General features: G+C 41.0%; 1 protein-coding gene and 1 long non-coding RNA gene across 6 annotated transcripts in view; both read left to right on the top strand.

Moving 5' to 3' along the window:
• Positions 1-4666, top strand: part of LOC139629777 (uncharacterized) — a 6039-nt gene extending 1373 nt beyond the window's left edge. For all 5 annotated transcript variants that reach the window (XR_011693042.1, XR_011693040.1, XR_011693041.1 and 2 more), the window contains 3 exons: positions 1-110; positions 322-403; positions 4214-4666. The exon at positions 1-110 is cut by the window's left edge. This is a non-coding gene — a long non-coding RNA (uncharacterized lncRNA). The remainder of the gene's footprint in view (positions 111-321; positions 404-4213) is intronic.
• A 44771-nt stretch (positions 4667-49437) lies between these two features.
• LOC139629621 (proenkephalin-A-like) lies at positions 49438-54129 on the top strand. Its single transcript, XM_071492361.1, has 3 exons — positions 49438-49772; positions 50262-50408; positions 53257-54129. The coding sequence occupies exons 2-3, from the start codon at positions 50265-50267 to the stop codon at positions 53851-53853; spliced, it is 741 nt and encodes a 246-aa protein (XP_071348462.1). The 5' UTR covers positions 49438-49772; positions 50262-50264; the 3' UTR covers positions 53854-54129.
• Positions 54130-72089: the final 17960 nt, after the last annotated feature.

The following is a 72089-nucleotide window of genomic DNA, read 5'->3' as shown; positions in this document are numbered from 1 at the left end:
ACCCTGCCCTGTGGCTGAAAGATGTACGGGGGCAGCACATGTGTCCATCAGAATGTGGAGGCTGCTTTCACAGAGATGGAAATGTACGTCATCAAACATATTTATTTCAGGTATGGCTGCAGTCCGTCTTGTCTCTTTGGTGAGCGATGTAGTGCAGTCTGAAAAAAGGCTATCAACTGCAAATTACAGAACATTATCCTCTCTGTTTGCTTTGAAACAAATGTTACTTACCTATAAACTTACTGCCTGGTTTCCAACTTATTACATTGTATGGAAAAATAAGCTATTTCATAAAGTAACTGCAGCACTGTCTCATTTCAGATGGGTCCTGACCTCAGACTGCTGAAGGAGTCAGTAAATGGGATGTGTAGTGGACATTCAGACTGAATGGAATTCAGCAGTGGTAGGAAATGAAACTTATAACTTCAGCTCACATGGTAATGTCAAACAATGTTCCACCACACAGGTCCAAACATTACAGAGTGAAGAAATGACAGAAATGACCAAGAAGTTAAAATGCAATTTAGAAAGCATCAGTTAATAGAATTCCCACAGCTTCATCTTCCTCACCCTGTCATTCCCTTTAACAGCTGCAGAAGCTCCAACCTACATAACCATATATTTCATTTGTCCCTGCCGTCTGATATGACGCTGTTGTCATGGTTACAATAATAATCATGCAGCTAAGCTGAACAGTCATGTTTTTCTTGGGCCCAAAACCTACTTGTGGTTTGGGTTATAATGAACTCTTCTTTAAGACGAGTTTAGACCAAAGATTCACGACAAGAGGAGAACTTGGAACACGTTGGTCTGCAACACTCTGAAAACCTGCAGGTTTACACTACTGCAATTAGACAACACTGTTTCATTATCATTTCCATAGCAACAACTGTGGTTTCTCAGGCTTTTTTAGTAGTAGAAGTAGTTATATACTTTACATACTTTATACATACTTATATAGTATATTAATAGGAACAGTGATGGTGAGTTACTTATTACAGTTACAGTTATAGCATTGATGAAACGGCAAAAATATAAAAAATCGAGAGGGTTAAGAATTTGGAACAGACAGAGATTGTGCACAGTGACAAAGGGCATTTTGTGTGTTTCTGAGTGAATTTTAAGGCGTGTGTCAGACACAGCTGTTCCTCAAACAAACTGAAACTAGTGACATGACTTGACAAGCTGCGTGGACAGGCAACGGCAGCAGCCATATTCTGCAACTTTTCCCTGTGACAGTTTAAAAAAGAGAGTTTTTTTCTTCCTTTGTGGTTACAGACCTGTGTCATCAGGTTACAATAATAAACATGTTGTAAGGTTGTGGAATGGCTACAACAGAAGAAACAACAACACACAATAACACTATCAGTTTCATGCAGGAAGCAAACAGTGATCTCCTGTGTGACAGTCCTCTGTTTGGTCAACCCATCCATCCTCCCCCAAAATTCACGTGTGTGTGTGTGTGTGTGTGTGTGTGTGTGTGTGTGTGATTTATATGACATATACCTACAGTAAAACTGGATGAAGACACTGTGCTTCTCCAACCAACAACTCAGAATGGTGTATCCCAAAAGACTTTTGCAAAGGTAACATACAAAGCTACAACAGCTCAACAGGTGTGTAAATGAACAACAGTGCTGAGTTTGCATGAGCTAGGTTGGTGATCGAGGTAAAGCTAGCAGCCAAAGCTGCAACACAAACAATCAACAGAAGACAGCAGCAAGAAGCACTTTAGTCTGTGTCATTGCTAACTCCCTCTCTTGGTTTGGACATCATGTAGACACCCACATATCTTCAGTGACGCACATAAAGCCTTATTTTCTTGTTAGCATTCATACATACAACTGGTATTTATTTACGTACTCACCTATTCATTCACTTGTGCATGCCCTCATTTGATGTTATATTTGAGGTAATGTTTATATTAATATCTGGGAATGCCAGAGCATTGTGGTGCCATCACAGTTAGCTAGCTGCTAGCTATCTGCTTGGTGTCACCTCAGCTAATTCAGTCACTGAACATGACCTCTCTCTGTTTGTGGCCTTCTGGAGGATTTTTCATGTAGAAATCAGACAGATAATACACAATAATTTGACTTGTGACAGAATGTGAGAAAGTCTGAGCTGTATTATGTCATTTATGTGTTAGCATTAATTAGCAGGTATCAGTGTCTGCGCACACAATACGCTTAGCTTGATGATTAGCTAGTCAGCCAGCAAATGAATTAGCCTTGGGTTAGCCTTTGAGCAAGATGCCGAGACACTGTGCTAACAATGCTAACAGGAGTGTATGCTTGCTACAGTTAAGAAAACCAACATGTACTAAAGTCTAGGCTGCACACACACCCCACCTCTTTGCCCATTTTTGGATTAGTTGGGAGTTAGGGACGAACTCAGGCACTGCCAAGATGGCAGCAGAGAAGCAGCTCACTCTGAGCTTCAAAGCCGCCCTTCAGAAACCTGTAGGTGATGTCACAGAGGCTGCATCCATCGTTATTTACAGTCCAAACACTTAGTAAGAGCATTGTGTAACCACATTCAGCACAGATGTGGACGTTAACCTGCAAGGAAAGACTGCTGGTGCTAGCACTGCTAATGTTAGCTAATGTGGCTGTACACGGGTCTAATTTGTCCCGCCACAGTTTCATAATGAACCGAAAATATTTTTACACTTCTCATAACAACATAAACATGATGTTTTGCACCATTGCTTGTGCACAGCCCATTGATTCACTCGGCCCCTCCTAATCAAATAGTAGGAATAATAGGAACCTTACACTGCACCTTTATCACTACCTCTGGTCAAACCACGTCCACTTAAATGATTGTTTCTCTCCCTTTAGAACAGTGTTTGTGTTCAGTTTCAGAATAAAAGGACCACAGGACAGACACTGTTAAACTATGAGACCTCTTTATAGTGATTGTAATATTTTGCCATAATGAGTTTGTTTAAAGCTGCATCCCTGAAACTCAGTAGTTCAGTAGACTTTCACAGAACTAGAAAATGATGTGTCATTAAAGATGTTTCACATGCAACTTGCAGAGGTAAATAAAACACATAATACTTGTTTTATTAATTGATAATCCACATAAGCCTCACCACATTAATTACCCATAAGGCTAACTGCATTATACAAACTTCACAGAATTTGAGAATGTTTCTGTGTTATTAGTGTTTGTGATTTTAGGGCCCCATTCATAACACAGCACATGATTTAACTCATTCAAACAAGAATTATACAGCTGAAGTAGGAATATACTGAGAGCTGTCAAGTAGATGTCATTTGGAACAGAAGGACTTGGTAATTGTAGGTCTCTCAGAATGAGAGCAGAGGAGCAGACTCGGTCTTCATGCATATTTAAACAGCTTAGAGAGGATGTGTTGTGTGTGTGTGTGTGTGTGTGTGTGTGTGTGTGTGTGTGTGTGTGTGTGTGTGTGTGTGTGTGTGTGTGTGTGTGTGTGTGTGTGTGTGTGAGAGAGAGTCACAGTGAAAAAATACATTGTATATACACACATCAAGGGAGAATGATGAGTGTATTGCAAGTATGGGAGAAAAAGCATAAGATAATCATTTGTGATTTAAATTAATGTTGTATATATGTGTGTGTGTGTGTGTGTGTGTGTGTGTGTGTGGATAAAACTTTATGTGTGAATTCATTCCATTGTATAAATGTCAGTAAGTGTGGAGCAGGGACGGACTTTTGTTTGTTTATCTGCACCAACACTTTGGTGGAGAACAGACTTTAATAATCAAACCATTCCTTGTTTTGCTGCTGATCTAGATTAATATATATAAATATATAGATCATAGATCAGATGTTTTGAGCCTCAGTGTAACAGTTGATACCTGCTGATAATCCAGTTTTGTCTGGGAACTGCTTCCTCCTGTGTTTGGAGACTGTCTGATTACTACCCAGTGGTCCACTGTTTACATGTGCCACCCTGCCACTGTTCTCAGCTGATGTAGTGAGGGTGCAGGTGCAGATATGATGCATTCTGCCCCAAAGTCCAGCAGGCTGGATTCTCCATGTGCGAGTGTCACTCTTCATTACGTATGTAAGGGGAAATAAATCATGAGGAAACATGTCATCAGGATTTTTGCACAGATGATCTGTGACCATCGGTTCTGTGGTGAAAATCTCTGAACCTCTGAAAAGGTTGTTGCAGCTCTATGTTCCTGGTATTTTGTTTCTCCTGTCTCTCTCCACCCAGGTGCTTCCTGATCAGTCGCCTGTGAGGTTCACCTGGCCTGTGAATGAAGTGCTTACAAGCTCTGGTTCCAGCATCAGAAGGGAGAGGCTTCAGGGATGGGGACTTCTGGTCTTGCTGCCTCTCAGCCTGGGTCTTTGTGTCGTTGTTGTTGTTGTTGTGCTCTGATTTTGTGACTTTCGTAGTCTCGAAATAGTATCCTGGGTTGGTTGTTTTAGAGGTGTCTTCTGTGGGTCACTGGTGGAGTGTTGTCCATTGTTGGGGCATAATGGGCATAAACATGGTGCAGATGGGATTTTATGAGGGATGTTTTAATATTTTATATATTTTCTTTTATATTTGTATTCATAGATTTAGTAGGTGGAAATAAATTTAATTTGTATTAAGTAGAAGCATATATATATTATATATAATCAGACTGCAAATAAACTTTTCTTTTTGCTTGAACTACATTTATGCTGAAGACTATAAGAATTTTCTGAGTAATATTTGGACCACAGTAACAGTTTTTCATTCGTTTAACTGCAACCAAAGTAAATATTTTGTCATCATGCTCACTGTGTTATTATTTTCTGTGATCATATAGAAATCCCACATCTGAAGGCCTGAGAGCCTGAGAGCCCTGCTTTACCTGCAGAGAGCATCATGGAGGTTCAGGACCAGGATCAGGGGCTGAGTGTGTGACGAGAAGCTGTGTTTAGTATAGACAGATGCTGAATACACACAGACTGGTCAACTCTTTCTTAGTACAGATACAGTTCCATCTGTGTCTGTCTGTGCTGGTGGTCTGGCACCTCATGGTGAGGAACTTCAATCACTGCTACTGGCCCACACATGAAAATGAAATCAATTCTAACGTTCCAGTGAAATAATCTGTAATTAAAACAGCCATCTACGAGAGCACCACTGACTATATACTGACTATACTGTATGCAAACTGTTTTATGATAGTGCAAACAAAATGACCGAACTGAACACATGAAGAGTCATCTCACTTCATCAACACACTTTGGCAGCAGCAGCCGCAGAGATCTTTCGGAGTGGACAGTGTCTCCTGTAGTGATTGCTGGGAACTAAAGTGGCTGGATGATGGATGGATGATAGATGGATGGATGGACCATCCTGAGTGTCCTTCCACCTTTCTAGAGGACTAAAGTTGAGTGGAATAGACAACACACTCCTTAATAGGTAACTCTCCCCCCATTGGCCCTTTTTCCTGGATCCACAGCAGGAAATGAGTTTCCACAAAGGTCCTGTGGTGCAGTCTTTCTGGCTGATCAGGGATCAGGTTCATCTCTGTGTGTTTCTCAGTGGTGCTGGTCTGACAGTTATTACAAACTACAACTACAATCACCTCCTCCTGCTGTTTCCTCCACCAACCAACGAAGTCACAGGAATTATGGTCACAATCTCCTCTTCCTGAGTTACAGCATCGAATAATGGCCAGAATTTTTTTTGCAGACCATTATGATGTCACAGTGAAGTTGACCTTTGACCTTTTGTTCATAAAATGTTCACTTCATCATTTTATCCTATTTGTGTTACAATGTGTTGTAATTGAATGTTTTGTGAGGTCAGTTTGACCTTTGACCTTCAAAATCTTATTAGTTGATTCTTGAGTCCAAGTGAATGTTTGTGCCAGATTTTAATTAGTTCCCTCAAGGTGTCACTGAGATTTCATGTTAGAGAATGGGACAGACAGACAGATGGACAACCTGAAAACATGATGCCTCTGACGGTGACTGTCGCCAGTGTAGAGGTATAAAAAACAAAATCTCTCTCTCTCTCACAGTCAGTGAAGCTGTGGGCTTTTTCTCATCATCCTCATAATGTCCTCTGGCATCAAGTGTGTGATCTTGCATTCAGTGTTCATCAAAACAGCTGTAACAGCTGCATGTTGCTCCAAACACTGTCCCAGCATCAGAGCGGTTCCATCTGGTTGTGACAGCCATGATTGACAGCAGCCCCAGTAAAGCCTGTGTGGATGCTAAAACCTCAACCTTTGTCCAGCCCTACATCCAGGAGGAGAACAGGTGAGGGATAGTTTCACCTGGTCAGCAGACAAACATTTATAGCGGCAATATTTCTGACTGAAATCAGAGACCCTTTGTTTCAAACATCAGATCTTTAAAAGATGGTGATTACATGTAATGACTCCAAGGCTGAATTTACTGCTTGTTAGGCTGACAGATAATTACTTGACCAATCGGAGCACAGATCACCTAATGAGGCCAGAATGACAGTTAACCTTTGAAATGTTAACTTCAGGTGTGTGTAGTTGTACCACTGTCTATGTGTGTATGTATATGTATGGATAACCCTGTGTGTGAGTGTGTGTGTGGGAGGGAGGGAGCGGCTGTCCCTCCTCATCTAGAAAAGGTCATAGTCGCCGTGATTGTCTCAAAGTTCAGTCAGCTTTAGCCCGGTCGGGTGAAGACTGCAGCATAATGGAAAATAAACGACTCAACAGTTTGTTCACATGACTCAGGGACAGAGTGAGGCCATGTCCCCACAGCTGCAGCACCGCAGCTGTGGGGATCACAGAGGGTTTACAATGACTGATCCATGTCCTGCTCTGGCAGGAAGTCAAACAAGAGGAAGTCAGAAATAAAGATACAAAAACCACAGTGTAAAATTACTTTATAAGTCTTGTATGGTTACTACTCAGTCACTGACTGACTGAGTGATCATAGTTCCACCACTGTTCAGCCGAATGCCACATAACTGAGTTGGAGTTTCCCCCACTGGTTGTTGTTCTTTTAAAATAAATAGGCGCAAACACTTTCTACTACGGGGGTTTTTACAGCTGCAGTGTTGCCAACATAGCGCATTTGAAGTGAACCAAACTGAGGACATCCCTCAAGGAGGTCTCAATTCAGTCTCAGCTCAGTTCACTGAGGCCACCTCTCAAGCTGCACTTCAAGTCCGTGTTGTGGTTCCTTTAACCTGCATTTTAAACACAAGGTTGGCTCCACACCTACAGATGGTAGGAGAGAAGCAAACAGATAAAGAGCTGAAACCAGCTGACACTAGCAGAATGCAAATAGCCTGCGGTCCAGTCATACACCAGGTTTTGACCAAATGACTGCAAATAAAGATGGATGTAGCCTCTGTGATGTCACCCACAGGTTTCTGAAGCAGAGTGAGCTGCTCCACCGTCGCCATCTTGGCAGTGTCTAACTCCTGGTTAATCAAAAGAGAGACATCGGTGCATGTTGGTATGTGGCAAGGATATGCTCACCCTCCTGTGATTCAAAGAGCCCACGCCCTCAATTCTCCATCACTTTAGTCCTTAATAAAATGTAAAGAGGTGAGAAATTAGGCTACCAGGCTGTAAACATGTTGGGCAGAGAACCAGGGCCATTTCACGCTTGGCTGCTGACTGACACCAAAAGACCAATTAAAACCTTCAACCCACCCAATCATCATGACAGCAGCCAAACGAACTTGAGTGCAGCACTTGAATAAATGTACTTCTAGTTTCGTTCTACCGCTGCAGAACATTCTTGAAGCGGAGATTTTCTGAGGCCAGACGCCAGCTGCAGCATCTGCCTCATTCTCTGACATTTTTCGTCTCTCTGTTGGTCTCTGTTTAGCTAAGCACACCCATTATTTTCATTAGCAGCGATAACAAATGCACTGTCAAGGTCTCTGACGTGAGCCTGGACCCTGAAATGCATTATCTGACCCTGACACTGAGACACCGTTTATGTCTGTTTACAAAAATGCCATCAAACCCATTTCCTGTGACTGTGGTCCATCCATCCATCCATCCATCCATCCATCCACCCCTTTCATCTCCTTCCTGTTTTGTACAGTCATACTATATTCAGTGTTTACCTCATTACATCATTTTCTGTTCTTTCAGTTTCTTTTCCTCTGTACCGGTGAGATCTCAGCTGATGTTTTTAGTATCACTCTGCTCTGATCTGGGAGTTGACCCACTATTCACACTGCAGTACATGTCAGGACCTGTGTGTGCCACATGGAAATAAACAACAGATGCAAAGGAGTGACACCCTGAGTCTGTCGAGCTGCCACGAATCACGTGAGTTGAAGCATCTGAGCTTGAAGAACATACTATTAGGTTTAATTTTACTCATCATTGATATGCATCATTTTTAACATGGTATTTTGGAGGCCTTCAATATGTAATCCCCACACTTTTACCTCCCACACACATACCATCAGAGCACCTCTACCTGCCAGGGGATGTGCTGGCTGGTCTGATTGTGCGTGGCTGCAGGGTTGTATGAATAGTCTCTGTCGGAGCAGATTTGTGTTTTTGTCACTTCACCTCCTATTGAAGTATGCTTGAGAGATAGGCACAGGATTAACAGACTAAATGTGTCATGCCACATACTCCAGACCATAATCCATTCTGATCCAACTCATTACCTCAGTTCACCCATCATTTCCTCAAACTCCTACACATTTCCTCCACTATATGTTTCACAAAGTGATTAATGTGGAAATTAATCAAATTTAAGTTTTCTGTCATGAATGTCATTGCATCTTGAGGCAAAAAAAACAAAAACAGCAGAACATGTTAATTAAATTGAATGGAATTTTAGGACATGTGTAGAAGGCACTCGAATGAATCTCACTCAACTGGTCAATATAATTTTGAAAATGGTGGCAGGGGTTTATAAAATCTTATGTGAGGTCCAGCAACACTTGAATGAACAAGTGGATAATCAAAAGAGCGATCAATACAATACTCCATCCCATTTCATCACGCTGGGAGTTTCACCCAGCTGTGATCAGTCAGCCAGTCTTCACTGGAGAATGACTGAAGAAGAGTTAATCCACAGACAGAGCCTGGCTAACAAAGTGACCTTATTACAGGAGCTTAATCCACACAGCTCAGAGACAGCACTTCTTAAAGTGTCTAACAATCTTTTTTTAAATGCAGATGCAGGACACACTTTGATTTTAGTCATAGATAGTTGTGCTGCCTTTGAAACACAATGGGGTATTTCAGGCCCTGCCCTCAACCGGTTTAGATCTTATCTGTCCAATAGAGCCTTATCAGTATAAGCTGGTAACTCTTCAACTGTTTACATTACTTATGAAGTGCCTCAAGGTTCCACTCTGGATCCAATCCTTTTCTCTTTTTCATGTTTCCACTAGCTTTTATTACGCTCAAATGCACAAATAATTATCACTGCTATTCAGACGACGCCCTGTTCTACATATTCATAGACACTGTACATATCCAGTACATTTTAACCCCAAACTAATTTTAGAATCAGGGCACATTTTTGCATGATCCATAGTTGTTTGATGTGCAGGTAGAGAGGGGTCATATTGTCTACCTTGGCTGTTTACAACATTTGGGCATTAGTGCAGGGAGAGGAGGGGCTGTCTGCAGTGGCCAGGGCTGGGCTGCTGTGCAACATCTTAGATACAACTGTTGGGGCACAGGTAGGAGCAATTTGGTTATTGGCTTATCATATTAATGATTATCAGTGATAATCACCAATACATATATAAATGTTTACTACAAGTAGTAACCTCGGGGCACCACCCTGTCACCAGGGACCAATGACCAAATTGATGGCTCAGAATACAGTCTCAGAAGGTTGGTTGAAGGGTCAATTCGAGCACTGACTGTTGTGAATCCAGCTATTATCACAATATAGTCACAATAATCACAGACAACGACGAGTTAAATTATAACAGGATTTATTAATAAGAGTAATAATTATTCAACATAACATCACTTAATATTAAACCGATTATAATTCAACTATAACTAACACAAACATTGGTTACTAACTAGGTGATTACAGGCAAAACACATATGTACAACCGTGTGTGTGTGTGTGTGTGTGTGTGAGAGAGAGAGAGAGAGAGGATGTGACGAGGTCACGTGAGTGACGTGTCAGTAGGAACCAAGATGGCGGCAGAGTGAGGTACTCGCCAGAGCCAAGATGGCGGCTGGCCGCAGAGCGTGAGTGGCGTGAACACGAGAACAGAGGGCGGGGCCTTGAGCCTTACGTGTATGACGCGATCACACTCTCGGGCCTGAATGTGAGAGAGGTGTGGATGAGGTGCGTGATTGGGAGGAAAGAGGTAGAATAGAGGTGAAGAGAGGAAAGAGTCCACAAGAGATCGTCACCACAGTTAATAATCACCACAACATCACTACACAATAACGGAGCCAGAGAACCGGAGCTCGTCTGGTCGGATATTGGTCCTTTAACTAGTGATATTTGGCTTATTAAGCTGATCACAGTGAACGATCTAAACAACAGGATCTGCAGCACTTATCAGTCAGATACAACAATACAACAGCTACACTAACTGTGTCTCTGCCCAGACATCAGCCTCTTACTGTGAGCGGCTCCGGTCCTCCGGAGTCAGAACAGAAAGTCTCTGGGTCTCCACAGCTCGGTCCTCGGCCGGAGCTCGGTCCTCGGCCGGAGCTCGGTCCTCGGCCGGAGCTCGGCGGGTCGTGTCTCTCTCCTGGCGGTGACAGTGATGAGTTCCTCGGCGGCAGCGGGAAGATCACAGATGAGGGACGGTGAACTTTGTCTTTAACAAAGTCGGCGCTCGTCCTCACAGGACGTGAAATCAGCTGATTGCACAGCGATCTACGTCGGATCCGAGAAGAAGAGAAACACAGCATCTGTGCGCTCGGCCTGCGAGTTGGAGACTGTGACCTGGGCTTGAAGAAGTTCTGGAAAGGGTCAGATGTTTGCAGATTGCTCCCTTTCAGCAGCCGAGTCGCGGAGAGAGCTGGAGGAGCTCTCTACTGTACCTGGTGCACGGGAATTAAGCGCAGGAGGAGGAGGAGGGTCGCAGCGCCGCTTTTATTACCTGAGTGACGTCACCGGGGACCCCTGCTGGGAATGCCTGGCCTCAGCCAATGCCGGTGCGGAGTTTTCTTTCAAACTCCAATTTTACACCTAGGTGTGAATTGTGGGGGTGGTTTTGGCCCATAGCCTGGAGGGAAATGTAGTCCACTCCTTTGTTCTCCCCACGAGGCATGGCTCGAGTCAGGCCTCAGGAGAAGCACGCGGGCCTCTCTATTGTTCCCTTCAGGATGCAGGGTTTGACACTCAGGCCTTGGAGTGGCTTGTAGGCCTCTCCATTGTTCTTCTCAGAACTCATGGCTTGCGATCCCAACACAACAGTTAATTGATGTACATTAATAAAATATTAATAACTAGCAAAGGCAACATCATTAACCTTTTAGTTGACTAATCAAGCACATCTCTACCTTTGACATGACAGACAGAATCCCATAGAGTCAGGCTGCAGACCCAACTGTAAAGAACATCATAGTGCAGACAGGAGACTGTGAGAAACAACAACCAGAACTCTTAAACCAGACTTTACTGATGCATCGAACATACAGAGGTGTTTACCAGTGGTGCTCTACCATCAGTCAGAGGAGAGGTCGATGGCACCCAGAGGGAGCCAGCAGATTACTGAACACATGGTTTTCAGCTACTTGTAGCCTCCATTCAGCGCACTTCACTGATAATTACAAGAGGAGTCGAAACAGGAAGACATAACAACAGATGCCAGAAACCGTGAAGGAGAGGCACCTTAGCCCCCACCTGAAGAGAGTTTAAATCATGAGGGACGTCAGGGTCTAGAGTGAGACTTTGTATCACCAGTGTGGACTCTGTGTGGACTCCGTGTGGACCCTCTTTAGCCCACACCAGGGCTCACACACAATCAGTGGCTCACTGGTTATTAGCAAGGGTGTTGATATTTCTAAAACATTTTGTTTTTGTTGACATGTTGATTTCCTCTTTTGTCCAAACAACTCAGTTTCTGTCAAAAAAGACTTTCTTGATTTATTCTTTGATAATTTTAGTTATTGATGTCAGTGCACCTGAAAAGGTAAAAGCAGACTCAGGTATGTAGAAAGCACAATGGAGAAACAAACCAGCTGTTACAGGTCAGAAAAGAAAATGCACGGAAGCTGAGTTCAAATGAAGAGAAAAGTTCAGATTAGAGAGCTTTAAAGAAACACTTCGTATTAACAACCATGACATAAATAAAGCTGGACAAGCCTTTTTCTCCAACATCATCAACAGGAATATCAACCTGTTGAGAAGCTAACCAATTCACCAACATAGTTTTAGTGAAAAAAATCACTGTCCATAAAGTCAAATGTCAACCAAATCATTCCACTTCTGCAGCCACGCAGAAACTCTTTGACTCAACTGTCAACAGACAGTTTTTCAATATTAAAACTCTGCAGGATGAAGGGAAGCAATTTAGTTCATCTGCTGTTATGAAACCCTGGAAAACCAACTGCATCAAAAACGTTTTCAGTTCTGAAAAGTAGAAGTAAAAGTGACGTTTCTGAAAATTGTCAGTGGCTCACTCCCATCAGGCATCTTTCCAAACAGACAGAAAACTGCAGTTGTTAAGTGGGATTATCAGGTACAGTGCTCAGATGGTTCATGTCTGGAAACTAGGTTGTTACATTGGTGATCATAAATTTGGGTGGATCACCATGCCATGTGGAGGGTTAGATTCTTGGGTCACTGTTATTCAAACTGTGCATGCTTCAGCTGCACAGACAACATCCAGATTTACTTTAAATCTGGATGTTGATAATGATAAACAATGATAAACAATGATAAACAATTAAATTTCATTCATTTCAATTAAAGATGTGACAGAAATCATTGTATTTGGCAACTAGAGAGTAGGATGAAAGTTTTTGCTCAGCTTGGTTCCAGAGCTATAAAGACATAGACCCAAGTTAGAAATCTTGGTGACTTAATCAGCTCAGATCTGAGCCCCAGCAGCCACATCAAGGCAACAGTTAAAGCTATTTTAATATTTCAAATGAATAGCAAGAGTCAGAGGTCTCGTGTCCAGACAGAATTTAGAGAACTCATACCTGCATTCATCTCCAGCAGGGTTGACTATTCTAACGCTCTCTTGTCCAGTCTTCCAAAAATGACCATTTGACAACTTCAGCTCATTCAGAACACTGCTGCCACACTGAAGCAGTTTTTCTCATTTGATAAAAAAGATCTAGTGCCAGACTGGCTTGATGCCTCAGCTTTTCAAAGTAATTCTTTATGAAATGAACATTTAAAAAGGTGCTTCAACAGTTTATTGTAGAAAATAAATAAACTTATGTTAAATCACTAATAGAATCAAAAAGCTTAAGTTATTCTGCAGAGATGGAGGGAAATGGAGGGGAGCGTTTGGTTTAGAGAAACAATGAGAGAGGAATTAATTTTATATGCAGGTAATTGTGTGTGGGTTTTGTGTGTGTGTGTGTGTGTGTGTGTGTGTGTCCCCAACACTGGTGACATTTATGTGTATGTGGGTCTTTACATGCATTTATGTATGTATTCCCGTGCATACATTAGTGTGCGCATAAAAAGGAGTGCTCACATGGGTGTATACTTAGATATATTTAGACATGTAAGTGTGTTTGTGTCCAAATGTGTGTGATGACTAATGGCTAAATGAGGAGTGCGCTGCATAAACAGTTGAGAAGACACAGAGGACGGCACTCACTTAAAGCCTCCAGCGGGACCCCCACACCTACACAACATGACCATGAGCATCAACACAAATCCGCATGACACATAAACCAGGAATTAAACAGAAAACAGCCACACACGTAGGAAACACATTTACACACAGGGACTGTCGGCTGAAACATTCCACAGCATGTATGTAGTGAAACGGGCCTGTTGTGATATGTGTCAAAACTGGGGTAAGGGATAAATGATGATGATGTAAATGAAGAAGGGGGTGGGGGTGGTTGCAGTGCAGTGGTATTGCTGGTATGTTAGTGATCTGACACTGAACTGGACTGGATTACAGAGATAGGCAGTGCATTAAAAATCAATGTGAATCCGTGTGAATAATAACAGAGAACTGAGTGGAGATGACATTCAGTGGCGATCCTAGAGTCTGGGGGGCCCCAGGCAAAGAAGCCCTTTGAAGCCTGGAACCACCTACACCACCCCCACACCATATGCAGACTATTGGCAGACACTGCAATTTGCAGATGTTCCCTGAACGCCTCACATGCAGGCGATGGGTAGACACTAGCCACAATGTACATCATCAGGGGTCCCAGTTAGGGGGGTAATTGGGGCAGCAGCAGTATACTGTACAGTGTTTTATGGGAGGCTGAAGGGGGTTTAAATTTGGGGCCCTTTTCCCCTTAGGGGTCCTAAGCATTTGCCTGGTTTGCCTATCCTGACAACTGTAACAACAACTTTATTCTGTGCATTATGATCCCACATCATCACACCATTCTTCCTTAATATCACTGATACTTGAATTATAAGCTCTGTTCTACCTGTAATGTGTTGCTGTGTATCTAAGTACCTCTGTCTTCAAGAAACTCCTCATTTCAAACATCTCATATGAGAATATATCAACCTAATCAAAACAAACTGTGCCACAGTTAAGGTCTCAATCTTGCATAAGTCCAGAGATTTAACAGACTGACTGAGAGACTAAACAATCATTGTCTTGCTACAATTCACTCTTATGGTGTTATTTCTCTTTTTGTGACCAGACAGACAGTTCCACTTCATCCACTTCATCCTCAATGAGAGGACTTATCCCATCCAAGTTATCCCAGACCTTGGACCATGGACCACTGTTACAAGATAATCAGTGTTATCCACTTGATCTGGGATGCATCCAAAATGCTGCTGCCAGGCTCTTAACAAAATCAAACACATGGTCCCATATAACACCTATTTAACTTCTCTGCACTGGTCTCCATTCATTTTAGAATCCATTTTTAAATTTTAGATCTCACATTAAGAGCTCCAAATGGACAGTCCCAGAATACATCACAGAGCTCCTTCACCCCATATCAACAGTCGAGCTCTTATTTCCTCCACCCTGGGTCTTCTTAACATACCACGAAGCTTGAAGACCAGGGGTGATCAGCTCTGGAACAGCCTTTCATTTAGTTTGAGATCCCTGGATTCTGTGGACTCTTTTAAAAAATGACTAAAAACCCATCTGTTCAGACAGGCTTTAGGAAGCAGGTGGTATTTTATGTTCCATTTATCTTTATCTGGTGTTTTTACTTTTGATTTTATTTTATTTTATTTGATGTATTTTGATTGTAATTCTTTCATTTGATTTTATTCTTTGAATTGTGAAGCACTTTGTGACTAGTGTCTGTGAAAAGTGCTATATAAATAAGCTTTGCTTGCTTGGTTGCTAGGCAGAAATCTCAGAGACAAACATCTGAGAATCTGGACAAATACAAGTGAACTATTTGAAGTGAGAATATGTTTTTTTAGTTTGAGTGAACCAACCTTTTAAGGAAAAAATCAGCCTTAATCCCACACACACACACACACACACACACACACACACACACACACGATCATGGAGGTAGCTGCTAATTTTTATTCCTCCCCTGTCCTTGAGTCTGTAATAATTTTTGCCTGACACATGCCTTTCAAAAGACACATCAGCTGTGCACTTCTGCAGTTTCATGAAACATGTTCACTGTTATTCCATTAGCTCACGCAGTACACACAGTATGTACCAACCAGTCCTCCAACCTGAACAACCACACAGGTTGTTTATTTCAACCCTCTGATAACGACCCAGAGCAGTGTCTCCTGAACTAGCACCCCTATGGTGGTGGGCATACTGGACCTCGGTTGTCATGGTTACAATAATAAACATGCAGACTGTAGCAAGAGCGGCTCACCTACCTTCACTTGGTTAGGTTTAGGAAAAGGTGGTGATTTGGGTTAAAATAAGTACTTCCACAACATTAGACGATCTTTGTTGTCATGGTTACAATAATAATAACAAACAGTCATGGATCATAGAAACAACATAAGCTGCTACTCTCACATGGGAATCGAACACCGCTCTCCTGTGTCACATTCATCCATCCACCCCAACCCCCTCCTGACGTGGACTTTGTCACCACACTTTTCCCTTTGCTCCTGTCATCATTACTACAACAAAATCTAACTATGGGTCATAATAACCTGCTGACAGACGACCTGTGGGCTCGTTTGTTACAGGACAGTCTCATATATACTAATGCTCAGAGACGTATTCATATTTACACACAGTGACAGTGACATTCAAACATATCCTGAATGAAAGCTGCTGTAATTATTAAGCATTAGACCCAGAGCCTTGAAATAAATACTGTTGATAAGACCTAATGAAATGTATTTCAGAGCCAGGACAGACCGCCGCTCTTGGTGGATTAGAATCTGTCTAGCTCTGATTCTCTGTCTCTGTAGCAGCAGTTTTAAGTGGTGAGGATAACTGGTCTATCAAAGAGAGGACTGTGGGAAGGACTGAGATCAGCATCACACAGGAAATGTGCTAAATACTCTGATAACATGTTGTAATGACATCGTAGTGACCTGTTTATTTTTACATGTGTATTGTTTTGTTGAGGACAGTTTGTGAATATGGAGGGGTGGGTGGACAGGGTTGAATTAAGGCTGTGGGCAGGCGACACGCTGTGAGGCCGCTGGGCATGGCGCCCCCTCTGTTGAATGGACTTACTGTGGATACACCCACTTTTTTTGTCTGAACTAACCAAATGCAGAACTCCCTGCAGCTGTGTATCTGTGGAGAAACCGCCATGTTTGAGTTCATCCCAAGTTTCATCTGTTCATGCAGGAACTGCATCTGACTTGAGTTTTATTTCAGCATCATATTAACAGGGCTCTGTGTTCAAACGTCCTTTTTTAACACTTTTTTGTGTTTTATTCTTAGTAAAGTCCTCAATTAAAGAAGAAGTCTGAGACCTAAGAATGGTGATGTTGGTTTGTCACCGCAGTTATAAAGTTAATCAATGACATCTTAAATGGGTATTCATGGTCCACAGGGGGTAAATTCAGACAATTTTGGTGACCCTTTGGACTTCCATTTAACACCACTGTTAGATCCACAGCTGACTGTCTGAGGTGCTGCTGAGGCTGCAAGGCCGAGGTTACAATAATACACAAAAATAGCAAAACCCTCTGGAAAGTCACAAATGGACGGTCCAAAATTCCGTTCTGACAGTATGGATTTATATCAAGAGCTACCATCTTTCAAACATATAAACAAAAGGTTACATAAAGAAATCCTTTTATTTAATTTTAACAGACTGCTGTAAAGCCAAAATAATACTGTAAATGTACTAAGCACATTCTACCAAAGGGGTAAACTGATGTTTCCTCCAGGATCACAATCAGCACAAACTTCAGTTTTTCATTCCATGTCCTGATGAAGCTCCAGTAACAGCAAAATTGTCTGTTTGGTGTTTGCAGTCTGTTTTGGGTTGTTATCATAAATTATTCACAAAGTGTGATCACTTTTTGACATTACTAATTACTCAGTAGGAATAGGGTTAGTTACTGTGACCTGGTTGGATAGACAGAGAGCTTGACTTTTTCGTGCTTTAGATTCAAAGTTTTGGTCAACTACGGCACCTTGGGACTCTGACCCGATGAATACACTCTTGAGTTGATCCTAATTATAAGTATGCTCTTCCTCCATTCCATTCTGTGGAAACTCTAGGAAGCACAAATAAAAATTCTGTGTTTGGCAGTCCTTGAAGTTTCTTTAACGTGGGACTTACAGAATTTATCCTGATCAAAGATAATTCAGAGATTCCTCATGGTGGTGCTAGAAGCCTGGTTAGTGTTAAAAGTGTGGAGTGGATAGCTCAGTGGTTAACACCACTGACTTTGATACTGGAGCTTGGGGGTTGGATTCTGGTCAGAGTGGGGCAATATCCAGTGTGCAATGCTATCTGCCTACTTCAGGATGAGTGAAACCGGAAAGACAAGAGTTGTACCGGCTCAGATGTCGCCCGGGTCAACAAGGTCCATGTCAGGTGTTGGGGAACCAGGGCAACCTGATAAGAAATGGGCTACTGGTAATGATATACTATATCAGCATATGCATCATCCAGTGACCAACTGTACACTGAACTGGATAAGGTAACATCTTGGAAAACAGTATGAAGTTCACCTTTCTAACAGTCTCTTTTTAAACGAGATGACAGCCTGAAAATCCATCAGAAGATATATTTGTGGTTTTAAGAACCAAAAACCCTCTCAGTGTAGTTTTACATCTCCTCTCTCAGGCTTCTCTCTGGAGCTCTAGTAACAACAGGTCAGTCAGCCAATCAGAAGCGAGGATCTGAACCTCTCCAGGCTGTGTGCATTTCTCTGTGGACTGAGGCTTTGATACTTTCTCAGTATTAATGTAGAACCTAGACCTGCTTTATAATCACAAACACATGGACATCTACCTTTAGACTGGATGGACTTTAACATGACGTTTCCAAATGGTTCCTGTGCTAAAAGTACCATGTGAAGGAAGCTGTGCTGCTACAGTGACTGTGAGGAGAAAATACTCTAGTTTCCACTTCACTCCGATTACGACAGCGTGTGTGGGAAGAGTTCACATGCTACCATTTTATCCCTTTGAAATAAAGCTAATGAAAGTACCAACATGCGTCACACAAACACACAGATGTGATATCAAAAGCGCCTGCACCTGCTTTAACATGGCTCTCGCCCCATGTGGTCCTCCTCATCAGTCCGTGTGTGTGTGTGTGTGTGTGTGTGTGTGTGTGCATGAGAGAGATTGCAGGTTTCACTGAGGTCACATGGCAATGACCCATTATTACCGTCTTTCACCTAATCAGCCGTGTCTGTGTGTCCATGTGTGTCTCATGATTAACTGTGTGTGTGTGTGTGTGTGTGTGTGTGTGTGTGTGTGTGTGTGTGTGTGTGTGTGTGTGTACTTGTACTTGCTACATAGTAAGGACCAAAAAAAATATTTTACTAACAGAGTGAGGACATTTTGGGAAAGTGAGGACATTTTGGCTGGTCCTCACTTTTTGAGACACCTTAAAATCACATCTTGAAGGTTAAGACTTGGTTTTAGAGTTATGGTTATGTCACACCCGTGAGGGTGGCTAAAAGTTAAGGGAACCTTAATTACTATTAAAAACTCTACTGGGGAAATTTGCTGACTCAAAACAGCCCAACAGACGCCAGTTTACAAAAGACAAGTTATATTTTTTTAAAAGACAATAAATATGACAAAAACAGAGTAAAACAATATAATGTAAGACCAGAATAAAAAAACAGTCCAGTGCGTCTATCCCAGGGTCCAATGTGCAAGGTGCCCAAGAGTCCAATCTGTGGTGTGATTGCTACTCCTGGAGTCCTGGTGTCCACTGCCACATGCAGCGTCTGGCTCTAGCAGGTACAGGAGGGAAAAAGAGAGAGAGAACCCAAATCAGCAGACCCTTCAGTCCCCACTCATTCGCCTTCAGATGCGTTTTCCGAATGGACTAATTTAAGCTGCTTTGGGTGGCCAATTAGTGAAGTAACAAAATACTAGAAATATTTACCCACAATAAAAATTATATACACTACACAAATTAAGCCAAAATCAATGGAAAAAAAATCACACAAACTTAGGCAAATTAGTAAGAAAAATCACCAATAAAATACACCCAAAATAAACATGCAAATAACTAGTGGCCCTCCCCTTTTTGTTTCCGTTCAGTAAATAAACTCTTCTGACACAATCAGCCGTTCGGTGAGTTTGAGCATAGTCAGCGGTAGACTATAGAATGAATAAAGAGGGAGACTTAACTGGAGGAGGGGCGAAGCGTGCATTCACCCCTCCACTTTCCCACGTAGCATGTCTCCCTCTCTGTAGCAGCCGGACGTCTATGATCTCTCTGCTGCTGCTCCTTCCTGGTGTGGTCCAGCTACTGAGATTCCTCTCGTCTGCTTGGGTTCAGTCGATCCGGCCATAGGCTGGTCAGGACTCTGTCGTTCTCTCGGGCTCTTTCTCCCGCACCGTCTGCTCCGCGCCGCTGCTGTTGGCGTCTCTCCTCCACTTTTTCTCTCCCCGCACACCTGGCTTGCATTTTCTCGATCACCTGGTTGGAGGTGGGTTGGGCTCGCCATTCCAATCAGCGTCCGTCGGTGACACACGTACACACGCACACACACACAGACACACTACACCCTGTGACAGTTAGAATTAGGTTTAGGTTAAGGTTAGGGTCAGGGTTAGGGTTAGGCACTCAGTTGTGATGGTTAAGGTTAGGGTAAGGGGCTAGGGAATGCATTATGTCAATGAGAGTCCTCACAAAAATAGAAGTACAAGTGTGTGTGTGTGTGTGTGTGTGTGTGTGTGTGTGTGTGTGTGTGTGTGTGTGTGTGTTTTGTTTGTACAGTTGTAGATTTAGCATCCCGCCACCAGTTTTGGTACCAGTCCGTTGAGGACCTTTTGTTGACAAATAAACAGACACAGGTGGAAACATAACCTTATAATAATAATAATAATAATAATAAGACTTATAACAATAATTGTAGCAGTGGGAGGCTGCAGTCACAGATCTGGACAAGAAAGACAAACGTATTATGTGAACAATTTTGTGATATTAGCAGCTGTTTGATGAGACATGTTCACTCACAGCTGCAGCTGTAACAGTAAAATACATGTGGTTAAAAAGTGCAATTTTACAATACATTTCATTGTTGAAAACATGTAACATTCTCAGTTGTATTGATTTGCACAGCATTCAGACAAACAATCTGCCCATTAGGCTACATTTTTATTTTTCTTGTATGGTGGAATTTTGACCCACTCATGGATCTTACATTTACATTTACAATATGGCAGCAACATAGACAAACAATCTGTGAATCAGAAGTTTTTGAGCTGCTCAGGTGAGGAATCCTTCAACCAAGGTTTCTTGGAAACATCCCTGTTCATAGCCTGCTCCTAACAAATGTCTCTTAACCATTCAAGAGTATGAGGGAGTATGACAGTTTATCAAGCTTGTTTTCAAAAGAAGTTTCTGCTGGGTTCATTATTGTCAGTTCATCCTGTCAGGTTTCAGGTTAACTGGACCTTTCAGAAAGGGCTGGATCAGTTCAAAGATTTATTAAACCATGAAAAACACAACATCTTACTCAAAATTCGGTGAGGTAAGGTCCAGACAAGGGCAGCAATAAATCCAAACTTCAAGGCACAGGAACAGAAACGCAAACGGAAACTGAAACACCCAGGGGGTATTCCAGAAAGGAGATTCAGCAAACTCCAAGTCTATCCCTGAACTCTGAGTTGACTTACTCGGAGTTGGGAAAGCCTGAGTATGCGGTTCCAGAACAGTTGATTTGAATCAGATCAATGAGCTCTGAGTATGTTCACCTTGAGTTAAGCGCGTGCAAGACCACTATAAAAAGCCAGCATCAGTGGAGCCCTGATACCTTGATTCACCATGGCAACCACCAAGAGAAAAAGATGGAGTGGCTTTACTCCACTGGAGCAGGAGGTTCTCCTGCAGGCCTGTGGAGAATTTAACCATATATTTAGCAAAAACAGTAACACGACAGCAGCAGCTAAGGAGAGGGAGGCGGCATGGGAGAAAATTGCTGCTCGAGTCAATGCGGAAGTGTAAATGCACTTAAAATAGTAGCATGCAGGTGAAAAAGTGGTGGATTGAATAAAATCTGATTTTCATTTAGGTGCAGTCCATCAAGGGAAAAGTGAACTTGGAAGCAGCTAAAAATGAAATATGAAAACATTGTTCAGAAAGGTAAGACATAGTTTGTTTGGCCATGATTGTTCCTCACTTTGATCTTATTCATAATTGACATAGGCTATTAAAGTAAATATTCATTCAGTGGTTATTTGGTGGTTAACCCCCAACAGAATGCTGTTTTAACACGTCCTCTCACCTAACATCCTGCTTCGTAGATTAACATTACAATTTTAACACATTTGTATTTAACACAATTTTATTTATTTATTTCAGATTGGAATCATTGATTTGTAGACTAAAATGTGATGATGTGTATATGAACACGCAATAAAATACTAATCTTAAAAAAAGATTAACATCTGAGTTGTACTCAGAGGCCGCACAAAACAGGTGGAGGGCCACCACCACCACCTCTGACAGAGGCTGAGGAGCTGGCCCTCAGCCAAAACTGTCAAAGACCAGTGCCTGAGGGCTTCTCTGGAGGAAGCTCATCTGAGCCAGTCACCCCCCAGGACACAAGTGCCTACCTCAGATGCAAGTATTCAGACACATTTACATATACAGTTGTGCTCATAAGTTTACATACCCTGGCAGAATTTGTGATTTTTTGGCCATTTTTCAGAGAATATGAATGATAAGAGAAAAGCTTTTTTTCCCCTCATGGTTAGTGGTTGGGTGAAGTCATTTATTGTCAAACAACTGTGTTTCCTCTTTTTGAATCATAACAGAAACTACCCAAATGACCCTGATCAAAAGTTTACATACCCTGGAGATTTTGGCCTGATAACATGCACAAAAGTTGACACAAACGGGTTTGAATGGCTACTTAAGGTAACCATCCTCACCTGTGATCTGTTTGCTTGTAATCAGTGTGTGTGTGTATAAAAGGTCAGCAAGTTTCTGGGCTCCTGACAGACCCTTGCATCTTTCATCCAGTGCTGCACTGACGTTTCTGGATTCTGAGTCATGGGGAAAGCAAAAGAATTGTCAAAGGATCTGCGGGAAAAGGTAGTTCAACTGTATAAAACAGGAAAGGGATATAAAAAGATATCCAAGGACTTGAGAATGCCAATCAGCAGTGTTCAAACTCTAATTAAGAAGTGGAAAATGAGGGATTCTGTTGAAACCAAACCACAGTAGACCAATAAAAATTTCAGCTACAACTGCCAGGAAAATTGTTCGGGATGCAAAGAAAAACCCACAAATAACTTCAGCTGAAATACAGGACTCTCTGAAAAAAAGTGGCGTGGCTGTTTCAAGATGCACAATAAGGAGGCACTTGAAGAAAAATGGGCTGCATGGTCGAGTCACCAGAAGAAAGCCATTACTACGTGTAGCAGGATGATGAGCATTGTGGCCCTGTGTTGTCAATTTGAAGAAGATGGCACCTAATTGCCTGTCTCCCTCTGGCCAATGGCAGTAGGGAGAGGGGGATATAAAAGCTGGTAGGTGTCACCAGATTTCTCTCTCTTGCTTGTGGAGGCCAAGGGCACGTCACTTCCTATTGCTTCATCCCTGTCCCTCTTCTGTTGGTGTTTGCAGGGCCGGATTGGGTTCTGCAGGTCTGGTGAGCTGCGCATTATTACTGCCAGTCGCCGCCACAGAAACAGCACAGCCTTGGTTCCTTCCCCTCTCCTGCGTGTGTGGACAGAGGCAGCTGGATTGGTAACCGCTTTACTGGGGGGGGGGGACTGTATCGGCTACATTTCACTGCCTGCTTGACCACTGCTGCTTTGCCTACAGGAAACTGCTTTGCCTACAGGAAACTTCTTTGCCTACGGCGAATTGCTTTGCTTATAGAGAAATACTCTGATTTTAGGGGATTGCCCTCTCTCGGAATTACTGTACTTTGGGGACCAATTTGTTTCTGCCGCACAGCTTGACCTGTTGGAGCCAAGCACTGTCGCTCCATTTTGGACTGCTTTGCCTGGCGGAGGGTTGTCGGCACCTGCGGCATTGGTCGCTTCGGCCTGGCGGCTTCTAAGTCCTGTGTTTTATTGTGTGTGTGTGTGTGTGTGTGTGTGTGTTGTTAATTGGGGAGGGGAAATTTATGTTTATATTTTGTGTTGTGCGTCCACTCGCCTTATGTGAGTGTCCGCATGCAATTAAATGTTTAGTTGAGTTGTTTTGTTTTGTGGGAATTTAAGTTACCTGCAACTTGCAATTCATAATTTTGGTTGTGTGTGTGTGTGTGTGTGTGTGTGTGTGTGTGTGTGTGTGTGTGTGTGTGTGTGTGTGTGTGTTGTGGTTACTTTTGAGCAGGTTGCAGATAATGGTTATTTGTTCAAGTATGATTTTGTTTTCGTATTGATTTATTTACCTAGTTTAGTTATTTCCTTTTTTTATATTGTTGGTTTTACTCTTTTAATTGTGTTTGTCCTTTCAGAGGTCGAGACTACGGTGGTGGACGTGGTGTCTTCGGTGTCCTCGGTGGCGGTGTCTCCTTTGTGTGCTGTGTGTGTACTTTCACCCCAGGTTGATCTTCACCATTGTGTGCGTGTGTGTCACGAGTGTTTGGGGTGACTTTCCTGGGACCCCTTTTTTACTTTTTGGACCCATCTCCCTACTGGTAGACCTCCACCCTGACTTGTCTCCCTTATTTCCCTGGTAACATCAGTGTAGATGCTATTGGATTCCTTTTATTATTCGATATGTTTAATAAAGTGATTCTGTAACTTGACCTCGTCTCTGCCCCGTTGTATGACGGATCTGAGTGCCTTTAAGATTATAATAGTTCCCTGGGTGAAATTCCCAGGGTGGTGTTGTCTGGCAACACTAAGCTAAGGTTAAAGTGAATTAATTGGCTAACCTCAAACCCCGGTCGCCACAATCGCAAATGCCACAAAGCATCCCGCTTACAATACGCCAAACAGCACAGAGACAAGCCTCAAAACTTCTGGAACAAAGTCATTTGGAGTGATGAGACCAAAATTGAACCTTTTGGCCACAACCATAAACATTACATTTGGAGAGGAGTCAACAAGGCCTATGATGAAAGGTACACCATTCCTACTGTGAAATTCGGAGATGGATCGCTGATGTTTTGGGGATGTGTGAGCTACAAAGGCACAGGAAACTTGGTCAAAATTGATAGCAAGATGAATGCAGCATGTTATCAGAAAATACTGGAGGAAAATTTGCACTCATCAGCCCGGAAGCTGCGCATGGGACGTACTTGGACGTTCCAACGTGACAACGATCCAAAACAGAAGGCCAAGTCGACCTGTCATTGGCTACAGCAGAATAAAGTGAAGGTTCTGGAGTGGCCATCTGAGTCTCCTGACCTCAATATCATTGAGCCACTCTGGGGAGATCTCAAACGTGCAGTTCATGCAAGACAGCCTAAGAATTTACGGGAACTGGAGGCTTTTTGCCAAGAGGAATGGGCAGCTTTACCATCTGAGAAAATAAAGAACCTCATCCACAACTACCACAAAAGACTTCAAGCTGTCATTGATGTTAAAGGGGGCAATACACGGTATTAAGAACTGGGGTATATAAACTTTTAATCAGGGTCATTTGGGTAGTTTCTGTTGTCATTATGATTTAAAAAGAGCAAACACAGTTGTTTGATAATAAATGGCTTCACCCAACCACTAACCATGAGTGAAAGAAAAGTTTTTCTCTTATCATTCATATTCTCTGAAAAATGGCCAAAAAAAAAATCACAAATTCTGCCAGGGTATGTAAACTTATGAGCACAACTGTAGCTATACATATATTAGGTTTTTCATCCCCCTTCTCCCCCACAGCAGTTGCAGATGGTGTCATCTACCTGGTTGAGCCTCCAGCCACTGCAACAATGGAACAGCCTGTAGTTGTAAGTACTCAATACTCAGCTGTTGCCTCATATGGTAGTTTAAAGTTTACTGAAACAAAATCCTCTCCTGCATCACAGGAAGAGGATGAGGATGATGAAACGCTGTCTGCTGCCATGGAGAGGGATCCAGAGGGGCATTCAGAAGTAATAGTCTTAATATTCTGTCTAGCTACTAGCAATTCTCTACCCTTTCACATTCCTTTACAAACAACTTGCACATGCTTGAGCATGGCTGGCCAGCACCAGGAAGAGGGTCCTTCAACCTCCACAGCACAGCTTGACACAGTGAGATTTTCAGTAAATGCCATGCTAATTCTGCATGTAAAACTGTAGAATCATCCATATGTTTCCCAGTTACCAGTAAAGGAGTTATATAGTCTGCACCTCCTTAAGATGATTGCTAAAACTAATAAAGAAATGGTCTACTTTGATCACCAAATCAAGAAAGCAGACCTAGAAATTCTATTACTGGAACACCAGTTGATGTGGGTGGATTTTCACAGGTGAAATATGTTAATTGTTGGAACAATACAAATCCTAACTGTTGCATTTGTACTTGTAGGGAATAAAGATGACCAGATCAAACATGAATTATTTGTCTTTATTTTTTTGTGGTGTGGTGTAATTGTGGTGATGTCTTAATCGAAAAAGTAATTCCTGCAAATTACATCTCTGACAGCCCTTCCATCCTGGACATCTGCAGGGCGGATGGGATGGTCATCCTCAGGGACATTAATCTGTACAGCAGGATGCTGCTCTCCTCTAATAGTGGCAATATTATGGAGAACCACACATGCCACAGTGATGTCACACACCCTCCTCTGCCCCCCAGTAGTTAGCCATCAAACTCTCCTGTAGTTATAGTGGATACATTTGGGTGTGTTGAACAGGGAAACGAGGAATGATATTTGTACAAAGCTTCAGGTTCCTTACCACATGCAAATCTGTTGCTCAGGCTACACTCTCGATAGACCCGGGAATCCTGTATAGAGCCAGACCACTTGGCTTCCACATTTGAAATGATGTGGGCTGCATCACATATGATCTTGACAGTGCAGAGAATGATATGAGTTGCAGTATGTTGTGACATGTAATTTTTAAGATAGTAGTTAATATACCTGGACATTGATGCCGTGAAAGGATTTCCTATTAACACAGCCCCCTTCATTTTCTGCAGGAGCAGTAATAGGGACATACATCTATGCAACCAATCACATTTGGAAGCCCTGCAAAATGATAGTTAATTAGGCCACTGATCCTAGTCTGAGGTCACAGCAGAACGTCTATCATAATTTAATCTAATATAAAATATATGATATGATATATATATTCTACATCACTCATCTGGAATCCTGTAAAATTCCTCTTTGGTGTTTTTCAGAGGTTTGTGCCCAGGGAACACTACCATGATGGGTAACAGGCATTGGAGTGCAAGGGTGACCTTTTTTTTTTTAATTTATAAGTATGTATAAAAATAAGAACAAAGGTATGTAACCCGTATGTATGTTTTTGAAGAACAGCATTGAAAATAACGGATTTTGGACTCTCATGCTGGACTCGTAGTTGAAATGTGGTCTCAATGGCCGTGTTCAGACTGCAGGTGAATCTGATTCAAATCAGATTCATACTCAAATCAGATTTTTAGGGCTGACTGTCCACACTGTTTTTAGCAAGTGTCCAAATCGGATACGGTTCTGTTCAGACTGTCCCACATTATTGACTGATCTGACAGGTTGCTGTAGTAACAGAGTGTCTGATATATGTCATATAATTGCGACAGTGACAACAACAACAACAAACATGATGGAGGCAGGTCACCTCAGTATATTGGCCTTATCACTGTCCAGTAGAGGTGCAGAACATCTCAGACGCACTAGACCAGGAGTGCCCAATACGTCGATCGCGGCATTAAAAGAAGTAGAATCTACATCTTTTAATGCCGTGCGATCTACATTTTTTCCTCAACTTCATTGGGAGTTCCGTGCGATCTACCTGCACTTCTCTTGCTATCGACCAGTAGATCGCGATCAACGTATTGGGCACCCCTGCACTAGACATTTGCAACACCGCAGGAGGCTGGCAGGATTATACACAACAATGCTTCGTGCTGCACTCACTGCTGGAGTTTCTGTGCAGCGACAAGTGTGGTGCCACCCGAAGAGCTGGGTCTGGCGTCGCGTAGAGTGACGTCACGGACAGTCAAAACCGATCTGAGTGTTTGGAGCTGTTCAGACTGAGACGCATCTGTCCAAATGCGATCTGAAACTACCTCCCGAAGGTGGTTTCGATCTGGTTTCCAAAAATTGGATTTCATGTGATTTGTGACTGTTCAGACTTCAAAAGAGCCATCCAGTTCCAGTCTGGATGGGCTAAAAATCTGATTTTGGCTGGCAGTCTGAACGCGGCCAAAGAGGAACGACACAAACTGATCTTACTGAAAAATACATAAAAGAAACTTAAACGGACTGGAATTAAACAACTCTTTGATTTGAATCCCTCTCTTTAATTGTACAAACAGAACCAAGGTGACCCCCTGACCTCTTATTCTTTTCACTTATTTAGTTTCTATGTGTGTCTGTGTTTGTTTTTTGTCTTTTTTTCCTTTCTTTTAAAATATGTAAAACTCAATAAAAATAAAGTTAAAAAAAAAAAAAAAAAAAAAAAAAAAAAGGGGGTGACCTTTCTAACAGCTCGACGCACCGTTGCCTTGCCAATGTGTTCTGGGTTGCCATTGTTGTAAAGAAATCTACCATTAGCATAAAAAAGTAGCACGATGCACAAAATTTGCTCCGCAGTGTGTGAGATTGGATCTATATGGCCACAGAATGTTATTGAGATAAATGATTTAGTGTGATGAAAGGTGATACCGTTCGAACCAAAATTTATCAGGGAATAAGAGCACATCCAATCTAGGTCAGAAAATCCTCTCCCAACGTAAGGCGTTACAGATTAATTCTGCCTCGATATCTAATGGCTTGTGTAAAAATGGGCAACCCATGTTGGACAACTTGCTTCAGGTGGGAATAGACAGGTAGAAACTCAGGGTTTCTTATAGAAAACCTGCCAGCAAGCAGGTTAAGTTCACAGAGTCAGTTACCATGGTGATGGGCTCAAGAGTTTCACTTACCTCTCTTTCTGGAACGGATAACACAGAGTTTCTCTGAACTCAGGGTTAATTTACTCAGAGTTTTCACATAACCTGCTTTCTGGAACACCCCCCCAAGAGACACCAGGGAAACTTGACAGGGACAAAACAGACGAACTGACAAAGACAAGCAGGAGCACAGAGACTAAATACACACAAGGGAAGGAGGTAACAAGACACAGGTGTAACACATTACAGTGGGGCAGACAATAACAGTGGAGGGAAAACAAAGACAAAGACAGGAAGTAAAACAATGGACACACAAGAAAGTATCCTTCAAAATAAAACAGGAACAAATGTTTAAACATGAAGAGTGTCATTAGGGCAGACCATGACTGAAAACCAAGAGTGTATCAAGACCAGTTTATAACCAGTGGATCAGGACAGGAAGTGATTATTAGAAGAATGGTTGTGTCATATTTGAAATTATTTTAATAAAAACATTATGTAGCCTAAAATGGTTGTAGGATGCATGTTTCTTCAAGAAACTGCAACAAAACACAAACAATTTGCATAAATGACCTCACAACAATCATCTTTTTCCAATGCCACCTGTTTATTTTAAATACAGGCTCTATTCTCATGGCACCACAAGCTGCTGTAGTTATAATGTTACACAGGAATGAATCATAACTTCAATAGCAGATTATTGAACCTACATTATCTCAAAAGATAAATCTTAGATAACAATAACAATATATTATGTAACTGTAATATTATGTTATATTAGTAGATTTGAGTATTGAGGTACCGCCGTTAAGCATACTCACCTAAAAACCTGTTGTTGGGACTCAAGAGAAAGTTTCCATATTAACTCACCTATACACCTGAGAGCTGCTGACTCCTCTGAGCAGAGAGGTTGGTCTTGTCTGCCCATATGCTGTCAGTATCTTCTTTTTTCACCAGTTATCAATTAGTTTCTCGCTGTTTGAGAAAACAGATGTGTGGCGTGCAAGTGTGTAAAAGTGTGTGAGAGTTGGCAGCTCTGTTAATACCTGAAAAGAACCGACTCTGGTTCAGCTTCCTTGGGAACGTCCAACCTCCAGAGAGGAATCTGATCCCATCAGTGAGCTAATGTTGGGTGGTGGCTGTAGTCAGTGGGCCAGGCAGGTATGTTCTATTTTCAGTCAGTGACCACAGTAGAGATAGACAGACCCCTGTGTGAATTGATCAGTTGTGATTAACAGCCAAAGCAATGATCAGGGAAGGGTTGGCTGAACCAACTCAAAGGGGGGTCCAAAACTCTGTGAATTCTTTTTTTTTTTTTTTTTTTTTTGTATTACTTCTTTTTGTCAGTTGGTGACAACAGCGAAATGATAATGACCTGACTGCAGGGACTGTGTGGTGCTGTGTGATAGACTGTATGACAAAAAGTGGGGTAACACAACTTTGCTCCCCCTATTTGAATAATGGCGATGCACTTGCTCCACTGCTCAGGCGCCTATCACAGATACTCTACAACAAAGATGACGCATCACAAGCAGCGCCAGTGGTATGAAATGGTACACACTTCCTATCTGATCAGTGGGCATTACAAGACAACACAAGTTAGCTCAGTCAGGTCTGTGCAACTATGAAATGTGACATTATTTGAAATTAATACCTGACCTGATCCAGACTGACCTCTCTGAACCTTGGGGAAAGAAAAGATGTAGGTTGTTCCTGTTATTTCAGCCTGATGCTGCACAAAGCTTTTTAATACAATGGTATGGTTGTGTATGGTTTAATAACAAAACCATACACAACAATACAGCACTAGATACAATACAAAATTGTGCCTGATTTTTTAAGGTTTTTATCCACTAGCTTGATATCTGATCAACCCAGTACAAGATCATATCAGTCAAATAACACTCTGTTTTCATTAACAGTAATAGTTTTATTAAGCAGAGAAACACATTTTATTTCAGTTGTAACTTTTAATTCATGGTTTCATGCATAAGTCCCTCTGAACTTCTGTTCATCAGGTTGGAAAGTGGCGTCTGCAGCAGTGAAACCAGAACCAACAGAGAGAAGAGTTTTCTGTTTCCAGATCTCAGAGTGAGTCTGGGACAGAGACAGGTCTGAATAAAGTTCATTTTCTCCTCATCCATCGTCTGTAAAGTGACATTTTGATGTCAGAATGTACTGAAGATCTGTGGCTTGTGAAAAATTGATCCAATATTTATTTCAATGACTATGGGGAGAAAGAATCTGTCATAATCTTTCATTTCTCCCGTTGGAGTGAACAGACTCAGACCTCCTGCTGGTCTCCTAAAGGGGCGGGAAAACGACAAAACCCATGTGACACAGATACAGGAAATGTTTCTAAGCGTTTGTCGTCTCCTTTCTCAACTGTCTCTGTGCCTATGGTCTCATTATAAAACTGACCACTGACCACTTGCCAGTCTTGTGGATGATCCACATGATTCCTCTCACCAGGCCTTGCTGCTGTCTTTGGATGCTTCTTTTCAACTGCCTGTGTTTGCAAAGGATGACAGTGGATTGATGAAGTTTATTATTCCCCTCAGGGTGAGATAGTGAGTAGTGGGCTTGTGTTAAATGAATTAAGTCTTCAATGATCATTATGAGAGTGATAAACAGAGCCATGTTGATGGCAGTCTGGGGGATCTGATCATTATGGAAGATCTAATAAAACACTTCTAGTGTGTCTGTAATGCTCCATGTGTTCCTGTGTGTTGTCGTTAATTTTCTATGTTCTGGCTTCATCCGTTTTAAATGCCACAAACAAAACTGTCAAGTGACGAAACAAATGGCTTTACCTGTAATTGATCTCTATTCTTTCCTCTTCTGTGGGGGTTGGACATTGTTTTACCTGTTTAAACTCTTCATCCGTACAGTATGGAGTTGAGGTATATGTTGGTGTGAGTGCAGTATGTGTACTGGACAGGAACTGCTGACCCACATAATGCCCCAGTCTGTCCAAAGCAACTTTTTTTAGCAGGCCTTTATTTTGCTGTTATTGTTGTTGTGCTGCTCTCAGAAAATGTGTTCTCTCAGTATCTGATGGAAGCTTCCATGGTGGTTACATTATGTTTACTGCCTAGCATGCACACCTTTATTACAGCCTGACGCTCATCTGCAGGTAGAGGCAGAGAAAAAGGGAATGAAAGATGTGATGAAAGACAACATAAACGGTCAAGTAAACAGGGGGGAAGAAAGACAGAAAGACCAAAAAATGGCTACATCAGACATTAATACTATTTATCATCAAATTTACAGAAGCACTGTGTTTGCCTCTGACTTTCTCTCTGCTGATCAACAGTTTCCTAATGATATCTCACAGATCACACTGACTTTTAATGATAAGTCAGTGGAACAGTAATGATGAAAGGGGCCCTTTAGCTTCACAAAACCTGAGCAGTATTACCCCATTTATAAGACCCCAAGTTGATTTGCATTTTCTGAGTCCAATCACTGCATGTTTTTTTTAACTGTGTGATTGGACACAGTATTGCAGGAGCAACAGAGTAGCAACCTGTAAATGTTACAAACCAATGCTCTGGTTTGTAAAGTTTACAAACAGAACAAAAATCTGATGACTGCAAAGGGGGGGGGTATGCTGAAATTAACAGCAACATTTCACAATGTAAAAAAAAAAAAAAAAAACAACAACAAAAAAAACAAGTGGTGTGAATTTTTTAAAGTCACTTTTTACCAGAATTACACCAATATCCATGAACTCTGTCATATTTACTTTTCTTGTGTGTGTTTAAAAAAAAATATGTAATGTTAATATTAAAATGTAATATTAATATTTAAATTTCTAATCTAAATCTAAATATTAAATCTAACTGGTAATTGTTGAACCTAAATGTTAAATCTAGATCTAAATATTAAATTAAAATGTTAAATCTAAATCTAAATATTAAATTGTAATGTTAAATCTAAATGTTGAATTTAAATGTTAAATCTAAATGTTAAATGTTATATAAAAATGTAAAGAGTGTAGCTTGAATTTTCTAATTCTTTATCATTACCTCCAGTTAACCAACAGTCTCAACAATTTTTAGAATAAAAAATAACAATATAATAATTAAAAAGTAATAATAAAATAATTGAAAAATTAAAATATCGACACATCTTAAAGGTTGAGCACCTTCAACACGTCATTTTCTCAATTTTTTTTTTTTAAATCCCACTTTCCACTTTTCTCTGACATTGTCTGTCACTCTGTTTGTGTGTGTATGTGTGTGTGTGTGTGTGTGTGTCTCATTGACTGACTTGAATCGCAAAGACTGGTGGAGTAGTGTCATGTGACCAGTGCTGTAAAGGCTGGAAAAGCTGTGCTGGTTAAAATAGAAATGCTCCATCACAATTTAATAATTTTCAATACTTTATAGGTTATGTGACCTCTGATCTAACCTGTCTCTTAGATCCCATCCCAACCAGGCTGCTCAGTTTTTACCCTTAGTAAACCTCTCTTCTTTTCTAGATATCAATCTGTCTTTATTAACGAGATATGTGCTTCAGTCCTTTAAAGTAGCTGTAATTGCTACTCTTCTTAAAAAGCCTACTCATGATCCAGATGTGTGAGCCAGCTATAGACCTGTACATAACCTTCCCTTTCACTCTAAGATCTTTGTGTAACAGTTCAGGTAAACACAGTGACTAAAACACTGAGAAACTCAGGGCAGATGAGGGTAGATGTAAAATGTCAGAACCTTTACTGAAGCTTGAACAAGTCATATACAGGTAAGGAGTCCAAACAGGACAAACAGGAGTAGACAAGGAGCAGGCAAAAATCCAAAACCCAAGAGAACAAACTGGGTCAAAAAACCATGGGATCAAACACTAGGAAGCATTACTAGGCAGCTATGTACACACAAGATAAGAAAGACAATCTGGCAAAGGGCAGGGGAAACAGGGAAGTGCTGTATATATGCCAGGGCTGTCAGACCGTGATGGGAGACACACAAGGGCAGGAACCGAAATAACAACAGAGGTAAGTATTTCAAAGTAAACCAGAAAGTCATACATGAAACAGATGTTACACCTTAAGACAGCAGTCACCATCAGTTGTGTGACCATCTGCATAACAATACTTGACTTGAGGATTTTCAGACAGGATTTAGATGCATTATAGCACAGAGCGAGCACTGGTGAAAGTTACAATTGATCTACAAACTGCGGACATTGGACATTGGAAGAACTTGTCTCTGTACTTGTCTAGTTAGATCTTAGCTCATTGACACCACTGACTAAGTCCTATTTGATTTCAGTTTGTACATGTTAACGACAGAGTTCCACAAGGTTCTGTAATTCTACTCACCTTATATATGTTTCCTTTAGCCAGTATATAAGAAACACTTCATTAACTCCCATTGTTATGCAGAAGATACTCAGTTGTAACTGTCAATGAAGCCTGGTGAATCCAATCAGTTCGGTAAACTTCAAGCTTGGATCATCAGTAATCTTCAGCTATTTAAGTAGTTAAGTAAGTTATTGCACTTGGGCCCAAACATTTCAGAAACACATCATTATCTATTGATACAGTTACCGTAAATAGCATTGTAATATCCTCCAACATAAGGAAACTCTGAGTTATCTTTGACCTTGACTATACTGTATTGTCGACGTCTTTTAGATTCAATAAAAGCTGACATTGGGTGAAGGTACACCCTGGACAGGTCGCCAGTCTATCACAAGGCTGACATATAGAGAACAACCATGCATATTCATACCTACGGGCAATTTTTCGACTGCTGTAAGACTTCCCATGATGCATCAAGCTCCTCTCTCACCTTCTCCCTCTCCATCTGTACTGCAGTGAGCATTAAAATATCATAACAAGTTATTGTTGCATGTTGTTCCACTCTTTGTATGTAAACCAACACCTGACTAAGACACTTAGTCAGACACTTAGTCAGGTGCCATACAGTCACCATAGAGTAGTGTGCTTGCAGAGGGAAAGCCTGACCTCACGCTTGTGGTGCAATACTGGAAATTTTCTTCTACAGGAGGTAGCTAGGGTTTGTGCAAAAAGTCACTAGATTCATCACTAGCTGCTAAAGGAGACTGAAAAGTCAGAAATCTAGCAACAAAGGTCCAAAGTTGGAAACACTGCCTATAAACACCAATGGTGAAACTCCAAAAGTCGGCTGACCAACGATAGGTGCAAATATATAAATATACACAGTATATATACATGTTTATTCTCTCTGTGCAGATCTTGGCCTGTCTCTCAGACACATTTGCACGGATGAAGGAACACAACCTTCAGCTAAACCTCTCTAAGACTGAACTCTAGTCATCCCAGCCAATCAGTCTCTTTATCACAATATCAATATCAAATTTGCCTCTTCTTCTCTTACCCCAACCAAGGTCGCAAGACACCAAGGTTCAATTCAATTCAATTCAATTTTATTTGTATAGCGCCAAATCATAATATACATTATCTCAAGGCACTTTACAGGGTAAGGTCAAGACCTTACTTTGTTACAGAGAACCAAGGTGTCATGTTATATGACCATCCTTCTCTGGCCATGTTGCATCTGTCTCCCAGTCATGCCATGTTGCTCTATATAACATGAGGAAAATCAGGCCTTACCTGACTCAGTCCTCCAACCATCTCTTGATACAGATGGTGGTTATCTTTCACCTTGACTACTGAATGCCCCTCTGGTAGGTCTTCCTTCATGAACAATGAAACCCTTCTAGATGGTCTTTGATCAGCCCAAAATAGCACATGTCACTCTTCAGCGTTCCCTGGCTCCCCATGGCCACCCAAATCAAATTCAGTCACCAATGCTGCCCTCAGAATTTCTTCTCAAAGGTCCAGACTGTTCTTGTCCGTGGTTCGTGGTAAAACTAGCTACCGAATGCTATGAAAGCTCGCTATCTAAACGAATCTCTTGAATGGGTACCCTGGTGGCTCATCTGGTAGAACATGTACCATTAAGTCCTTACTGCAGTGGCCAGGGTTCAAGTCCAACCTGGTGCCTTTTGTTGCATGTCACCCCCTCTCTATTCCCAACTTTCTGGTGTCTCTCTCACTGTGACTACAATAAAGGCAAAAAATGCCTGAAAATAAAAGAATCTGCTGAAGACCTATATCTTCAGAGAGTACCTTCTCTCCTAACACCTGTAACACCCTGACATGTCTAACTAGCTCTGACTATGCACTTTCAGTTCACTTCCCTGAACTCCTTCATTTATTAAATAGATGTATTATAGTACTTACACCATGGTCTCTCACTGCACTCAAGCTTTAGTGATGGCCCTCACTGCTAAGTCACTTTGGATAAAAGCATCTGCAGAATGAATAAATGTAAATGCAAATGTTGTACATGTAAGGAAGCCACTGGAATTGCATTACTCATAATGCTGTGGCAGATCATAAATGAGTTGTTTGTATTGCCAGTGCAGGTCACGACTAATGCTGCCTCTGGGATAGAAGACATACTGGAACTCAGTTGCCAGTCCCCACGTCCAACTGATTCAAACCCTTCGTCACCACTCAACTCCTGCTTCTGTTCTTCTCTCTTCTTCTTTTGTTTGTCTCTTGAATCTGTTTATGCTCCTATATCCTCTATATTTTTTCTCCCAGCTATCTTTTTAACCCCTCTTTACTCTTCTCCTCTGGGCTTGTCTTCACTTACTCGTCTTCCACATTTGTCTCATCTCATCTCTTTGACTCCTATCCACCTTGTCCTACATTGTCAACTTTTTTCATTCTTCTTTTTTTATTCCCTCCTCTCTTCACCTCTCCTCCTCCTTCTCTTTCCTCCCACTGCTCTTCATATTTTTCCCCCAGGAGCAAAAGCACAAATCATTTCTCCTATATCCTCTGCCCAGGATGGGAGGTATGAGGGAAACAGTGTGGCACTGCCACCCACCTCTTTTTACCCATCTTCCCACACACTTTCTTCTGCTCATGCTTTTCATCATTGTTGTAATCTCTCTCTTTTTGCCCCCGTCTCTCTCTCTCAGATCGCTTAGTCTCTGTTTGCCTCATCAGTGAAGTGCGCTGAAGGAGCACATAACAGCACTGTGTGCATGTGTACATTGTGTGAGTATGTGTATGTGCAGGAGAGATCCGTACCTGCTAGTGGTGCTGATGTTCGATAAGCCGTCATCATCAGAAACAACATAATCATGGTGGGTAATAAGGGCTGGGGGAAAATGACAGTGCTCAGAGTCAAGGATAATTTTCTCTGAGGTACAAATGTCTAACATGATTCCCTGAACGATGCTAATGTTTTTAGAGTCAAAGATAATTACATGTAATGATCCAGCAGTGATGTTAAACTGTGTTTTAGGCTACGTTCAGATTTTCAGAGAAGCACCATGCCTGCAGGTTTGCAATCAAAACAGAAACCACAGCCCATGTATGATCAGTTTCTCTGCTCGGGTTGAAGATGTGTAAACTGTTTGTTTTAATTTGAGCACAGAAGTTCACTGTTTGCCTTTGAGAATGGTCTATGTGCTGCAGAACTAAAGAACAAAAGCTACACATCAAAAAATGAGATGAAAGCAGCATGAAGCTTAGGGGACATTTTGTTCTACTCTCCCACGGATGTATTACTCTGTCTTGGCAGTCATATAATGAAGACAACCCAAGACAACTATTACAACTATAAACAAAAATGTGTAAAGACAACCAATATGATTGAAGTGGCCTGAACTTATCACACTTGGGTGGCTGGGTCTAATAAACCTGTAGGTGGTGTCTCCCAAATGACTGGAATCACCTCAGCAAACTTTCCATTCCATCTTTCATTTCTTGGTCTTTTTCAAAAGCAAGTTGAATGAAATGAGCTTCCTCAGGGTGTGACATGCTTCTTCTGTGCAGTACACATTTTTCTAAGTGGAAAAAAGTTCTCACATAGAGCCGGAGAAGCTCCGAAGTTTGGGACAACCTAAATTACCATGAGGACATTTGGCATCGCATGAGGGCCCTGTTACCGAGCAGTGTTTTAAGTGTCCATTTCTGATCATCTGGAAGTGTGGAGCTGTTCATGTGTTAGCAGCGGATACATACTTTTTCCGGGCCCAGAGATGTGCTGCTTTCTTCTGGTGTTGGGGAAGCTACTTTGAAAGAATAGCTTTGTCGAAGTGTCGCAGTCTTGCCATGTCATTGACAAACATACGTGGTCCTGTCTGACCTCGTCCATCAACCTAAATGTTCATGTTCCAATCTGTTATGTTCCAGATATAATTGATAGAACGTCAGGTTCACTGTCCATGGTAGAACAGCGCACATATAATAAAAATTTTGTGGGGCCACTGGGGGAGGTCAGGCTCCACAATAATTTAAATGCTGCAGGCAGCAGGAAAAAACTAAATGTATAGTGTTAATTTGAATTGAATGTCTGAATAAATGGCAGAAGTCTACAATTTCATATTTTCACAGCTTTTATTTTATATATAATATTATAAATAATACATTTTACACATCTCTGGATCTCTAGCAACAACAGGTCAGTGAGCCAATCAGAAGAAAGGTTCTGAGGTTGGATTGTGGGTCCAGCTGGGCGGGGCTTGGCGTGTGGCTGACTGCTTTGTTGTGACATCACAAAGTTCCAGAAGTCCTGACAGCTGGTTTTAAGGCTCAGTTTCTGAATACAGGCTGTGTGCATTTCTCTGTGGACTGAGGCTTTGATACTTTCACAGTATTAATATAGAACCTAGACCTGCTTTATAATCACAAACACATGGACATCTACCTTTAGACTGTATGGACCTTTAATGTTTGTGTATTCACTCTTGTTTGTGCTTTGTTCTTAGGGGCCAGTGCACTCTGCAGTAGAGACTATATGTGCATAGATATCAGACACTATTAAGTATTTATCAGCCAGCTGTCAGCATCGGTTCTTGTTTGTTGTCTTTCTATGGTAACAACACAGAGCAGCCTGTGGCTCAGACTGTAACTTTACTGCTGTTCCTCTGGACCACACATACAACAACACAGCAGTGTGTATTAAATGGCTTCTGTCGGTCTCCTGACAAGTCAAATAACAGTATATCACCCATAACAGAAAACAACCACAGGTGGTACTCAGCAGGGTTCAAGTCCACGGGGCAAATGATTTGACAGTATAAAAATGTTTTATTTTCACGATCCTTTATCACAGACATCTAAAAGAGACAAAGTGTTTCAATGAAGATTCTGCAGATGCAGGTATGATGTTGCTGAAATATATAATCTGTGACTGGACTGCCCATCGTTCAAGAAACTGGATCATTTCCTTTGGGTCTTGATGCATTCAGGCATGAATCTCCTGAGCTCTGCTAAGATGGAGTGACTTTCCTTTGGTTACAAGAATTAAATGTGGTGATAGAAAAACAATGTGTGGGGAATATAAAATAATTACAACTTTCTCATGATATATGAATCCACCCAGTGCATATTTTGGAGAGATGAAACATTTGGGATCAAATGGCCAATTGATCATTTTGATGTTATCTTGATACTAACCATTGTTTACAAATTACTACTTAATTCCTGTTTTTGCATCTTGATTTGGGCACTATGACCAACCAATATGGTTATTTCTTTCAACATGCATAGTTTTCTTCACAGACAAATAGCAAATGCATTTTGTATAGAATCTGAAATAATGGGGAACCTATAATAGCAGAAACTGAATGTGATCCACACAGGTGATTCCTCTTCATTTCATAACAGTTTAACTTGTGTCACAGCCTGGCTTTTACGTTTGAATTAGGATGGTACACACAATATGCTCAATAATAAAGTTATTTTATTAACACAACATTACCAAAAAAAAGGTCTGATCAATCATCTGTGTGGGTGGAGTCAGGTTTTTCTCTAAAATATGAAGTTCCCCATTTTAAAGCCACCACCTTGCTTTCTATATTATCAGGGTTTCAGGCTCATACATCTAAATCACAATTATTTACACATAATATTTCCACTACTAAATATATATATATATATATATATATATAAATCCTTCATATATAATATATATATATATATATATATATATATATATATATATATATATATATATATATTACAGTTTTTGTGAAACCTTATCACATTTTAGAAATGTTCTTTCCTGGCACAATGATTTGTGCAGCCTCTTTGACACAACAGTCACCTGCGATTAAATTTTGGCCTTCGATGATGATGTTTTAATGCAGGTACTTGATAGGTGGGTTGGCCTGTCTGGATCAGCACTGGACTGGTTTTTATCAATCCCCAAAGGATGTGATTATACTGTTAGCCTTGGGAACTTTAGCTCCAAAACATTTTATCACATGAGGTGTTTCCAAGGGATCAATTTTAAGTCCATTAATGCTTCATTTGTCCTCTGCTTTTCTTGGAGACTTCTTTGTGTACAAGTTGGCAGTCATTAAAAATCTACACCACTTGTAGATTTTTTCTTGCAGTGGAATTCGTCTTTTTTTTGTCTTTTAAAATCACTTTCCAGACTCATAAGGGAGACAATAAATAAAAAATGTCAGACAATAAGACAGGGTCCACCTGCACTCCCTATTATAGAATAATATAATAAAGTATAATTAGATAATTAATAATATGTCATTTGAGCAGACTGTGAAGATAAATTATTCTTCCTTCAGACAATTTTTTTTTTTTTTCATTTACCATAACACAGTAACATTTATTTAGTTGTAGCTACACTCTTTAATGAATATCTTCATTTCACACCACTGGTCATTATATGAGAGAACTAAAAGAGATGAATGATTTAAAAGAAGAAAAATATTTATATGGAAATGTAATTTCCTGGCTTTTATTGCAGTTGTGCAGCTCAGTCTCTCCCAATATGTCCTAACATATCAAAAGAGTGATTTTAAGTTTCTAAAGGTGAAGTTTCTACTGTAGAAAATTAGAGATTGTGTTTAGTTTTTGTTACAGGGCAGTCACACACAAACACACACACACACAGCTGTGTGATTAATTGCCTGGAGACTCAGTCTAACGGTCACCATAACTACTACTTGTCTTACGTTAACACTTGAACTCACTCTAATATTAAAACAGGTCCTTTCCATGAAATTCAATTATTTATGGCGTTATGGGGACTTGCTTTTTTGTCCCCATAAGGAAGACATGTCCCTGTAGGTCCCCACAACATGAGTAATACCTAGACCACACACACACGCAGCTGATGACTGGCACTGCAGGTTAATCTTTATTGAGTCTCTTGTTCCTGACAAATAAGTGTTGGGAACAAACAGTGAGGCGACGTGATGATGTTAGCAAAACGCCTTTTCTTAATTAAAAAGCTTGTCTTTGTTTTACCTGCTCCGATGATAACAGCTATCTGTGAGGGGAAGATAAGAGGGGGAGGTGTATATGAGGAAACATGGGGAATGACCCTGTGTGTGTGTGTGTGTGTGTGTGTGTGTGTGTGTGTGTGTGTGTGTGTGTGTGTGTGTGTGTGTGTGAGGGATCTGACTACACTTTGAGTTAATGATGCACTGCTTTAAAGAAAATGCATTCATTGTCTGTATATGTATTGGGTGCATACGTGTAGCATGTAGTGTGATGTGAATGTGATTACTGTGGTGCACCATGCATCGTGACTGGTGATGTTGGTGTCCTTTAGGAACAGATTGTTATGAGGTAGAAAAGACTCCTCCACGCTGTCTTCACTCGCTCATAAAAGAACAATTAATACAGCATTTCGGTCAAAGACCTTCCTCAAGTACATGCTTACAGATAAATATCTTTATATACAAAAGGCGGAGTTCACACTGACCAGATCATCACAGGACATCATTCGATCTCAGTCAGACATAGATCTGTATAATATATCTTGAAAATATTAAAATCACGATAATTCGCTCAATAGAAATCTGACATTACACAATAACAACCTTTATCATATGATCAGAGAAATCAGAGTCACCAGGATCGATTCATCCCTAGTGGATCAGGCAGGAGTTTAAGAATAAAAAGAAAGAGAAAAAAAGAAAAAAGAAAACCTCAGGAAATAGCCATCATATAGGACTTCATTATAACATCTCACTGAGTGATAGTTCTTCATTAAGACCCCCTAGGGGTGAGAGATAGTAATGTGTATAACCAGTAGGTTTCACATTGCTTGAGCAGAGGATCATGGTTACTCTCTGTCTTGGGAAAGGAAACTTTTTCTATCGAAATATCATGATTCAAATGATTGAAATGAACTATGAGTTAATCCTGATCATCTCTGCAGATTGAACTTTAATGTTCACTGATCCACTGATTAAATTGTCTACATGTTATTATTTAGACATAGAGTGATAACATGTATTAGAAATCATGATACATTCAAGAATGAACTTTTTCCCAATGTGTGGATTTGTTATATCGATGAAATATTCTTGTGTGTATAAAAGTAGCTTTGATGAAGCACAAGAGTTTGTGACTTTACTTACTTTCACCAAAGTTTGACTCCAGCAATGAAGAGATGTTTTGTTTTTTTTGGATATGTGTTCAATGAAAAATAATGATCGTCTATCTACCACTTTATATATTTCACAGATTGGTTGAGCTTGACTCATGACTTCAAGTGACCTCTGTTTCTCTGAGGTTAAAGCAGTTTAACTTCACATCTAAAGGCTGATTTATTCTCTGTAGCTCAGCTGACGTTAATGTTGCTGCTGCAGGGCGGCCATATTGGATGTTGTTGTCACTGGACTGACTGACACTGGCACAGGCACTGCTGCTTTCTGCAGTAGATGTTGATGTTACCATTGTCCCATTGACGTGTTGCTGCAGCTGCAGATGTTATGCTTGTTGTGAGTTTTAGCATTTTTATATTGTTGACTCTGTAGCCTTTTGACGTATCGTTATGTAATTATCCTGTCATATCTATTTGATCTTAAACAGATCTTCAGTTCACTGTTTAAACTTACAGATGTTGACTCTGTAAAAAAAAGTTTTTTCCTCTGAACCGTTATGTCCCCAACACCTTTCAACACAAAGTGACAGCCCTTGATTTTAGAGACTATTCCCAACTAAGTTATGTCTTGAGTCTTTCTCCAAGACGAGACCTGAAGATAATGCTCGGCAGAGGGGGCAACCAAAGATGTGACAGTGGGGAGTTTACTGGTAAAGGTGTTGAAGACCTGGACCAAGATCATGAGGTGGCCGACCTGGTGAACGTCTCCATGTTCAGGATGCAGGGAGAAGCTGGACATTTTAGAAGAACCTAAACCACTTTGACTAAACAGCAGGAGCAGAAACATGTTTTTCTATGGTCACCGTTGGGGACGTTGAAGAGCACTGGGGCTGAATAACTCCTATTACTCTCCCCTCTCTCCCCCTGTTAACCATGTAATATTGGGGATGTTAAACTACCATGTATTATTACGCGGCCCCCACTGGGTGCACACTCCCTCAGTTCAGGGAGTCATTTCTGTTTTCAACATTGTGTTCCGAGTTCTGAAGGTTTAATTTAATTTGGGGTTTCTTTACACATTCATGTGGCAGACACAACCACAGAAATACAATAACAGCAGGTTTAATTCACACAGTATCATTTAATGTGAATGGCATTCTCAATCCTGTCCACAGGAGTGAAATCTTGAGTAAAATCATATGTTGGGAATTCTTTTTCTTAAAGAAACAAACCTCTCAGGACCAGCCCATGCTGAGCCTTATATAAATCTGGACCTCGGAGGGGGGTCACAGTCTGAAACCAAAGACAGGGAGGGAAGATACATTATGCACCTCCTGGAGCGAACCCGTTCTGCTTTGAGGCCATTTTTCTATCTAATGTTACTTAAAGCCCAGGGCCGTATGATTTGTGGAGGAGATTTGAATGTTGGCTTCTTCAGAGGGGTCCAGTTCTCAAAGCAGCTCACTTTGCAGAGAGATGAACAGTATAACCAACAGACCCAGGTATAACTGATGAATGGAGAGAGTTTTACCGATCAATAAAAGATTTTACCCTTTCTTCATCTCCCCACTCTGCTTCCTCACAAATCGATTACTTTTAATGTTGCACAAGGATGTGCATGTGGTTAAATCATGCAACGTAGGAGTAATGGATCCATCAGATCACTGCCCAGTTCAGATAGAAGTACAATTCAATTTTAAAGGGAGGATTTCAGCTAAACTCCTCTATATGAAATGGGAAGACAAAGGAGGAAAAATATTTGGAAGGAAACAACAATGGTGAGGTTTCTACACCTTTTTTTCTGAGATGTTCGTTAAATGTCTGCTTCCCATAAGTGACGCCTTAAAAACAGCAATTTCAGTTGATGAACTGAATAGAGCTGTTTCTGGGCGCAAAACCAATAAAAGCCCTGGGCTGGACTGATACACAGCTGAATGGTGTGAGGTAGTTAGAGAACCTTTAACGCTCTGGCTGCTGAGGACATTTAATTGGGTGCTACAGAAAGGGGAGATACCCCCCTCCTGGCAAGAGGCAGTGGAAACAGTTGTCCCCAAGGGGGGGAGAGATGGGCCAGACTGTTACAGACCTGTGAGCCTCTTAAACCAGGATTTTTGCCTCAAAACTAAAAGACTGGAGCAAATTCTACCTGAAATTCGACATTTGGACCAAACAGGCTTTAGAAAACATCACCAATCATCAGGACCAGTATTCACAAAGCATTTTATCTTACCACTCAGAGTTCTCTTAAGTCACACTAAAAGTTTCTAACTAAAACATTTCTCCTAAATCCTCTTGACAAAGCTGCTGAGGCCAGCTTCTACTCAGGAAAAGCAAAATTGTATCTGTATGAAAAGGTTTGTGTCGACCCAATAATTTTTACATGTGTTCCATATGGCACTGCTCACACAGGGAAGACCGGCAATTGCCATGAAGCGGCTTTATTTCTCTGTATTTGGCAAATAACTAAAGGGAACCATATGAACTGTCCTCTGGTGTGGGGTCTACAGAGAACATTTACTGTTTGGTGAATAGATCTTCTGACAGACGCTGGAGAGCTCAAGTTGTAAACATCACAAAGTTGTATTCTCCCCGTTAACAAGCAGCGTTGTGAGGTGACCGCAGCCCTTTATGATTCTCTGTGATCTGGTTTCAGTGAGTCAGGATCCTCTCCACTACTTCTAACTTCTCCCAGACTTAGGTGATGCTTTAAGAGGCTCTGTGAATTACTCTCAGTCAAAAACATGAGGAGTCCTACAGTCAGGACTGACACATCCATTACTTTTAGGAGTTTCTTTCTTTCTTTTCTTTAGCCTTAAGATGCTTTGTGAATAACAGCCCTGATGTATTTTACATGTTGTTCACCAGATAAACCAGGAGCCAATGGAATGAGAATAAAAATAACTGGTCCTCTGTCAGGGTCCTTAGAGCTGGAGCGTGGCTGTCACCAGTGATGTCCTGTCAGTAGAGTCCATGTCTCCCTGTTGAGATTACTGTAAACTTTCTGAAAACCACAGCATCCCACTAACTCTGTTTGCTCCCTCAAGCACCTGAGCATCGAGGCTGTATGTGTCTCTCTCTCTGTCAACACAGCCGGTCGAGGCAGACCACCGCCCCCCCTCATATATATATATATATATATATATATATATATATATATATATATATATAAAACAGACAGGGTTTTACTGCTAGTGTGTAGGTTTGGGTTTATCTTTGGTCAGATGGCTAAAATCAAAAGCACAGTTGTCCCCTGTCTCTCTTTTTTCATTCATATACAAATGTGCACACACACAGGCACAAAGCGCCTAACTGTGCAGAGTTTATTTGAATTGAATGCTTGCTTATATAACTTGGCTACAACTTGACTTGTATCATGATGTTTCTCTAAATTTAAACAGATATTTTACAATTTTTTGAGAGAAATAGAAATGATGTGAGATGTTTTTTAAGGAAATAAAAGTATGAAATCCTGGGGGTGTTGAGCTGCTCTGTTTGAACCATATCTGCTGTGAGCCAGGTTCACGTCTCACCTGAGATTCTGTAGCTCTCTCCTTCTTTTATTTTGTTGATTAAGGAAACACAACAAGAGTTTCATGACAGAGACACAATGATGCTCAAACTGATCTTTAAATCATATATATGAAAACTTCTTCTTGCAGTATTTTTCACTGACACAGACTGAGTCATCATGTGCAAACACTGAACTTAAATGACCTGTGAAAAGTACCTTTCATACAAGTGGTGTTGTTTGTAGAATGTCAGGGCACCTGTAGCTGACCAATCAGGGAAGAATTGTGCTGGTTCACGCTCTCCCTGCTTCTATCAGATCCTCAGTCACAGATTCTGATACAACACTTTTAATTTCTCTCACTCATGGCGAGAACACGACTGATCATTATTCTCACTGCTCTACATTTTTATTCTGAATGTAGATGAAGCCAGACCTTTCTGTAACTGGTGGAAAATGTGAAGGAACAGAGGCTACAAGTGGGCTCACTGTGGGTTCTGGACTGGGCTCTGAAATCCTGCTCTCAGTAAACCTAATAGCATATGGGTGCGGATGTATAATTCTCCAGACTACAAAGAGAAACACTGAGGGGAAGCATACAGTGCATGTGATTTATTTACATTCAGAAGCCTGACAGGACTGCATACCTTGGCCATGGCTTCCACAAGAAGGGTTGCCATCTGTCCCTTATAGTACAAGATATTCCCATATTTGATAATGTGTCACTTATTTCTTTTACATAGAAGGTGGCAACCCTATCCACAAGTTCACCTGCAACTCCTGAACCGCAGGTATGGCGGTTTCCCTCTGCTACTGTTTTTTCATATGGGACCAGACTGGGTTATAGTTACCCTTCAGCAGACGTTAAGCCATTTTGGCAGATGTCTGCTGGGAAAAGCGCTAATGTTAGCTAATACAAGTCAGCTAGCTAACCTGTGGTCCAAAACCTGGTCATCTCCGCCGGCACTGTCTGTTGCGGGGTTTGAGTTGATTGTGCTGCCCATGTGACTGCACTGAATTCTGCCGCGTTGCAGTTTGATGCTGCTGAGTATTTAGCATTAACACGTTGATAAGATCTTGTGCAGCAGCAATAACACTGGCCTCAAATTCCTACTGAACAAAAGACACCACATGGCAAGAGACTCAGCGACCATTAACTACAGGTTAGCTAAACGACTTGTATTAGCTAACGTCAGCCCTTGCTCCAGCGGACCTCTGGCGAAACAACATAACGTCCATTAAATGCTTTAACCTAGCCCGGTCCTTTGTGAAAAAAATACAACTTTCTCCATTACAAGTTTTTCTATGCCACTGTTTCTTTTTCAGTTCAGGGTTCGTTTTCACTGTTGAATGTTACTTTCAACATCAACATTTTTCTGTCACTATTTTAGCTCCATGTAACTAAGTTTTCCAAATCACATAGACGCACATGATATGTTGTCGGCAAGATGGCAGATCGTGTGAAGAAGAAAAATTACTGATAAGCCAGTTTCTCTATGATTTCATGAATAATTGCCACCATTCCACATAAAATATCATAAGATGAATTTAATGTGATAAACTAACATTTGCCATCCATCCATATTCTACTCTTTATCTGGGTTTGGGCTGCAGAGGCAGCAGTCCCTCTCCCCCACCACTTCCTCCAGCTCTTTGCCAGCAGATTAGAGCACCTCTCTGTTCGGAAGGCAGCGAGCTGCTGTGTAGACTGGTAAAATAGATCCATTGCATCTCAGGCTGGTGCTCCTGCCAGTATCGGAGCCTCCATGTGAGACACTTTGGTTGGTAAGCGTGTGTTTTTAAAACTTATTCAATGGGCATGGGCTCAGTTAGAAGCTAGTTAGCATAGCTAGCATCGTTAGCATAGCTGTTCTGTGCATAAATCCCTTTCACACTGGAAGCGCAGCAGCATGATGTGATATAAAGTGGACTTAACTCTAAGTGGGTGTAGCTGTGACTGTGTCCCAATTCAGGGACTGCATCATTCGAAGGACACAATCTACAAAGGTGTGGACCATGAGTGCCAAACCGAAATGAGACAGTTTGGTCTACAGAGGATTTTCGCTTTGCATCACCATCTGTGCCCGCCCTTACTGTTGTGTCACAAAGTGTAGCTCCTGTCGTCTAGCAGACTTGACAAAACTTGAGGTTTTAAGGCCCTCGGTTTTGAACTGAGCTGAAACCCAATACTTAGGCCTACATTTAAAGTGTAATCCTTGGGCTAGATTGTGCCATGAAGGATCCACCTGAAGCATCCTTCATTCCCCATGAAGAGAGGATCACATATGAGGGAGCCTTTCAAATGAGACAGTCTTGTCCAATGCTGTTACTACCCACAATGCAGCAGGTGCACCAGGGCCCATCACACTAGTCTTTTATATTTTTATTGCCCTTATTGAAATTTTCCAAAATTGCATGTTTTATTGAAAATAAATATTATTTCTTCCCACCACTCATCTAATTTGGTTACTTTCTCCCCAAAAGTAACAAAAATAAAGCTTGCTGGGAAATCCAAATTTGTCTAATGAGCTTGCTCCGTCATTTGTGATAATTTGTGTGAGTGGATGTCAGTTTTTTCTTCAGTAAATAGATGATTCAATCAGCACCATAATGTTTAACAAGCCCAAAAAGAGGAGGAAGAATAGAAGAGAACAGGATGAATTTATTTCAAAACTGATTAAATTTAATACGTTTTTACTCAGAATGGCTCAAGTTTGTTGAATGATGGCAATGCTGATGTGCAGCCGCAGGCTAACGTTAGCTGAATTAGCTACACTCTCAATAGAGAACAGCAGAAACAGAAAAATTGGGACTTGAGCAGTTTTTGATTGACCTTGCTGAGTGTGAGGCTGGGATTCTAACAGGTGTTTATTTCAATGGATTTAAATCTATAGCAATGTAATGTTGCCTCTCATATGTTGCATATTGCAGCTACTACGATCTGTGTGTGTATGTGTGTGCGTCTGTGTGTGTGTGAGATGCACCTCACAAGAACGACAGTATAAATTCAAACCCAAAGATGAGCCATAGTCACGATGCAGTTCACATTTCTCCACAGTTCACATTGTCAATCTTTGTCATATTGTTGAAACTCGTTTTAGGTTGCAGTTTCTGTTGGATGGTTAGTGAGCCTGCATTTTTATCTAAAGACAAAATTAACCCCATACAATGCCTTCTTTTAAAAATAAATTTACAGATCTACATATAAATTTGCACAATGTGACTCTCTGTCTTATTTATCTTTTCAGTAATCATATGATTTTATTACTATTTTCTATTGTCAATGCTTTAGGGCTCTTATTTCATCCTATTTCATCCACGTTTCACCTACACGTCACATTCATGTAAAAACTCAGTGGATTTATATTCTGAACAGAGCTGCAGGTCGGTTTACTGACTGTGGAGCCAAATGATACAGCACATGAATCATTTCCCCATCTCTGATCAGACCTCAAACTCAGAATCATAATGATAAAAACATTATGACTGCGTTATGAAACCAGTGACTGGAGCTTATCGGATTTTTAATAAAAGAACAATCTATGAAACAAATTGTGGAATCGCATCAAACCCACAGAGCTGCCTCTTCTGGACCAATGAAAGGAGAAGTCCTCTGTGTTAATCTTTGTTAGGGCTAAAACAACCCCCCACCCCAACACACACACGCTCAGAGTGCTATATATTATTACCACAGAGAACCTGTATGGTAGATTGCCATTTATTATCTATATCAAAAGCTTCCTGAGAAGCAATAAAACAGATGAGAAGTGTGTGACAGAGGATAGGTGTGTGTGTGTGCGTGTGTGTGTGTGTGTGTGTGTGTGTTTGTGTGGCAAAGACAGCGAGGGGGGCTGTCACGTCACCTCATCACGCATATTAACCCCCCCTCCCCACCCCCTCCCCGTTACCTCCGGTGACGTAAGCCACACAAACTACTTAAACAGGCCCACAAGCCGCAGCTCCACAGCACTCTGAACCGACTCCGGTGAAGCTGAGCGGCTCTCGGTGTTTGTGAACTGTCGCTCCGGTTCTTCACTCTGAGGACAGTCAGAGAGAGAGAGCGAGAGAGAGACAGAGAGTTTTCTGATTGGCTGAACCGTCAATCACCCGCCGCGCGCCACATAGGAAGCCGCGCGCAGATATATTGGGTCCACGAGCTCGGGCAAGTCAACAGTTTCCCGCTCCGCCGCCCCCCCCAATAGGGACCCTCCCAACGGCCTGTCAGATCAGACACACCGCAGAGGTGAGATGAGAGCTTCTTCATTTACTGCTACTGCTGCTGCTATTATTACTGCTACTGCTGCTCTACAAGTACTAGTCTACTACTGCTGTCACTGCAACTAGTAATAATCACAGTAATTTACTGATGTGCATGCACAACATATTTATACATTTATTAAAATTATTTAATTCACACTGTCCATAGAAAACCCGTTCTTTATATTACATTTTAATATTCAGTATTATTAGTTGTTGTTGGAGGCTTGTAGTAGTGGTTGATGCAGTAATACTAATAGTAACATTAGTGGCAGAAAATTATCGGTTACTTCACTAGCTAGTTTTTTTTTTGTTTGTTTGTTTGTTTGTTTAAAGATATTTTCAAAATAAAATTTAGATTTTTTTTTAAGTATAATTATTCAGTTTCATAATTTGCTTTGGAATGATTCATGTTAACAATCTGACTAAGTTACCATTTTTTGTAACGAGTCTGTTTTGTGATCTCCATCCTCAGTCCATGGCTGCCCCCACACACAGCAGCTGCATGTGGATGTTGGTTCTGGGCGCGTGTGTGTCACTGGTGGTTGGATCAGACTGCGGGAAGGAGTGTGCACTGTGTGTGTACCGTCTGCTAGGACAGCAGTCTGGTTTCTCCTCCCTGGTAATGTCACTATATTTAATTATTACTGTAAAGTTCATTTATGTATCTTAAGACACTTGGAGACAAACTAATAATAGATTAAATGAAATCAATCAGGTGAGAATCAGAGAGACCCTGTCGCACCCATGTTTTATCATAAATTACATTACAGAGACTAACCTGGTGTGGGAAACAGGCACAGCAGTCTGGTTTCTCCTCTCTACAAAGTCTTGTTAATGTAATTTTATCAGCGATAATAGATCCAGGGACCAACTAATAGCACTAAAGCACTGAGCAGCTTCTTATTAAAGTCTAACATTATAATATGTTAAGTAAAACACACATGGCATCATTTTTGAAAGTGATTATCGTAAGTCATTATACGGAAGCCTAATTATCTTGTAAATTTGAGGGATTCATTTTCTTGATGCTTGTTTCTTTTCTTTCCTCTCCTTTTGTATTCACCCTTCAGTTTCTGTTTTTTACTCCATTCCTTTCATTCTTTGCTTTCTGCTCACTTCCTTTCCTAATCTGTTTTATTAATTTACTTTTCTCCTCTTTTCTCTGTCCTGTACATTCCTTCTCTCCTTTCTTCTTTCATTTCCCCACCTCCCCTCCTTCCCTATTTTCCTCCTATGTCCTCAGTTATTAGACGCCTGCAGTCACAATAACACTGTCCCGTTGACTTCAAACTATTAAAGCCTCAGAAATACTGTTCTCCTTTCACTGAGGCTTTTCCTTTTCCCTTTTCTGTTTTTTTTTCCCTTCCCTGTCCTTTTTCTGTTGTATCACTGCACTTTCAGTGTTTAGACAAATTATCACCATAATCATGTTCATATCATTCTACAAATCTCAAACAAAGAAAAATCAAATCAAGCACATTTCAGTGTTTTCACAGAACTGAAATAATTCAGATGTTGATGCGTGGAACTCGTACATTTCCATTCTGTTTTCTCTCTCTTTGCAATTCTGTGATTCATCATCTTTGCTTCATTGATGCAAAGTATTTTGTCTCATATTCAGATACAAATACTCAATATTTACTCTACTGAACAAGAGCAATGTAAGAATGTTTTAATTACATTATTAATAGTCTTAATTAGCACTTAATTCTTAGTCATAACTCCATAACTTTAACATGGAGAGCGATTCTGTCCTCTCATAATATATTAAAGATTCTTCTTCTCGTTTTGAAGAACTAGTGAACCTGTTCTTGTCAGGAGGAGGGAAAGGTCAGACCCAGACTAAATATATCATCAATAGAAATCTCAATTGAATATTTTCTTGAGGCTTGAAATATGAAAAACAGTTTGGTCCCTGTCGTCGTCCCTCCTTTACGCAGTCATAACTTGTAGTGTACTTTCCATTGTGGCCGCCAGAGGGAGCGGTTGCCCTCCACCCTGCCAGCCCCTCAGGTGCCAATATGTCCTCAATTCAATTTTCCTGTTCATTAATTTTTGTCTTTATAAGCCAGCGGCAGTGAAAGCTCAGCAATAATCCCTCCCCATCTCCATCTAACATGACTGGTAGAAGTGAAATTCAATGACACATATGAGGTTAGGAGCAGGTTAACTCAGCAGATCCCTTCAGTCTGATGTCGCTCCTGCCACTGGGGTTATATGGACTCGCGTAGTTAAAGGACGACTGGGATAAGTGGGTTGTGGGGTAGGAGGGGCACCCATTAGATGCACATGACACTATGTCAGTGGGTGAGGAACAGGCTGGCACAGATGGAGAAATTGTGTTTTCCAAGTTGTAAGGGAGTAATTTAAGAGTGTCGTAGATAAAGTGGCCCGTGGTGTTCTCCTGAACCATCTGTCGGCTCCCTCTTTGTCTGTTTCTCTGTTTTGTGTGTTGTTATCTATTTGAACACAATCTCGGTTGCAGTGCAAACAAGACAGATGTCAAAGCTGTCTCTCTACGTGTTAATGCCTCCATTTAAATTTCAGTAATTATTCATCAAGCCCTGTTGTCATGGTTTATTATTAGGGTGGGAAAATGAAACAACAGTGATGGACTACACCCAAAAACAGCACTCCATGTTTTATTTTTACATGATCCAGTTGACAGGTTGTTGGGAGAATTATTCTCAATCCATCAAAGAACAAAATTGATGTAATCTAATTTAACACAGCCGGTTCTTGTGATCTCAGTTATTTAACATCTCAAATTATACATTTGTAACATGACATTTCAGAATTAATTGATCTATAAAATGTCATAATTTAATCAATATAAAGCCCAAGGTCCAAAACCCAAAGACTGGAACCAGTATTTATTTTAAATATATGATTGGAAGAAGTTTCTCTTGTAATGCCTTAAAACTTTAACATACTTCAATAATTTCTGAAAGGAATATGGAAGGAGATGATCGATAGTCTTATGTGCATTGAAGTTAATTTTCTGAATTTAGTGTTGCACTTCCATAAAAGTTGGAACTCTCATTGCTAGAAATTGATGCAGCAGCAGCAGCTAAACACTTCCTGACTTCTAGGATCTGGAACTGGGTCCTACTTTTCCCATAAGACAACTCAATAGTGTTTCTCCATTAGACCCCTTTTTGCCTGGTAAATACCCATGTTTAAAGTCCCATGTAGTGTAAAGGTAGATGTCCATGTGTTTCTGATTATAAAGCAGGTCTAGGTTCTATATTAATACTGTGAAAGTATCAAAGCCTCAGTCCACAGAGAAATGCACACAGCCTGGATTCAGAAACTGAGCCTTAAAACCAGCCGTCAGGACTTTGTGATGTCACAACAAAGTAGTAATCGCCCTCAGCCATGCCCCAAACCCAAATGGACCCATCCCTGCAGGATTTGGTTTCTCTGAGTGTTTACCTGAATAATAAGTATAATTTTGATTTTTCCAGACATGCTCACTTGAGTGCGACGGCGGGTTGGACAGCCAGAAGCTCCGTCTGTGCCGGGACTTCCTGTTGGCGGAAAACCACATTCCTCTGGATACTGACCCCCGTCAGCAGCAGGAACAGGAAGCAACAGGCGCCATGATGACTGACAATGAGGACGCAACATCACAAGAACACCAGCTGGCCAAGAAGTATGGTGGCTTCATGAAGCGCTACGGTGGTTTCATGTCTCGCCGCTCCTCCTCTCCAGAGGGGGCACTAGAGGATCCTGGAAACCAGGACGAAGAAGAAAATGTTCGCCTTGAGATCCTAAAGATCCTTAATGCTGCTGCCGAGCATGGTAGCGAGGGAGATGGTCAGGGAGGGGAAGTGATGAAGAGATACGGAGGCTTCATGCGTCGGGCCGAAGGAGGGGTGCCGCAGAGCGACCTGCTGGAGGCAGTGTTGGGCCGCGGGCTCAAGAAGCGCTATGGAGGCTTCATGAGGCGCGTGGGGAGGCCTGAGTGGCTGGTGGACAACAGCAAGAGTGGGGGGGTAATGAAACGGGCCTGGGAAAACGGCAGCGAGCTACAGAAGAGGTATGGCGGGTTCATGGACTAGGATGCCACAGTTCTGATCCTTCAATCCCCACATTCCTCCAACTCCTTCTCTTCAACCATTCACCTTGTGGTCTGGACTTGTTTGTGTCTGAATCAACTCCCTTTGCTATTTCACTGCATCATCTGGCTTTGTATAACATGCTGCTGCCTACTTCACCGGATCAACTGGTCCTGTAACAAAAGATAAAAACATAAATTGTTCAGATGTACACAAATCATGTTTTGGTCTGTTTTTGGTTTTCATGATATTATTTATTAAAAGAATCTGTTGATTGAGGCGTGTTGGTTGAGTGTATGATTTAAAATCTGTGTCTGGAAGGGTCGAGGTTTCAAAAGTGGGGAACACAATAAAGTCAAAGGCTCTTCAAACATTACAATATGTAAATATTGCTGAATTTACATAAAACTATAATAATAAATCATGACGAAATTGGATTTGGATTGAAAATGAAATGTAGATACAGCAATTTACATGAAAATGTTGAATCAACTCCAAAGTGCCAAATGAGAAATCACACATAAACACACACTACAGTATGGACCCAGAGTTGAAATCCTGTTGCTGGCCTTCTTTGAGTCTCATTCATAGCCTGATTAGCACATAAAGTGTTCTATATGTGGAGGCCTGAGCTGCACAAGGCAACAACCATAACAATACATGTAAAAATAAATAAGGAAAACCATAAAATGTATAAAGACTCTCCCCTTAAAGGGAGAAACCCCTCTTATGGGCATGTTTTGCTAAAATGTGGTCTCTTTTGTCAGGACTTTGTTTTGGAAAAAGCAACAAAAAAAATTTTTGTTAATCAATCCATTAAAATGCTAATAAGTCAATTTGAATATGACATATAACGACTGAAAAACTTGGGGGCCCATGTGCCTAACCTTTGGATCTGCAGTCTGTCTGCTGGTGCAACCCGGGTTCATCTTCAGGCCCACAATGGTTAGATTTTGTTCTCCATTTCCAAATTAAAATGTTGCACTAGCCTCTTTTGTGACTTACACTATATTGCCAAAAGTATTTACAAACCCATCCAAATAATTGAAATCAGGTGTTCCAATCACCTCCATGGCCACAGGTGTATAAAATCAAGCACCTAGGCATGCAGAATGTTTCTACAAACATTTGTGAAAGAATGGGTCGCTCTCAGGAGCTCAGTGAATTCCAGCATGGTACTGTGATAGGATGCCACCTGTGCAACAAGTCCAGTCGAGAAATTTCCTCGCTCCTAAATATTCCACAGACAACTGTCAGTGGTATTATAACAAAGTGGAAGCGATTGGGAACGACAGCAACTCAGCCACGAAGTGGTAGGCCACGTAAACTGACGGAGCGGAGGTCAGCGGATGCTGAGGCACATAGTGCGCAGAGGTCGCCAACTTTCTGGAGAGTCAATCGCTACAGACCTCCAAACTTCATGTGGCCTTCAGATTAGCTCAAGAACAGTGCATAGAGAGCTTCATGGAATGGGTTTCCATGGCTGAGCAGCTGCATACAAGCCATACATCACAAAGTGCAATGCAAAGCGTCGGATGCAGTGGTGTAAAGCACGCCGCAACTGGACTCTAGAGCAGTGGAGACGTGTTCTCTGGAGTGACGAATCGTGCTTCTCCATTTGGCAATCTGATGGACGAGTCTGGGTTTGGCGGTTGCCAGGAGAACGGTACTTGTCTGACTGCATTGTGCCAAGTGTAAAGTTTGGTGTAGGGGGGATTATGGTGTGGGGTTTTTTTTTTTTAGGGGCTGGGCTTGGCCCCTTACTTCCAGTGAAAGGAACTTTGAATGCTTCAGCATACCAAGAGATTTTGGACAATTCCATGCTCCCAACTTTGTGGGCACAGTTTGGAGATGGCCCCCTCCTTTTCCAACATGACTGTGCACCAGTGCACAAAGCAAGGTCCATAAAGACATGGATGAGAGAGTTTGGTGTGAATGAACTTGACTGGCCTGCACAGAGTCCTGACCTCAACCCGATAGAACACCCTTGGGATGAATTAGTGTGGAGACTGAGAGCCAGGCCTTCTCGTCCAACATCCAATAAAGCATATTACACAAGTTACAGCAAATACTGTAAACAACAACTAAGTAAGGGTCAGGGTAAATGTTGGGGACCACCAACTGGTGTCTTCCAGTGGCAGAGGACACAGCTCCTTTTACCTGCAGTGTCCGCATCACATTTGGAAATGTTTTGTCCCTCTGTTGTAGGGCAGCTTATGTGAACCTGCTGGGCTAGAAGGTGCAGTGCATCTTCAAGTTGAAGGCTGCGACGTTGACTCAGAGCAACAGTCTGTGAGCTCCTCAACAAGGGTCTACTGGAATTCTTTCTGTGTCATAGCAGGACCCTTCTGGCATTGCTGATGGTGGGAACTGGTGTAGAAGTTATCAAGACAAGCATGATAACCTGTGCCCAGACAAGTCCATGAGGGATGTCAATGAGTCATAACTCAGTCCCTTCCCAGAGCCAGCTTACTTGCCCCCATACACAAAAATAGTCCCAGGTGTAGCCAGAACTGGCTTACTTTGTATGTTTGTCCTGGATGTACTGCATTACTGTAATCAATCGGGGCTGGAAGTGAGCATTGCAGTAAAAGGGGCTTATTTTGCCAAGAGGGTCATATCCTGGTGTCTCCCTCTTAGCATCTTTCTCCTTATCAGCTGCAATGTCACTGATGTGGACAGAACGGCAAATGTTCAGAAAGTCGTTGCATGAAATGACAGAAGGTGGGGATGGGAAGCCATACAGTTGGGATCCTCTTCAGTAAGGTTTGCTCCTTGTCAAGGTTCCAGTCTGAATCATCTACTGACCTACAAAACAAAATGAAATGCCTGGACCCTAATGCAGACACAAAGGCTGGCAGGTAGAGTGTGAACATTTCTTAAACAAAGGAAAAACACAAAATACTTCAACGGTCAAAAACTGGATATAAGGCAGGGTGTGTTCATACTTTGAAGTGTGAAAAATCCAAATTTAAGTAATCCAAACAGGAACAAAACGGGAGGACATGGAGACAATGAAGAAACACACAACACCTGCAACACTTGTGCATGTACCTGAAAGGCATCATTTTATGGTTGACTTACTCACACATTCAACATGCATTCATTCATTCACAATATGCATACCAGTTAGATCACTTATGACGTTTGTTAAGTATGAACATTTGTCATGTCTCAGTACAAATTAACAAAGGGGACTGCTAGTGTTATGCTACATAAGCTAAGGTTATGAAATGGTAAACACTAGCTCAATTCAATTAGCTTAAATTCAAGCTTTATCTTGCCGTCCAACAGCCTCTTATGACTCAGACAGGTGATCTGTGGTACAATACAGTGCACAGTGTAAGTGTGTTTATGTGCAGGAATGCAGAAGTTCAATGACTGAGAAAATATAGTTCCAAAGGAAAGGTCTGTTTGATGGCAAGATAAAGTGGTGAAAATATTCAAAATAAAGCAAAAACTTGAATTGATATTGATATTGTTTTTTTTCTGCTGACCCCGTCCACAGCAGCACATCGCTCAGCTTCTGTGCCAGTGATCCTGCCTGCTTTCCCCAACTGGGAACACACTGACTATGGGTAAGTACCTTGTTTTATACTGTCTTGTTTTCCCGTTTAATGTTTGGGTGCCTAAATTAACAGTTTTCATGGAATGACTCACGTATCATCTTTTCCTTTCTGCCTTTTGGAAATCAGGGCATCATTAACTTGCTTAACTATTTACAGTAACAGAAATTTTGACCAGGGGTGGCCAAACTTTTTCATGCCTTTGTAGCTTAGATGAATTGAGTTTTAGTTCTGGACACAAAAGCAAGTTAGTAGCTGGATCTAATGAGAAACTGAGATAAAGGAGGAGTTGGCAAGCTGGTGCACAGGGAGCCACTGGAGGGTTGAGTAGCAAGAAAGGTCTAATGACAATGAAAAAGGATAAAAACAGGAGGGACTGTGGTGTGGTGTAGCAGCATGTTGATTGGAAGAGCTGATCCAGGAACCTGAGGAACTGGAATCTGAATGCAGATGAAGGATGATGAATGAAGAATGGATGATGAAGCAGGCAACTGGGCAACAGCTTTGGTCAAGGAGCATTTTAGTCTGGCTCTCGAGTCCACTGAGGTTGCAGGACAACTTTGAGTGAAGTACAGACAGCAGTAATTGTACTGTGGCTGATGGGAAAATGGAATGCAGGTGTGGGTACTCTCCAGAGTCAGGTAGGGGAAGCCTTGCCCGTAACACCTACACGCATGAACTCAGAAGGGATCACAGGGAAGGAACTGGCTCACAGAAGAACCTTGTCAAAAACATCCATAAAGTTTTTACAGGCTCCATCAGTGTCATTCATGTAGCCAGTCCCAGTGGATCAGTCAAACACTGAATGTCTTTCCCAGTCCAACCGTGGAGCAGACACTGGGCTGTATTTACTGATATGAAGAACCCTACAAGCAGCTAAAGGCTTGACTCAGAACTGGTTTTCTTCTCCTCCGCGTCTGCTAACTTCTTGTTACAAATATTATGAATGTAAAATGTGAATGTGAAAGGGGAGGTATGACTGACAAAGCACTCATTTTGGTCTGAGATGCTGGTGCTCCAGTACGCCATCTAGTGGCAGTGGCTATCATTTAGAGAACCTTTTTAATGTATTTTGTATAATTGATAATGAAAAACAAATTACCAAAGCTTTAATGTAAGAACAGAGTAATTACATAGTAATTAATAAATTAAAAATCAGGAATTAATATTTAAATCTACATCATTCACAAAATATACATTATTGTTTTTAATGACAGTTCCATTATGCCCTATTATTTCATTAAAGGTGAGAAATCACCCACTGCATCTTCCTGACTGAGACAGATACCTCAAATGCTGCACAGATTATACAAGCCATCAAACCAATGCTGTTGGCAATAAAACGTGTTTGAAGAAGAGCCCAACAATTTAAGTTATTGCTCTACTTCATGCATGACTTTTGAGTGACACAGTCAGCACCGATGAGGAGTCACTTCCTGTCAGAGAGATAAAGAAATATGACTCTGCAGAGGAGAAAAACTACCTGGACATCTTATCTGCCTTAGACCTGAGGTTTAAATCTCTGCTCTTCCTATCGCCACAAGATATACAGGAGACATCTGTCAAAGTGGTGTCAAAGGCTGCTGCTCTGAGTGTAATTACATCGTGTAAACAGGTCATCTAAATTCTTATCTTCAGTTTTGTGTCGATGTGCTGTTAAACCATCAGACTGCTGCTGTAAATGCCATCGTCCATACACACTCTATCCAATCTGTATGCAAAAAGTAACGCATGAAATTTAAATGAGTAGGAATGGGTGACTTAATGTGAACATGATTTTTAAACAGTCGTGTTAAAGGTGTGCCATCATTCATTTTCTTACAGGAGGATGCAGATTTGGAGAAAGAGAGCTCCACTGACAAGGAAGGACTCACTGAGCTGAGTGAATGCTTGACACCAGTGAGAATGGGAACGATCCATCCACTGCACACAAAACAAAGAAAAGAGGATCTGCTCTTGTTGACCTCTTGCTCCTTTTTTTCCTTCATTATGCTACAAATCAAATTGATAAAACTATCAGATCCGGGCACACAGCTATCATATTATATATTACAGATGCCTTCAAAAATATCCCCATTCATCTGACCTAGTGGCATCTCTTCGGCATCAGGTGGGATTCTAAATGAAAGCATCTCTCCCTGATGATAAACTCCAGAGAACCCACCAAATCACTGTCTTTCACATCAGCTGAAAACATTTCTAAGCAGCAGTTACTCTCTCTCTCTCTCTCTCTGGCCACCTTAGTTTTGCCATGTGTGTAATTCCACAAGGTTGCTCCCTTATTTCTAAGTTTCTTGATCTTCCATCCCAAACACATAACTTTAAAAGCTCAGCAGAGGATGTATTTCCTGAGGCAGTTGAAGAAGTTCAACCTGCCAAGGACTATGATGGTGAACTTCTACACCTCCATCATTGAGTCCATCCTCACCTCCTCCATCACCATCTGGTACGCTGCTGCCATGGAGAAGGACAATAACAGCGTATCATCCACTCTGCTGAGAAGGTGATTGGCTGCAATCTACCATCCCTCCAGGACCTGTACGCCTCAAGGACTCTGAGGCGTGCAGGGAAGATTGTAGCTGACTCCTCCCACCCTGGACACAAACTCTTTGAGTCACTCCCCTCTGGCAGGAGGCTGCGGTCCTTCAGGACCAAAACCTCTTGCCACAAAAACAGCTTCTTCCCGTCTGCTATCAGCCTTATCAACAAGGCTAGAGAGCCCCACTGTCACTGGTCCCCCTGATCCCCAATTGCACCAATCACCTGCACAAATTCCTTGTATGTGGAAACATACTTGGCAATAAAACCGATTCTGATTCTGATTCTGATGACCAAATTTCACTGGACAGGGACCGTGATTCTGATTTAAAACTCTGGTCACTGGTGCTGGATCAGTGGAGCAGCATTTCCTTTTTCTATGATGAAATAGTGCACTCCTCTGATTCCACGGATGCAGCCCCATCATGTTAGGCTAGTTGTTTTCCAGTAAGTGGCCTTGCTCAGTTTCTGAGATAGATTTTGGGACCACTATTGTCTGCGGTAAAGAATATCTGTGCTATGTGACGGCACAGCTATTATCTATATCATTAATTAAAGGCGCTCCTGTAAGAGTGTTATCATGCCTTTCACGAGACGCATCACCTGGTGAGCTGTTACACATGACTTCATAATCCCTGGCTGTGTGCCCGGTCATTTCAACATTATTGCTGACTCATCCTGTTTTAATTTTCAGATCTTTTGGAGTCCTTGGCAGATGCCCGCCTGACCCTCTGAAAGAGCTGGTTCTGTATAAAGCATGGAACCATTTAAAACCTATTTAAATTCAGCCTGGTTTTATATGAGGAAAGGTTTAGCAGCTTCCACTCTCAAGCCATATGATTTTGCTCAAGTTACTTTGGCAATGTTTCATGTTTGATTCGATATTCCTGTGAAACCTGTTCTCACTGATACCTTTTGTGCCTTCATCTGTTTTTGTGTTGATGTCTGTCATTTGAAACCTCAATACATTCATTGCTCGCTTGCAGAGATCCAATTTAATGTTAGATGTTTTGATCCCTCTTTTTCAAGCCTTTTTTCCAAATCCAGCAATGAAATAGATGCTAAAAGGAATTTCTAAATGCTTCCCTCCTGTGCCTGATAATAGATGCCCCATCACACTCCCTGTTTTGTATAATTTAACAGTTCCTCTCGAGGGTCTATGTTCCCCTTATGCTGATTTAGTTCTCATCAGCGTATCGTTATTTGCCTTCTATGGGTTTTTAAGAATTGGAAAATTCACTTATCCATCAAATTAATTGAATCCTGATAAAGATATCTAATTTTCTGATCTAGCGTTCCACCCTAGTCACCACAGGCTATTCCTTAACCACTCTAAGGTGAAGGGGCCTTGTTCCATTATTATCACACACATTGATCCCCCCCCTTTTGTCTTTTTAAACCTTGATCCCCTCAGCACTATTCAGGTCATTTATTTAGAATAAGTGCTGCCACCTCTGCTGTGATTGGAGGAATTTCTTTAGAAGTTTGGCTGCTGGTCCTCTTCTGCCCTTCTTCTCTTTTCTGATCATGCATTTCTATTTTCCCTGTTTCACTGGTAATCAGTTTTCCTTGAATCATTGATTATTTTCCCTGCACCTATGACCTACATCCCCGTCATCAGCACTGGTAGTCTCCACTTCATAGCCATCCTTATTCCCTGGTATCACATCCTTATTCCTATGATTTATACTAATATTTAACCTCTTAGTGAATGCTGACCTCACTTTCTGCTCTTTTCTTCCTCCTGCTGGTTTAGTGCTGCATAGTCGGGTATGGTACACCTTAACATTTTTGGGGAAAGTTTCGTTCATCTTGGGGCTCCTAATTCATAGGACAGCTTCCCATGGTGATCTACGTCCTGTTGAGGTGTCAAACTCTATTAAACTCTACTATTAAATTCTATTACTCCTCACATTCACATAGATGAATACTCACAGTCAATTCAGTTTTGTCTCTGATTGAAAGATATTTTGCAAACCAAAGTCATCAATAATTAAACAATGAGTTTGCTCCTGTTATGTTTCCCCGGTGTCTCCTCAAGCTTCCGGTTTTTCTTCCGAAGTTTTACCTGGTGTCTGGATTCTTTCTCAGTTCTGCTTCACATGTGTTTTAAGTTGGTTTCCTTTATTAAATGACCTTTTTCACACCAACCCCCTTTTTGCTGTGTCCCTGACGCATCATATATAACATAGTTTAGTGCCAGATGTTGTCAAACCAATGAAATCCTTGGGTCATGTGGTCGTTTGACAGAACCCCTGACTCCCCCTCAGAGAGGACAGAGGGTCATGTCCACTCATCACCACATAAACCACTGAGGCTATTCTGAGGGTAAACCTCACATCTACTTCATTTGAGTCAGTTTTTGGAGCAGCTGGATCAAACTGAGATCTGAATAGAGAGGTTGACTGTCCCATCAAATGCAAACAGGCACATTGCAGTAGCCCACAACAGCCTCTAATGAGTCTTGAATTACCCACCCATTTCTGAGCCGGAGGAGCCACTTATGTATATCTGAAATAACTGGGTACATGAAATCCATATGCTGAGCAATAGCAGTGGATGTCCATTCATGCAGAAAAGGTGAGGCAAGCTAAACTGAAATGCAGAGTGCTGAGCAAATCAATACAACTATTAATATCAGAATTTTCTTCAAGCTTTTTTTCTTGGTAAGGCTGAGAGGACTAAAACTAAATTTACTCCATCTGATGATAAAAAGAAATCTTTATTCAACCAAATGCTGATGGAAGCTTGAGCGACTCTACAGGAATAAGCCCACCAGACTGTGGCCTCAGATAATTAGTCAAGACAATTACTTAATCAATTTGCCTTTAATAGCAGTTTGACAAAGAGTGACAGTGAGAAACATCCTGCATCCCCTGTGCAATGAGGGGCAGGAAGATGGCAGCATGTAACCTCAAATGGAATCAAGCTACGATGAAGACTCAGCAGTAGTGAGGACATAGGAGGAAATGTAGCAGGTTTAAAACTGAAATGTAGCAGTGTGGACGTAGCTTCATCTGACACTAGCAACTCACATGATGATCAGCTGGGTCAACAACTCAGTCCTAACCCTAACCCTCAGTGACCCTCAAGGTCTTAACGATCCCTCAAGAAGTCAAACCCAGTTAAGCCCAGTTTCCTTCATTAAGCTTGAGACACCACAACCTGGACCACTGAGACTCTTCAGACACCACTGAGGGAGAGGTCTCCAGTTCTAGATTGTGTAACTTTACAAAGGTATCTTCACCATTGTCCTAATTTCTCATTACAAACTAATTCTAAGCAGGGTTTGAGTATGTAATGTGTTTTTAGTCAGAATGCATACTTGATTTTTGAATATGCTGTTGTTGCAGATCCATGTAACAAACAGAGTTTTCCACATGAGACATGAGACGAATTTAACTTGATATCATTCAGTTTAGTTTAATGTGTATGGGTCTTGGTGAGTGATACTAGCAAGGTTCATCGCTGTCTGTGTTCACACTAATAGTATGTTTAAGTCTTATCAGCTGGTGTGTGTGGACACCCATCCAAGATCTGTATTAGTAGGATGTATTAAAATAATTCTACTAATAAATGGAGAAATGTCTGTCTGTCTTTTGATTTTCAAGATAACCGGTAGAGCCCATTGATCCCATCAGGCCACCATAGGTACATTTTGAACGGGCTCTGCTCTGTAAGATCAGAGATAAAATCTCAACATCCTTCCACACTAAATGTCTCTTCAACTGCCTGCGAGGGACCACAAAGCCTGGGAGTGAGTAGTGTATGTTTTCAATATTAAATCAATTCATATCAACTCATGATCAGCGTGACTTGTGAAAGGAAATGTGAATGGAGCTAACTGTTAGCCTGCCCTGGGATTGTGCAAAAATTTCACCAGTTATCACCATGACAACAGACAAGATCATGGCCCAGTGGTTTGAAGAATATCAAATGAAACCTTGGACATGACAGACAAGGTGCAACAACTCGATGCAGGTGGTTGACAGTTGAATATTGTAGACTTTAGAAGGAAGTCAATAAAGAACATGATTCACCCTTTAAATGAATTATTATACTCCAATATCTATAAACCGTTCAACCTTCAAGATGACTTCATCTTTTTCTTCTACTTAATTGCAGCACAAAAAACTCTTTATCCCTTGTGGTGCTAGATGAAGACCATTTCCCAGGCATTGGTCGATATTTTGATCTGAGTATCCACACTTAATAGTAAATTATAACAAATCAGACTATTTATTGAACCATTTTATCTTTAATCAAATGAGGAATTCTCTGTCATTGGACGATCTCAGTTACACTATGTATATGAATATCATCCCTCTCAGCCTCTTCTTCATTTCTGTTATTGGATTATCCGATATTAATCAGATGAAAGTTTGGACAACACAGATCAGACTCAATTTCTTTATATCTGACAATATCAACTGATGAAGAAGGAGAGTTCATTTTTTCTTACAGCTACAAGTTTCATAAATTCTTTTCAGTTCTAAAACTTTAACGAGAGATCAGGGTTACCTCATAAGTGTTCGTACAAACTTTAAAAAAGCCAAGATTGAAAAAAGTCGAGTTGACTGAGTTCGACTGGAACTGACTCCCTGGGGCCTGAAATAAACGCGTTTCCATCGTAATTTCAAATTGCACATGAAGCAGGTTAATGGAAACACAACTAGTGTCTCCAGCCACTTTTGTCTCAGTCCCGTCCACTTAAAGAGGAATCAAAGATGGTAATATCTGCTGTCAGTTGGGATCTCTGCGTAGCATGGGTGTGTGTGACCACTGTGGACCAGATTACAGGAGAGCTTCAGCAAATTCAAAAAGACAAAACAACAAGCCAAAAAAACCTAATGTGTACCAATACTGTACCTATTTCACTTAACACAAAACAAATCACTTAACATGGGTCAGTGGGAGTGCATGAAGCTTTTCATTTATCACAGCTTGCTTTCAAGTTAAAGGATAAGTTCATATTTTTTTTAAATCTTCAAACAGTCCTGACTCAGTGTAAGTGATGGGGAAGAAGGTCCAGTCAGTTGTCAGTCCATTATTGACCTGGAAGAATACAGATGTGCTGCCAAAACAAAACACTGCCAAAAACACATCCATCTTCATTTTTTCCACTTTTTAATAACACAATGCCGACAGTCCAATACAGACAAACATTTCCCCTCAGAGTGTTGTTTCAGTTCCCTTAAAGGGACCACACGTTCCTCCTGGAGGGTAAGTGCAGCCATATTCCTTTCTTCACAATACACAGGCATTCAGGTAAGTCATATTTTCACCTTGTAAAAATGTGAATTATATATTATATATTTACATAGAACTTATATCAAACAAATTAATTTAACTGAACACACTGATCTTATTAAATCAACAAGGGATGTAAAATAACTGTTTCACTGCTCTACAGCTTCTCAGTTGTTGCTCCATATATGACTTACTGTGAAGAAAAACTGGAAAACATAAAAATCACACCAAATTTTCATACAACATAAGAGCCACTATGTGACCACAAATAGCACAAAGTGAGAAGGTGACAACACGGAGACATGGAATGAAGAAAATAACTTGAGCTGATGCCAAATTACTATATTCACCACACTATGAAAACTAAATGTGGCTCTAGAAATCTGTCCAAAGTTCCTGAAAAGGGGGTGATGGGCCCTTGCCGAACAGCTACCGCTGTCTGCCACATGGGTCCCCAATGGCGGACCCATGCCTGCCCCTCTGGCATTCTGGTGCGGCCTCTCCCCTAGCTTTAATACATGAATATAATATTAATAATCAAAATTTTCTTTATTAAAAATATATTATTACCTTTTTATTGTATTATATTATATCACTATTATCATATTATTTATTATTACTGCACTGTCCATACATTATACAGACCACTGGTCTTCTATGTCACTTTCTGTTTATCATGTTTTTCATCAGTGAAGGAGGAACCAGAATAGTGATTGGGGGAATTAATTTAGCCAATGACACTGTAACGTGTTGGGCCCAGACTCAGGAGATTGTTGTGGAGTCAGGAGTTTGTTGTGCACCAAAATCAGCTACTAGGAGACACAACAGAAACACAGACTGTATATAAATATAGATGTGGCCAGCAAAATGTCACTCATATGAGTGGTTTTGAAGCTCAGAGTGGGCTGCTCCACTGTCGCCATCTTGGTACTGCATGACTCTGCCTGACTTCTGGCTAATCAAAAAATATTCAAAGAGGTGGGGCATGTGTGGAGCTGAGACTTTGGTGAATTCTAGTTTGTGGCAAGAATTCTCTCACCCACCTGTCACTAAAAGAGGCCATACCCTCAATTCTCAACCTTTAGTCCTTAATAAAAATGTAAACAGGTGAGTTCTATAAAATTCAGCTGCACAGTTGTCATGAAGGAGGAAATTGGCTCTAGAGACCAGAACAGTTTTTGTCCCAGGCTGTAAACATGTTTACTTCTGCTGTAAAGTTGGACATTTGAATATGTGAGTCTGTGGGGACTGACTCACTGTTGGAGCCAGCCTGTCAAACTGACCAGTAGAGGAACTGTGGTTTTTGGGTACTTCCATGGTGGCTTCATTTTTCAGCCTCAGCGGTTCTGCTTGATGGGAACAGTAACCATAGTGATTTGTTTATGTTGTTTGTTTTCCTTCTAACTGGCTGACACAGTGTTAGTGGTTGTAGATATGCAAACTCTCTCTGTGCTGACAAGGTTTCAAGTTCACATATGAACCTCTGGCTTCTGAATCTGATTTTATGAGACTGTCATTGGTTCACTGTAGTTCCAAAGTGGAAATACACAGACATGGTGTTGACTTATTATTTCACTGAAGATATGTTTTGTATTATATAAAAAACACCATATGGACACATTACCAAGGTTAAACACTTGATTTTCATCAGAGGTGGTCTTCATTAATAGATCCGTTAAGTTGGCAGAACTGGAGAGGCAGGCTGCTGGCCAAAGATGCAGATCCATCCAATCAATCACACTGCTGTAACCAATATGGCTTTAGACTGAGGTAGGACCGCCTACCTAATTAGCATATGGACACAGAAATAAAGAAGTAAAGAAATGTAGAATTGCAGAAAAAATAAAAAAAGTAGACATACAGAAGTAAATACATAAGTCAATCTTGAAATGCATAAATAAAAAGATAATACATTATAATAAGTGACCAAATAAATGCAGAAATACAGAAATAAATTAATTAATAAATGTAAAAATGCAGAAATAACTTTTTTTTTCATCCCCATGTGTTTTTATTTTGCATTTATTTGTGTATTCAGTTATTTATTTCTGCAGTTATTTATTTACACTTGCCATGTCAGTAATAGAATGAATGTTGCATTCTACATATGTCTTTTTTTTCCAAAAAGAATATATTCAGATGCAACCCCTTTGTAATCACCAACACTTTAATTAGCAACTGTAATTTAATTACAACTTTTTTCTCATTAACCAAAACAGATTACAATTATATTTAGATACATTTATTTTATGATTATTTGCATAATCTTGTTATATCTAACTAGTTACTCCCCAACACTGATTAAAACATGAAATGACAGCAGCTATTTTATTGTTCTTTGTAATAAGGTGTTAGTGAGTTAGGAGTCTTCTCAACTACTTTAAACTTCTCACAGGCTCTAGGTTCTACTTTTAGCTTTAAGTAGCTTTGTGAATTGCTCTTTGTCAAAAGATTTCTAAAGCTGGGACTGACACACTCATTATTCTTAGAGTTTCCCCTAAAACTGTAAGTTAGGAGCTACTTTTAGACTGAAGATGCTTTGTGAGAATGGGCTTTGGTTTTTTGTGACTAAAATGATCACAGCTATCAGTATCATAGCAGTATTGTCAAAATGTGGTGAAAATGTTCAAACAGAAGGTGATAGCACAGAAGCTGAATTAAATTCACTAAGATTTATAATTGAAATAAATAACTAGCAGCAGTTTTTGTTTGACCGTAGCAGCTACGTAGATAAGTGGTGGAGCTGGGTCTTGGATTAGACTTTGCAAACTGCCATGGCAGTAACATGTCTGGGAAACAACAGGTGAAGAAGAGAAATCCACAGATTTTGTAAGATGACAATTTAACAGAAGAGAGAGAAGGAAAGAAACCAAAAGTGTGAAAGAGAAGACTGTATATAGCAGATGCAGGTTTCAGGTGAAGATGTTTAATATTGCCACTGCTGTCGTCTGAAGGAACACCTGAGCACTTGTGTCCAATTCATTCAGTGTGGTTTCTGTGCAGACTCCTGTGTAGTGCTGCGTGATGGATTCACTGATGCTGTTAGAAGCCTTCCTGGTCCAAAGACAAGAGCTCATCACTCTTATCTTGGCAACCAGCTGTTCTCAAACAGAAAGGAACTGTCAGGGAGTTCGTTTGGTCCCATTTGAGGGAGATAAAATAATCATGTAAAATCCTCGCTCAGAAATATCGCAAATATCCCTGAGCTCGATCCGGCCTGTCACGTTGAATGGCTTAAAATATATTCTAGATACATGATGAAGATGTTCAATGTGTGTTCTTTTTTTTGTCTGAGCAATAAAACAGACACACACACACACACACACACACACAGGTTGCTGCCGTCTCAAAGGTGGCGCTGAATGTTGTCAGGAGGCATCACAACAACATTGTTCTTGTTGACTGACCAACATTCCAACCTCTTGAGAATCGCTCATCCAAAAACACATCACACTCAACACCGCACTTCCTCGAGTCCTCAACAACACAACCCTCAATGCATGCAGGAAGCAGATCTAATTCCAGATGTGCACTTGTTGTAATGAGATAATCGACCTTAAGTCTAATTGGAGGTGTACAGATGAACCCAAATCGTGGACACATCTCTGCAGCTGTGCCTCCATGGTATCATCAGAAGTCACGCAGAGTTAGTGACACTCCAGATGGCTTCACCCACAGCAGCTGCTTTGGATTTATTTCTACAGCAGATATGTTGTAGTATAGGTCATTTAAAGCCACTGGGTGGAGATTTAGTGATTTCTAGTATTTTTCAAAACTTTCTGACGATTAGCTGTTTGTAGAAAAATGTCAGAATATCTGTGAAAAGCGGTGCAGTCTGTGTGAGTCGGCCAGCTGGACCAGTGTGTCTGTTTCCACTGGGGCTAAGATATTTTCACATCTTCCACACTGTGGCACCAAAATATGCACAACCTACAAGGTTCAAAGTTCTTTCTTGATCTACCAACAAGTATTGTGTGTTTGTCCAGAGCCTGATGCAGTCCAGGCCATAAGTATTCAGACAGTTACTCTTTTTTTTCCTGCAGACTCTGAGCTTCAGTTTATTCTCTCTGAAATAAAATCTTGGGACCTGAGCAGGTTTTCAGTGTAGAAAGAACACTGTGGGAGAGATAACCCCTTTAATACATAGTGTGCAAAGTCTAGATGTTCAACAGGTTCCTCTCACCTAATATTTAGTGTAAATCCTTTGATTGTCTGAAGTCTCAGACCCACGGACATCAGCAGACTCTTCGTATCTTCCCTGCTGATGCTGTCCCAGAGCTTCAGTGCAACCTCCCTTACCTCTTTAACTTGTTGAGGGGTCACTAGGTGCGTTTCCATTAACATGATTAATGTGCAATTTGAAATTGCAAAGGTAAAATCAAGTAATGGAAACATGTGAATTTTGAAAAAACACTTAACTGTGAAAAACTGTGTTTGATCGACTTTTGTACCTGGCTAGCAGGTGACTGACTTCAGCTACTTAGAAATTTGAGCGCTATGCATTTAAACAGTGATAAATGTACTCAAATAAAACTGAGATTTGACCCTTTCCATCCACTCTCAGTCTCCATTACTTAATTTCAACCAGAATGGGCTGAAGCTCAGAGTCTGAAGGACAAAGAAACTGTAACTGTCCAAATACTGTATGTATTATGTTATATGTTATTAACCTAATGCTTGTCAGCAGCACATATGTGTTCCACCTCCACTTTTTGTTTTTAACTTACTTTCTATACCAGAAGAGGGAGTGTGTGTGTGTGTGTGTGTGTGTGTGTGTGTGTGTGTGTGTGTGTGTGTGTGTGGTGTGTGGTGTGTGTGTGTGTGTGTGTGTGTGTTGTATTGTGTAGATTACATTGTATGTGAGCAGTGTCCATCAGAATGCAGCATTACCTGTGATTAAGGCAGTCTGATTAATGGTTGGTGAAGGGAAGATGTGATGCTGATTTCACAGCACCACTAACTTCATTAATTACTAGAGTCCAGCAGCTCTGCCCCAGCATCTATCAGACATTTACTTTCAGTAAGTTAAAGAACTGCTCAGATTTTAAACACAGATTCACATTTTACAGTTTCCCCTCAGTCCTGTGAAATAATAAAGCAGCTGCCCTAAAGAATCTTGTGGTTAAACCAAAGCTGTTGGGAGAGTTTTCTGATGAGCTGAGAGAATTATTCACCTGTAATCATGATCACTGTGCAGCAGCAGGAAACGTACCCACACTGACTGGTTGTCCATTGTGATGACTTGAATAAATAATAAAGGCACATAACAGTGGAGACTCATTCAGTTGCACAATAAGATGCTGTTGTCATTATCTCTGTAGTGTGAATGTATGTGGATCTTGTCTTATTATATTGGGCCATTGTATGTGTGCTCTCATGTAACCTTATGTTAACCTCTTCATAGTTGATATACTGGCCCTTTCTCAGCTCATCTGGCCTTGACTGTGGTAAAGGAGTGGTCCCTTATCTGCATTCCTTTCCCTCTTTATTGGGTTTTGACTCTGAGAATTTACAGCCAACTGGCTGCGCAGCCTAAAATCACCAGCTTCTAGCTAAGGGAGAATGCTCCCACATTTTCCTTTGCTATAGTATAAAAGACTGGATTGCTCTCATTGCAGGGCTCTCACTTTGTGGGGACCATTGATTTCTGTATAAGTGTTGAGCCCATTTGCAACTGCTGTTCTGAATAAAACTCATGAAGACAGGCCTGAGTCTTTATCTTTTTTAAGACTTCCAAAGCAACCTCACTGCATTTTATCTGACTTACTTTATTCTTGAACAGCAGTGTTTCCTGAAAAATAAATTCATAATCACCTTTCAGTGCAGCATATGGGGCTGTGTAAATAATATTCAGTGCAAATGATGACCTTAAGCTTCTACTTGAACTCTCTTTGAGCTGATCTGCAACAGATCAGAGTGTGCCACCTTTACAAAATGAATATTATTTGTCAAGGGACAGTTTGCTGGTCAGTCACTGGTCCCACACAGGCCTCAGTCCGGGAACCATGTGTGCCTGCATGGCAGCTGCAGAAGGTCTGGGTTTTCATTTCAGCACCCAGGTTAATGGATTAGATTCAGCATCTCGCCTATTTTTCAAAGATAGACACAGAAAAGACCTGTTGAACACCTGTTGTGTTCCTGGCTTAACATATGAATCTGAGAGATGTTCAACACGAGGCAAACATAGAGTTTCAGTCAAAGATTAGTTTGTTTTTATCAAACACTCAGAATGACACAGCTGATTTTCAAAATAAAATATTTCAAAACAGAATGTGACAATTTTCAATACATGTTCACAGACTTTACAGGTGCTGGTGACAAATTAATGTCTCTACTTTACAAGAGATGCTTGTACCCAAATTAAAATCCAGTCATCATCTGTACACTAAATGTGACCTCAAACTCAAATGAGCCTCGTAGCTCCGTGGTGAGTATAAACCAACAGCAGGTGATGGGTTTTTTTTCCCAGGATGGTGAAGCACAGACAAATCCATACTCTGATTGGCTTTCCCTCATATTCTGACCCCAACCAATCATCATTCCTCATACCTATAATGAACCAACCCAATAAGCAATGGCCACCAGCCAATCAGAGGCAGGGATTTAAAAGTGGGTATACACTATGCCGACTGTATACACCATATACCCACATATCAGTCCAGGTTGCCATGACATGAGCTTATTATTGTGTAACAATACTGATTATTTAAATCATGTTATCAGTAATATGTATGTTGTTGTTACATATTTGTGTGGAAACTTGTATTCATGTTGATAAATCAGCTTCCAGACCAACAAAACATAAATCAACATTAAACTGCTACTGCCAGACAAAGTTAGCTAGTCGAGCTAGTTGTAAGCTGGTTAGTGCTACATAAAGGTAAG

This window comes from Trachinotus anak, unplaced genomic scaffold (assembly GCF_046630095.1).
Source record: "Trachinotus anak isolate AG129_WGS33_773 ecotype Australia unplaced genomic scaffold, CSIRO_AGI_Tana_v1 ptg000012l, whole genome shotgun sequence".
Lineage (NCBI taxonomy): Eukaryota > Metazoa > Chordata > Actinopteri > Carangiformes > Carangidae > Trachinotus > Trachinotus anak.
This window is presented reverse-complemented; position numbering and strand designations above follow the sequence as displayed.

Excerpts from the sequence above, each read along its gene's own strand:
- LOC139629621 (XM_071492361.1), top strand. The coding sequence starts at position 50,265 with ATGGCTGCCCCCACACACAGCAGCTGCATGTGGATGTTGGTTCTGGGC. Across the intron at positions 50,409-53,256 it reads AGTCTGGTTTCTCCTCCCTG|ACATGCTCACTTGAGTGCGA; the intron begins GTAATGTCACTA and ends TGATTTTTCCAG.